A 70,504-nucleotide genomic window follows, 5' to 3' on the forward strand; every position below is an offset into this window, starting at 1 on the left:
GAAAAATATGGGTATATGGATGAATATTTGTGGTTATACTTGTAGATATATAAATTTAGTATTTATATAATAATAGATAAATATGTAACTACATACAGATAAATATTACATATACATTTTGTACGTAATGTATTATAAAATATATATCTGTACGTATAGTTGCACATATATCTACTATCACATAAATACGACAATTATAGGTCCGCATGTATAGCTACATATATTTGTGCTGTACCTATGTGTATAATATATATGCACATGTATCACATATGTGAATTCATCCATACATACAGGGAAGGTCAATTACTTGAAATAAGCATGTGACAAGGAGGCAGGTCCCCAGAAAAGTCAGAGCCTGGTCTTCAGTAAGGAATAAAGTCGTGTCTGTAAGTTGGGGGCGGGGAAGAGGAGAGGGGGAGCTGAGACCCTGGGGCCTGGTCAGTTGGTGACAGGTCAGGGCTGCTGCCCGGGGCGATGCAGGGTCAGCATCTCTCCATGTTGGACAAACTGTATAAAGTCTGGTAAGCTTTCATGGATGGATTGCTAATCATCTGATTTTTATCCCAAAAGACAACCTCTTACCTCTCTTTGTCAAAGGTGAGAAGCAAATAAGTCCACAGTTTACTTTTCAAACTTTAAGGAACAGAGAAAATCAGCAAAATTGTAATATTGAGTGACTACAAAAAATAGGAAGTGAGGCAAATGTATTACCCAATTTTGATATAAAAACCAAGATGGTAAAATAAAAGAAAAACAATTATTGACCAATCCTAATTACAAAGATCCCTGCCCACAGTGTCCAGGGAGAAGCCAGCCTGAGAGAGCCCAGTTTGGAGCTGCTACCAAGGTTCTGGGGAAGGTCACGTCCCCGTGTCTTGGACAGAGTGAATCATAGCCAACATCAGAGTGACACTGGAGGGTCCGGTTCTGTTCAGAGGCCACGACAGGGCCCTGCTGGGTCAGGAAGGAGGGCTTCCAGACACACCTGGGACAGAGACCAGTGTGGATCATGGGGCTGGTTCCTCCCATAAACCCCCTTCTTCTATCCTGAACCCCAGGTCTCACTGTCTCTCACTCTTTGTGTTCCTCAAATAACCCCCTTTCCCCTATTCCTGAAGGCAGAGGTTGAGGCTGGGACCCTGGGTGTCCTCTCACCTGTCACCACCAGCTCCAGGGGGTCACTGCTCTCTGACCAGCCAGCAGGGCTGAGATAGTAACAGAAATATCCCCCTGCAGTGCGCTCTGTCATGTGTGGGATGGAGAACTTGGCCTTGTTCCCGGGCTCCAGTGGCTTCCTTCTGTCCCAGGATCCTAGGATTCCCTTTCTATCCAGGCGGAACTCCTTGGCCCCCAGGGCCCCCTGACACCAGATGGTCACAGAGCTCCCCCAGGGGATCACAGAGCCTGGCTCAGCCCAGGCGGTAGGTTTGGGAAGGGTTCCTGGAAGGAATCAGAGGCTGGGTCACAGACATTCCCAATACCTAGCCCCAGATGTCAGCCTCAAACCTGCCAGATGACCCATCTGTCAGCCCGTAACTGCAGTTCTCCATCCCCAGCTGCCCTTATCCCCAGTGAGGAGACACCTGGCGACAGACTTACCTGCCTGCACTCGGGTCCTCGGCCCCACATTCAGTCCTGGAAGAGAGTCCCTGTGAGAGATTTGCCCCTGAGTCCTGAGCAGAGCCCTTTTTCCCGTGAGCCTCCTGAGTCCTGGGGTCTCCTGACTGATCAGGGCCTGTCTGTGGGGGTGGGATCCCTCCCAGACCAGGGCTCCCTCTCTTCCCTAATCTCACCGAGGCAGAGCAGGGCCATGACGGTGGGGGTCATGATGTCTCCTTCTTCCAGTCCCTGATGTGTAGATGGAGGAAATCACGGAGCCCTCAGATAGATGCACAGGGTGTGGCCATTCAGAGGCTGTCCCTCCCTATCATGGGGTTGTCACATCAACGGCCCCACAGGAAGGGGAAGAGCCCCTCCCCAGGAGAAGAGCAGGGCTCAAGGTGAAAGTTGGAAGCGGTGTCTCCCCCTCCTCATGTTTTGGGGATGAGCACGGGGACATCTCTGCACACTGGCCCAGCCCATGGGCACAGCACTGAGCTGTGTCCTCTTTGTGTGTGTGAAACAGATTCAATCCTGTCTATTCCCACTCAGGCGTCTGTCTAGTGAGTGTGAGGCTCACATTGGAGCCGTCCCTGCCGGGCACATCACAGTGACACGTTAGCTTTGGGAGAGTGGATGCCATGGGGCAGAGCAGCTGCAAATGTCCACCCCTTTCAGGCCTGGACATCAGGACAGCCCTGGGAGAAACCCTGTATGAACAATCAGGTGTGTGGCAGGTGAGCTCCTAACAGGAACGGGCATCAAAGTGAAAGCCTCCTAGTGACAAATAGAGATGTGAAATACTGTCTACAGTATTAATGAATGGGGGTTATCATATCTTTGGAAACAACACTAGGAATATATGAAACTCTATGTAACTCAAGATTGTTGACATGTCTGCAAAATTAAAGGAGGAAATTGAATAATTGGACCAAACACATGGTTATATTTTAAAAACATAAAGGATTTTAGACATGAATTACATAAAACTCATGGAGGTAAAATAATAAAAATGAAAACAAGTTTGATTTAACACACTCCAAACTTTTTTCCATCAAGGACAAGCTAAAGCTAAAGATAGAATTATGGAACTGGAATATAATATTGAGGAAATTTTGTAGGATGCACTACAGAGAGACTGGATTTAGAAAACTAAGGTACATGGGGAATATAGACATGAATAGTTTTATGTAATTCATGTCTAAAATCCTTTATGTTTTTAAAATATAACCATGTGTTTGGTCCAATTATTCAATTTCCTCCTGGACCGATTCAGGAGGAAAGCAGTGAGCATGACATTGCTACAGTCCTGCAGGCCAATGGTTGGACATTTTGCAGAGAAGCAGTCAGAACATGCAGTGTCAGGACGCTTGACTGTATAAATAAAATGTGTGTCTTCATATGTCTTGGCAAGTGGATGAAACTGATGGGAGCTCACTTCTATACATAAAAAAAGGCCCAAGATATGGGAAAAGTATATTTAAGGTATTAATGGAGAGTGAAGAATATAATACACACCCAAATTATTATTAAGGGCCAAAGTGCAAGTGCAGGAAAGGAGAAGTTTGTAAGTAGGAGGAGACTGGGGCACGTCTGACCTGTTTGAATTCATGTCTCACATATTAAACCCACCACGGCAAGCTCCGTCTTCAGGAGGGATGAGGAGGGTTTGGGGGTATGTCCTTAACCTTCAGATAATTTCTCCTCTTTGCATTTGGATTATATTTTTTACTTGAAGTAAGAAAATGTTTTTAGGTATCTTAATAAAAAGAGTGAAAATGAGACATTTGCGGACATACAAGGTCTCAGATATTTTATTGTTTACACACTGACTGAAAAGCAATCTTCAAATATGTGATTAAGCTAAAGGAGTAATATATCAAAAATAGAGAAAGTGAGATGCAATAATGAAGAATAAAGATGCCCCCACTAAGAGTTTTGGAAAACTGTATTTGTACAGAGTGCACATATACATTTGTATTTAAGGAAGCTGAATCCAAATATTTCTGGTGTGTGACATCGAGAGAGTGAGAATTTCTGAAAGAAAGTAAGTGCTAAGAGTTCAGCTAATGTGTAATGTTCTTCTTATCTAAAGGAAAGGGTAAATTTAATAATTGTTCAAAATCATAAATGTAAATACATGCATTAACAAAGTAACTACTAAAATAGAAATGCAACGTATAACGTTCAAACTGACTAATACAATTACACAAAACAAAGAAATTTCTATATAACCAAAAGTGGACTGGATAATAATGATTTACAAAGCTGCTTAAAAGGCAATTACTACTTAAATAAAAGGTGGCAATAATTGAAAATTTTTCATTTTCTACCAAACATTAAAAGATTAATTGACCAACTCAAGAATTAGATTGTGCTTTCTAATCTATTACATTGTTTTGTACACCTGAAACAAAACAAACAAACAAAAAAAAAGAATTAGATGAAAGGACACTGCTCAGAAAAAAAACAGATGTAATACTGCATTAAATCTTGTGGGGACAGAGTCCCAGACAGCAGTTTCCAGGCTCTCAGCCTCACATGGAAAGGTGCTGGCTCGGATAGTAAATGGCCATTGGCAGTGACTAGTTGGCCATCAGCCGTAACCAGTTAGCCAATTGGCCACTGATATAACTGCCGTGGCTACGTTGATTGGTTGGTTGGTTGGCAGGCAGAGAACCGGATGGCGGATTGTGGATCGTGTTGATCCTACTTCCTGTGTCTCGCCTGGCTGCCAGTGAGACTGGAGTGCAGGAAGACCCCTTGTTGGGGTACTGGGCAGATGTTTGCTTTTGTATCTCTAACCTAGCTGCCAGGAGAATATAGTGGTATGACTCCCCTATCTATGGCTCCATTGTTGTTCCTGTTTGGCCTCACCATATTCTGTGTCCACCCACCAAGAGTGGGACTAGAGACCCGGCATGACACATGGCGCAGTGAGCAGGGTGTGGGGTCGGCTGAAACTCTCCGAAAAGGTAATGGAGCAGTTTATATGTATGAAAGCTCAGTTTCAGAATGCCCATGAGGAGCGGCGCCGGGAACAGGAGGCTCTATCTGCTTGGGAGAAACGTGACCCCTCGGTGAATTGGTGGGCCTCTCAAGCCTCTGGATGTCACGCCACCCTGTTGGCTGTGGAGGGCGTCACCTTCCTTTTGGTGGTCCACTGCTGCCGTGGGCTCCTAGAGTTGTGGACATCTTGCGCACGGGCCACCACCCACTCAGATACCTGGGGCAGCGCGCAGGCTTCCCGCCAGACATGGAAATAGATCCCTGGATATATTTGATGAGAGATTACACCCACTCACATGAGAAAAGTTTCCAGAGGAACATTTTAAATGTGATCCTGAACACAAATTAATTTACAGATTTGTTCATACTCTTTTTAGTGCTACATGGCTGAGAGTTGATGGTGCAATAATAAGTTTGATTAAATGGCAGTTGTATACGGAACTTACTCAAATCATCCATGAAATGGGTATGAGACATGCTATTTTCAACCCTAATATGTGGGGGCCGGATGACGAGCTTTTTACAGCCAGCATGAGAGATCTGGTTTTGGATACTGTCCCTGCAAGTGCTTTTGGATCCTTAGTTGCCATTCTTACACGCTATGTGTGGTGGCGGATCCATGAAGTTACCATTGCCATGGCTACCCTGGGGGATGTTGAAAGCTGGCAGCAAGGGAAGTTGAGACAGGAGGTCCGAGAAGTCGAGACCTGGAAACCCAAATCAAAAGTAAGGGGGCGAGGTCGCGGGCCTCAGAGAGTAACACACATGCAGATGTAGCGTGATCTAGTGGCAGCCGGGATTAATCGGGAAAAAATAGACCGACAACCCAATGCACTCTTGTTGGAACTCTGGAAACAATTGCGTCCAGAATAGCAATTCCAGAGAAGCCTAAAGGAGAAGGCTGGGAAAGCATGACCCGTGTCCCTCCAGGACTTCATGCGGCCACTTGAGGCCAACTACTTTCAGCTTGATTGGGGGTGGGGCCAAGGTCCCCGGTCAGAGGGGACAAGCAGGGACTGGAGGCCACACGTGGAACTGTCCATTCATTGGTCCCCTGCTAATGTGCAGAGGGTTTTGGCCCTAGTTGACACTAGCGCAGACTGCAGTCTTGTCTATGGGAACCCAGAACTGTTCCCCAGACCAGCAATCTGCATTGATGGCTATGGGGGAAAGACTGTGACTGTGAAAGCTGTTTCCCTACCACTGGGTATAGGAAGGCTTCCCCCTCGTACCTACAAGGTATATGTCTCCCCCGTTCCGGAGTATATTCTAGGGGTGGACGTGCTACATGGCCTCAGCTTACAGATGTCGGTAGGAGAGTTCTGTCTCCGGATCCAGGTGGTAAAAGCGGTGACATGCGGGCATGCTCACCACCCTCCTCAAGTGTGGCCGCAGCCCTGGCACGTGGTTACAGTGCGACAGTATCGCCTGCCAGGAGGGCAGGAGGAGATGGGTCGTACAATTTTGGAATTGGAGAAGGCACATATTGTGAGGCCAACGCACAGTCCCTTTAACTCCCCAGTATGGCCTGTCAAGAAGCCAGATGGGACCTGGCGAATGACTGTGGACTATAGGGAGTTAAATAAGGTGACGCCACCTTTGCATGTGACAGTGTCTTCTCTTGTCACATAGCAGCATGCCCGTCTGTCCCCTCGTACCTACCCCTAAAAAGAAAGAAGAGTCTGTGAGACTATTCCTTTCTGGGACATTACTTCACCTTTATGCCATCTCCTTATTTGGCCCCAAAGGATGGCTGGCTAGCCAATGATGGGTAAGATTCCTCAAGAGAGGAACAACCTAAGACAGGCACAGTTGTGTGGGGACCACCAGGAGAATTCACGGGGTTGATAGAGGAGGGCATAGACCCCCACCTTCCCCTGTCTAAGGAGAGCTTCTGCCTCTGTGGCTGTATTCCTTCCCACAACTTGCTTGGGAAGTGAGTCTAGATGTGATAACATCAAATTCTAGATGTGATAACATCAAATTCTAGATGTGATAACATCAGTTCTCCATCTCAGTAAGTTTTCAACATAAAGGTTTTTTGCCCTGGGGAGGTACAAACAACAATTATTTATACATCATGGGACTTTCGACAGGCAAGGGTGATCGGTTTGAACCACTTTTCTGGTACGGTGTATGGAACTCACAGACCGTAGAAAAAACAATGCGACTTCCTTGTATGCGCATCAATAAAAGCCACCAGGTGGCCCGATTTGGGGCTCTCTCAGTCCTTTGAGGCTGTGAGACCCTTGGCCCTGTTTCAAAACTTTCTTGATTTCTGTTTCTTTCTTAACCCTTCGCCGCCCCTTCTCATTCTCTCGCTGCCCGTGTTGTGCTAGAAGCGACAGCCTTCAATTCACAATTTGATGGATTTTCTGACTATCGCCTGGGAACGTATCACTATGTACTGGACTTGGCAAATGCTGTTTTCTCCAATGACATTGCACCCGAGTGTCAAGAGCAGTTTGCTTTTACTTGGGACGGGCAGCAATGGACTTTTCAAGTCCTTCCACAGGGATACTTGCACAGCCCCACTATCTGCCCTGGGCTCGTAGCCCAGGATTTGGCACAGTGGGATCACCTGTCCTGTGGCCTTGTTTCATTATGTTGATGATATTTTATTAACATCTGATTCTCTTTCATATTTAGAGCAAGTACATCTTCTCTGCCACCTGAAGTCACGTGGCTGGGCAGTGAATGAGGAAAAGGTCCAAGACCCTGGCTTATCTGTCAAGTTTTTGGGTGTTGTGTGGTTGGGTAAGATAAAGGTCATTCCTGAGGTGATTATTGATAAAATACAAGCTTTTCCCCGGCCGACCAGTGTCTCTCAACTGCAGACGTATTTGGGTCTGCTGGGGTATTGGCGGGTGTTTGTACCCCATTTAGTACAAATGGCAAAGGACTTGTATAACATGATAAAAAAGGAGGCTTCATGGGATTGGACAGAGGCTATAGAGCAAGATCTTTGTTGCCACAAAACAGGCAGTGCAGCAAGCACAGGCTCTGCAAGTAGTAGACCCCGGCCGCCCTTTTGAATTTGATATTCACATAACCCAAGAGGGGTACGGTTGGAGCCTCTGGCAATGGCAGGAGCGTCTCCAGTTGCCAGTGGGATTCTGGTCCCCATTGTGGAAAGGAGCAGAAGTTTGCTACTCCCTAATAGAGAAACAGCTGGCTGCTGTGTACACAGCCCTAGTGGCCACAGAAGCCATCACAGGAACAGCACAGGAGTTGGTTCGAACAACCTATCCCATCCAGGGGTGGGTCCGTACGTGGACCCAGGGACCCATAATGGGAGTGGCACAGACAACCAACCTCACCAAGTGGGGTGCCTACTTGGAGTAACGTAGCACCCTTAGTTCAAGCCCTTTGAGCACAGAGCTACAGCAGGTCCTGGGGCCTGTGGAGCTTGTAGCCCAGGCTGAGCCAAGCGCTCTGCCTAAGGGGGAGGACTTGGAGCCCTCGCCCTACAAAGGATAGCCCCCAGTACCTGAGGATGCCTGGTTTACCGATGGTTCTAGCCGAGGAGCTGCAGCCATTTGGACGGCTACTGGTGTGCAGCCCAAAACAGACACCATTTTGTTTGACACTGGGACTGGCCAGAGTAGCCAGTGGCTGGGCTACGGGCTGTGTGGATGATAATCAGCCATCAGCCCGGGCCCCTAGTTATTTGTACTGACAGCTGGGCGGTGTTCCGGGGCCTAACATTTGGCTCCCCATGTGGAAACACCAAAACTGGTTGGCAGGACACCATCCACTGTGGGGTCAAGCCATGTGGCAGGACCTCTGGGACCTAGGGCAGGGAAAGGAGGTGACCCTAATGCATGTCACAGGTTACTACCCCTTAGTGTCCCCAAGTAATGACGAAGCAGATGCCCTAGCACAGGTCCAGTGGTTAGAACGGGCCCTTGCCACTGATGTGGCCCATTGGCTGCATAGGGAATTGCAGCACGCTGGAAGCCGAACCATGTGGCAGGTGAGCAGATGCTGGGGCTGCCTTTGAAATGGCAGGAGATAGCAGATGCCTGCTATGACTGTGTTGTCTGTGCCCAGGACCGTCCCCAAAGGCGAGGCTCCCCTGAGAGACATAGCAGATTATGCGAGGGAGGGTGCCCCTCACTCACTGGCAAGTGGATTACATTGGACCCCTACCTAAGGCCCGCAATGCAATGTATGCGTTTATAGCAGTGGACACTGCTACGGGGTTGATGTTTGCTTGGCTGTGTCCAGCTGCATACAGTGGTCGCTTTTACATGACTGTGCGCCCTCAAATCATTGAAAGTGACAGGGGTACCCATTTTACGGGGCAAGAAGTGCAACGCTGGGCTGCCAGGATGGACGTACAATGGTTGTTTTATATTCCGTACAATCCACAAGCAGCTGGCATGATTGAACGCTACACGGCCTTTTGAAGCAAGGCCTCTGGCTTTCCAAACACCCTCCCACGATGTGTGACTGGGCCTCGAGTCTATGGGACGTCTTAAGAATCCTGAATGAGAGACCACAGAAGTGAGGGCCCGCACCAGCAGAAGCTCTGCTCCATCGGACGGCCACTCCCATTCAGTTACAGGTTACCACCAGTGAGACTGTTAAAGCCAGGCTATGGCAGAAATGGAAACATTTTGCTGCCAGCACCCACATGCTTGAAAGCAGGGGAACGGCAGCAATGGACTTGGCCCTGGTGGGTCAAAAGCCCCCACTGTTGGCGGTTGTGCCTGATAGCCCCATGGCGGGCTTGTTTGACCCATGATTTGCAAGTGACCCTAGGGGTGGTGGCCCAGTGGCCACCACAAGTGACTGTGGTATATGGAGGTTCCAATGCTGGGATGATTTTGCGGGGAACCTATGTGCTGTCGCTATGGCCTATTATGGGGTTCCCTGTTCTGTTACATGTTGAAACTATCCAAGGGACCCCAAGCACTGCCATAAAGGTCTGGTACTACAAACCAGGAAAGATGCCAGTGGCAGCAACCCTCCTTTCCTAGGACAATAAGCTGGAATGTATCCTCCCAGATGGAAGGGATTTGCCATTATTGGTTCCTAAGACTACTATTTCTTTCTGCCCATAGGTGCCTATAGGCTAATATGGCACAGGGCCCCTCGCGGGAGTCTCTTGTCGCATAGATTGTGAGGCGAGACTCTGTAGCGGTGGAGTGTGGGGACAGAGTCCCACAGAGCAGTTTCCAGGCTCTCGGCCTCACGACGAAAGGTGCTGGCTTGGGTAGTAGGTGGTCATCGGCTATGACTGGTTGGCCGTCAGCTGTAACCAGTTAGCCAATTGGCCACTGATATAATTGCCAGGACTGTGTTGATTGGTTGGTTGGTTCGCAGGCAGAGAACCGGATGGTGGATTGTGTTGATCTTATTTCCTGTGTCTCACCTGGCTGCCAGTGAGATTGCATGACAAATCTCATCTAAAACAAAATCATTAAAGAGTATTTTAAAGGAATAAAGAATGTGTTGCCAATGTGATATATTGGCGGATGACGCATTACAGAATTGTACACTTGAAATCTATGTAAGTTTGCTATTCATTGTCAATGCAATAAACTGTAATAAAAAATGTGTTGCTATTATTTCATAAAAGTAGCTGATAGCTTATAAATATTCAAAAAATCGAGTATAAGGCAGTGTTTATAAAAATTATTTTATCTTTTGAAATAATATTTTGCTTAAATATATAGCACTCATAACCGGATCTTCATCTAATCACATATCCTTGAAGGACATAAAGTCAGTACATAAGTGGAGATTGAAAGAAACATTTATAATATCAATTAAGTGAGTGAAGAGATATTTTTATGAGAGCAAGTGCCACAGAAATGCTTGGCCTAATGTGTACACATTATAAAGCTTTGTATTACTTATATTGTATAAAAATGCATACAATTATTTGTGGTAAATAAATACAGTCTTATGTATATAGCAACAAGGAAAGGACGCACATACTTAAGGTCCATATTGTACCTATAATGTTTAGCATTTAATAGACTAAAAAGCTAGTATTTTCATAGCTTTTCAAATTGCTATCCTACACTTTACGTACTCTGAGTAGATTGTAATTGAATTAGCAGTCAACAATAAGAAGATATGAAAAACCTCAATACTGCATGAAGTAAGTAAAATGCTAAACCGTGGAATATTTGCTTGAATTTGTGCAATATTAAGGAAGAGAATGATGAAGTTATATCGTATGCAAACTTGGAGAATGCCAGAGGAAATAAAGCAGACATCACAGAGATGTGAGTAGGATGGCGGGTAAGAGTTTTCTGCCATTGGGCCCCCATTCAACATCAATTCTGACAACCCCAGATGAGAGAGTTCCTTTGTGGAAACCCGGATGTCTAGCAGAGAAGTTACAGAACACTGTTGGAGCAAAAACTTTGAGAACAGACCCATTGAATAGGACATGAAGAGCAGTTTCATTTGGAACCATGCCTGGTCTGGAAACAATCCTGGGCTGCGACCCCAAACCACCACCCATCTTTGAAATCACCTCCGAGTCCATACTGCTGGGCTCCATCCCAATTAAGATTCTTGGGTCATTATGAGTTAGAACTCACATGGACCCAGTTTAAATTCTGCATCGAGTATTGTTTGCTATCGGTCATGTGTTTTGTTCAGAGCCTCAGTTTCTGACCTGGAAAGTGGCTCGTTGTCTGATTGGACTCAGGTGGGGCTGACCAGGAAGGTGAGGGCATGTTTGGTGGACACACAAAGCCCGCACGTGAAGTGTTTGCAGTAAGTGGTCAGCACCAGTTTGTTGTAGATGTGGTCACTCGTGTAGGGTGTGGCCTTCACCTCCCTGGTTCATCCTCCCCTCACCGAATTGTATGGAAAATAGTGATGGTTATGGAACAGTGTGGGGACAGAGTCCCAGAGAGTGGTTTCCAGGCTCTCGGCCTCGCATGCAGGGGTGCTGGCTCAGGTAGTAGATAGCCATCAGCTGTGGCTGGTTGGCCATTAGCCACTGGTGTAACTGTGTGGCTAAGTCAGCAAGCGCGGATTGCAGTGAGCAAGTGGGGTCGGTTGGCAGCGAAGTGGCCGGCGGATTGCAGATCGTGTGGCTCCTGCTTCCTGTGTCTCCAACCCAGCCACCAGCGAGAATGTAGTGGTATGACTCCCCTATCTATGGCTCCGTGGGTGTTCCTTTTTGGCCTCACCATATCCTGTGTTCTGGTGCGGGGAGCGGGACTAGAAACCCTGCATGACAAACAGGAAAGCACTGTCCACCAGTAGTGACAATCAGACTCCAGTTGAGAGGAACCTGACCAGTATTCTGCAACATTCTGTGGTTTCCATCTTGAAGAAAATGTTCCAACATTGCCTAACTTGTAACTACCATCATGGATTTCATGAATTCTTTATTTGCAGCGTTTAACGTAGGGATACATTCCTAAATAATACATGGTGTCTCCTTTTTAACTTTAGGTAAATGGAATAATACTAAACACATAGCTTTTAATCATCTTATTTATTCACCATCACATTTGAATATGGGTGTACATGACTATGTGGAATTTTAATTTGCGCATTTTCACTGACAAAAAATATTTGACTTTTTAACATAGAACACTGAATTCTCTCTCGTCTTTTTTGGTGCATGTAACTTTGTCATGGTCTTTGGCTCACATCCATAACTCTCTTGTCAGTGTCTTGTGAGTGATGCATATGTACATGTTTTCTCTAAGGCATGGACTTGAAGATGTAGCTGTGTGTCTCTCACTTTAACTAGAAAAGTGTAATCTATTCTTTACATTGATGAGCGTGTAATCTGCACTCCTACCAGCAATGCACTCGAGTTCTATGGGCTCACTGTTCCCTCTCACCACTGACATTAGGATTTTTCATTTGCATCTCATCTGCATGTGCTGGGATTGCGGTTTTGTGTTTTCACTGGAAGAGTGCCACGAAACTGAAGTGGAAATAATCATTACCCATAACATGCAAGGCAGTTGAGGTGCACTTTGGGGTCCTCAGAGCAGAACTAATGGTGTCCGACATTGGCTGGTGCTGTTTTGTGCAAGTCAGTTCTGTGCATCTCTCCCCTAGTCTGCATCAGGACCACACATGGACACCCTGAAGTTGGCCATGAGCCGAGCAAGTGGCACAGCCACGAACCGGTGTCTGTTTTTGCATATGCACATTACAAATTACAAATTACAGTTGACATTCAATATTATTTTATATTTATATTAGTTTCAGGTGTACAGCATAGTGGTTAGACATTTATATAATATGCAAAACAATCCTCCCAAATTTACAGAATGATCCCCACCTGGGGATATGTGATAATCACAATATTGTTGACTATATTTTCTGTACTGTACAAGAATCAGTGTTTTTAACTGGGTTTCTCAGAGGCAGTACAGACCAGGTGATCCCTTCAAAGAACAATGTCTTGATTCCAAATGGAGACTTTTCTGAAGAAACTACACAGGTAGTATCTGAGGAAAATGAGAGGCTTGGAGTTTAGAGAAAATGTTAGGACCCCATTTTGGATTTCTCTCTCTCGGGCTAGCTCTTTGTTATGCCAACTTACAGGTTTATTAAAATAGACTGCATGCTCCGCACGGAAGACTAGGAGGGCATGATAAATCCAATGAGGAAGCAGAGGGAACCTGGCAGAGTCGAGACAGGGCTCCTTAAGGGACTGTGTCACAGATAATAGGAGAACCAGGGCATCTGGGAGCACAGACACAGAAGGGAAACTCATGTCACCCGAAGTCTTCACTCACACTCTCATTTCATGATTCTCGGGAGCCGCTGACACCATCAGCCCATCACAAAACACGTCAGACCCTAAGAGTGGTGAGTGGGAGAAATCCTCAGTCATGGGGCTGGGCTCTGAGTCATGTCCTGTCAATGAAATGCAGGTGCCCTGGGGACATCCACGGGACCTGGGGTGATTTTGGTCTGCGCTCACCTCTGAGTCCACAATTCCCAGCCTCCCACACCCAGACTACACAGTGGGAAATCTCATCCGGATGGCCATGGCTGGCTTTTGTCTCTTTCTAATCATTTTGTGTAGGCACTTAATTTTCCCATTTGACCTTGATATGTAACATTTGCATTAGCAGTGGGTAAAAACATGTGTTGATATAAAAGATTCACTTTATCTTTTAAGTAAAAAAAAGTTATATCTTCATTTGGGGTTTTCTTCTCTCAACCATTGGTTATGTAGAAGTGTATTGCTCTATTTCTAAAAATGTAGAGCTCATACTTATCTCAATGTGGAGAATTAGGTCACTCCTAAGGTCTTGGCATATCCTGTTTGCTTTCACAAGGTCCCCAGGCTTGGGGTTGTGAGCTGTGTCTCCATGGTGGCAGGTCCTGTGCTTTCCAGAGTCCCTGCAGGCCCCCTCCCTGGAGTGGGGTCTGGGCCCTTCCCGGGCTAGTGGATGGCCAGAGCAGCGTACACGCTGGGCTCATCTGGGGGCTCCTCTGACTGGGAGGAAGGGGGTGCACTTGTCCCCCGTATGAGTGTCAAGCGGTTCAGGTGGGCGTAGGTCACATCCTGGGGGGCATCAGACGGAGTATCCTGGAGGAGTGAGACTGAGAGTCAGGTGCATGACTGGCTTGGGGAGAAGCCAGGGCGCTGGGAGCAGAAAAAGTCCACCTGACTGTCCATCTGCCTGTCCTCGCCTACTTGTCTGGTATTTGTGTCCAGCAATTCCTCTGACAGATCAGAAGGCACAGTGCCCCCCCCCCCCCACATGAGCCCTGAGAGGTTCAGCTGGGTGTACATTACTCCCTGGGGGTCTTTGTTGTCGGGCCTCTGCTAGGCGGAGACAGTGAGGGGGTGAAACTCCTCTCTTTGCTTTCACTTATCCCTCTTTAGTTAGGTTTCTACCCAGAAGCCAGAGAGCTGACTTGAAAATGTACATCAGATCGTGTGAATCGCTCATTCAGATGCATCTTCATTCTTGTTTATATTAGCTAGTCTGTGACAGAGCCTTGCAAAGATGGATTCCTAGTAAGTATTTGTTGACTCACTGAATAAGTAAATGAACTAATAAGGGGAAACTAGGCTTTGATTCATCACTTCACCCAACAGACACATACAAGTATGCACACATACATGTATATACTATATGTATATTGTATACATAGGGGAAATATATATATATATATAATATATATGCTGTATATATACATATATGTTATGTACATATATGCTGTATGTTGTGTACATCTATCTACCTATAGAGAGAGACATAGAAAAAGATGGAGAGACAAGGCACTTGCCAGGGGTCAAAGAAGACAGATAAGGGACCTGTGCTCAAGGAATTCATAGTCTCTGGGTTGGGAACAGTTCATAAACAAGGAAACAGATAATTTGGGATGGTGATAAGTGTTCAGGAGAAAATGAAATAGTGATACCATAAAGAGTGAGTGACTGAAAGAAGTACTTTAGTTATGACAGTGTCCCTCCACTCAGAAGAATGGACACGTTTGGCCAGGCGAGTGTTTGTTGGTGGGGCTGTCCTGTGAAGTGCAGGATGTTTAGCAGCATCCTTGGCCACTAGATGCCATTGGCACCCACTCCCAGCTGTGACAAAGAAAATGTCTCTTGATATCGGTGGGGGACAAGGGCAAGGAAAGAATTGAGAAAGACTTCTGAATTTTTTGGAGGTAGTGAACATTGTGGGAGAAACAACCCTTTGGGGGGATTTAAGAGTTGCACGTGTGATGTTACAATGCCTGCTGGATGGACAATAGAGACGGCTCACAGGCAGCTGGATGTCCGAGGCTAGTGCTCAGGCAAGAGGTCAGGGCAGGAAATCATTGTGGATTCATGAGCACAGAAAGGGCCTAGCTACACCTGGGGTTAATCAAATTTGACAACAGAAAATACAGTGTTTTCTCACGCTGAGGTTAGCTGGGTGGACTTCCTGTGCGGGTAGGAGCCAAATGCTAATTACTACACCCAAGGTACATTATTGTGCGGCTCCCCTGCGTCTAAATCCATGGGACCAGAGGCAGGAGCATAAGCCGAGAAAAAGGAAGGCAGAGGATCCATGTGCATCGATAGGCTAGTCTGTAGGGGGCCTGTGTGAACAAGAAAAGGCACACCACTCAGACCCCACCAGTAGGGTCTCAAACCCTACGAGTCTCATTGTGCAGTGCACAAACTATACAACTCTCCATGACAGCACTATCAGTACAAGTACAACAATTAAAAGGACCCAAGCAGATAATAACTAATTAAATCCATGTATCGCGTTTGGGGAGTTTTGGGGGAAGGGGTTTTCTGTGCCATGAAGCAATATTCAGTGAAACTAATTCCCCAGCATACGATTTCAATAAACTGGATGAAAGTGATATATATATATATCTCCAAGTAGGGAAACCAAGAAGGAGCGGCCCACGTGGTATCAGTAAAACCTGCTGAGAAGTGGTGTCCTAGCAGCCTGAATGTATCATCTTTCAGGAGGAAAGGCAAGGTCAGATGCTGCTGACAGTTGAGTGACAGGAGAAGAGAGAAGCCTCCTATGGATGTAGCTTATTAACAAGCCTGTGCGGGGTCCCCGGACAGGGCTGGATTCTTACCCAACTGTCCATCTCTTTGTCCTCCTCAGGCTGGAGATCTCTTATGGGAGCATCTGGAGAACAAGAAAAGTCTATCTCGTGCCAAGATTGCTGCAATCCTGCTATCCCACACACCCTTCCCGATCTTAGGTGGGGAGACTGAGGCCCATCAAGGTGCAGGAATGTGTCTAGCATCACACAGATTTGGAAATTTTCATGTTTTCTCACCCCTAAGCCCAGAACTCCTCCCAACGCCTGATCTGCCCCTGTCTCCCAGCAGGACCTCACCTCCTCCCCTATTACACTGGTTCTCCTCTTGGACACAAGCCGTGGAGCTGGACCTGGAACTGAGGGGAGGAACACAACGGCATTAAGCAGTGGTGATAGAGCCACAGGTGGGGGAGGGAGGCCGGGGGTTGTCTCTGGGGAGAAGTTACCTTTTCTGCAGTGCTCTGGCCGGAGCTTCAGGGTGTGAAACACCTGCACAATGTTAGAGATAAGCTTCTAAAATACCCTAAAAGCTAGCGCCCAGGGCTGCATCACGATCTCAGATACTCTGGTCCCCACCCCGGTCCATTTGGAGTTCAATGTAAACAAGACTAAACGGTAACACACAAGACTTGCATGGATGATTTCAATAAACTTTTATGAAACTGAAAGAAAAGTTTTAAAAGTCTAAGTCTGTCCTCATTAAACCTCTTTATTCTAATAGAAGATGGTACTTAGAAGCCAAGATCTAGGTGATGGGTGTGCTTATTTCTACTGGGCTGTCACCGTGTGTAGTGGACATAGCTGGGACACACAGTACAAACTCTTACACCTGTAAACATTTCTATGTCAATTGATATACAGACGTTTATTTTTTTAATGAGGTTATACTGACATTTCTAATTCCAATAGAACACCTCACTTCTTTCTTGCCAACTGCCTTTGCACATCTATAAATGCTTCACAGACATTTATCCCCAAGACATTTACATATTTTCTCAAAGCAACTAAACTCCCAACCACTTCCACATCTTCCCCGACCCTCACCACCATCCCCACTCCCCACTGCCCTTGACAATGACACCTTCACGTGGCACCCCTCCCCATCACCAGCGTGGCCCTTCAGGTGCTTGGTACACCCCTGCAACCTCCATGTAGAACCCTTCCCCTCAATGCAACACTTCCATGGGTATCCCACATCTCCACCCCAAGATTTGAGGTGCATTGGGATGGAAAGAGTTTTCTAGAAATTTTTGATTGTTTAATTAGGAGAATTTTCAAAAGTGAACATTTTTTTCTATCTTTTTGGTGCCATATTTTGGCTGGTGCCCTAAGAGGTCACTTCATGTGTCTTTAGAAGAAGGTCTCACCTCTCAGTTAGACCATGTCTCCCCATCTACTCACCTGACTTGCTGCATTTGTGCTGGTGCTTGAGGAGGAAGAGGAAGAGGAGGAGGAAGAGCAGCAGGATGAGGGTCACCGAGACGCCGATCAGAACTTTCTGGTACATTTGAAGACCTTGGACAAGTGATGTCATGAATGAACCAATGATGCCATTTAACTGAGCACCTACTGTGTGCCAGGCACATTCTGGGGTCAGTGAATTCATCATTTCTAAACCTCACAACAATCAAGCAACATGCAAATGCCACCCCCACCTCTACCCATTTCACAGGTGAGGAAACTGAGGCTCAGAGAGATAAATCTGATGAACCTAGGTCACCCTGGAAGTGGTAGAGCTGGGATTTGAACCCAGGACTGTGCTCTCCACATGCTCCTCCACCAGGCAGACACCAACTTCATGCTCTGTTGGCTCTTTCTCTGATTGTAATGGCCTGTTCCCTGGTTCCTGTGTGCTCCAGCTCTCTCCTTTAGCTAGAGCTGAATGCACTTCTGCACTGTCACTCCCACTCAGCAACCCATCAGAGACTTTGGGGGACCTAAATAGGACCACTCAGAGCCACGGCCCGTGTGGGATGGACTGTGCCATCCCCAAACCTCACGTCTTGCCAGGATCTATCCTCTGTCCTGCTGACCCCACACTCTCCATGGGACCTGCCTGGACTTTTCCATGTGCGTATCTGGGAGGGGACACAAGGATGGATCTGCCATTTCTTGAGTACTGGGTGGGTCCACCCTATGCTGAGAGCTTCCGCTTCTGGGGTCTCACCTAATCTTTCAGCAAACCTGTGAGGGAGATGGTAGGAGACACGTTCCACAGACAATGAAATTAGGACCCAGGGAGAGAATGTGGCCTGTCCATGGTCCCACAGCAAGAAATCAGCAGAGCTGGGATTTCATATCCCGTAGAGCCTGGTCTCCAAGCCCTTGTTTATTTTTGTTTGATTTTCATGTTTCTCCTTCGATAAGAACAGGCTGAGCACCAGAGAGCTGATAGGAAAGTGCTCGGGACGTCACCTGTGTCATTGCTCTGATCTTCCCTGTCACCTCAAACACCCAATGTTGCCCGTTCTTCACTTCTGCACACCTGAGGTGGTGTCCTGCATGGACAGGACTGAGATGTCCTTTGAGATATACTGTATTACACAGGGAGAAATTGAGACCCAGATAAGAAGGGACCTGTGCAATACCACCACCTTTGGGAGCAGTGAGATCCCCTCTGCCCATGGATCCCACCCCATATATCTCCCTCTGCCTTGACCGCCCCACCCGTCATCTGTCAGCCTCAAAGCCCCTGGACTCTTCTGGTGCCCCCTGCCCTGGATCTCTCCCCGACTCGCAGCCTCCCGGGAGACAATTCAGTCCTTGAATATCTGAGGGACGTTATATCCTCTGAGAGATTCAGAACTAACCTGGGGTGGTCTGTGCTCCCTCTGAGTAAAGTGAACCCAGGGACTCAGCTGGAGAGATGAGTCCAGTGAATGAAGGATTGGGGTCCCCTGAGGGTCCTGGGCAAAGGACAAGAGAAGGATGAGCACCTGGCGCTTCCCACAGAGACCCTGTATTTGTTCACACTCTTCTTCTGCCCTATGGCCACCACAAGGCCATCACTTCAAGACCTGGAGAATTCAGGTGACAGGTATGTGGAAGGGGCAGGAGTGGGAGGGCCCTGTTGTTTTCCATCCCTCTCAGGGGCAGATCCCCATTGGGATGACACTCCCTTAGAACCCCCTCACTCCCTTCCTAGATGGGGGCTGAGCTGGGTAGGGACCTGAGCTGACTGTACAAACACAAAGAAAGCAGGTTTTCTTCACCTGAGACCAGGAGCTCCACAGTGTCACTAGGGTGTGACCACACCTGGAGGGTGTTCCTGTAAGAACCATAACATCTGAATGTCCACCTGTGGCTGGGGGTCACTGGGCCCACAGGGAACAGGGCCTGGGAATCCCCACTGGGGTGTCGCTGTGAGTCCAGTGTCCAAGGGGGGCTGTGTTCTCCTTCCTTAGTCAGAATGAACCTGCCAAATCCCTCCCGTGAGCCACACAGGAGGGTCACGTTCCCTCCTGAGGTCACAACAGGGCTCGGCAAGGCTGAGAGGTAGGGTTTGCTGTAGGATTCTAGAAGAAGAGGAGGCAGCATATTAAATGGGGCTCACACCTCCCTTCCTCACACCCCCATGGCTGGAAGTGAGGGGGAGACATATTGAGAGCAGACCCCCTTCCTGAGGGCACAGGCTGAGAATGGGACCCAGACTATCCTCTCACCTGTCACCACCAGCTCCAGGGGGTCACTGTACTCTGACCAGCTGGTGGAGCTGAGATAGTAACAGCGATATCTCCCTGCAGTGTGCTGTGTCATTTGTGTGATGGAGAATGTGGCCTTGTCCGCGGGCTCCAGTGGCTTCCGTGTATACCAGGGTGCTGTGCTTCCCTCTTTGTCCACACGGAACACCTGGGCCTTCAGGGTCCCCTGACACCAGATAGTCACAGGGCTCCCCCAGGGGATCACAGAGCCTGGCTCAGCCCAGATGGTGGGCTTGGGGAGGGACCCTGGAAGGAATCAGAGGCTGTGTTAGAGACACTCCCCACTCCCATTTCCCAGCTCTCCACCCCAAACCTCCCAGGCATTCCCCATCTGTCAACCCAGATCTGTTCTCCATCTCCAGGAGTCCATGGGATGGCCCATTGTCCCCAGTGAAGAGATGGGAACGGGGACACCTGGGGATAGACTTACCTGCCTGTACTCGGGTCCTCGGCCCCACACTCAATTCTGGAAGAGAGACCCTGTGAGAGATTTGCCCCTGAGTTCTGAGCAGATCTCTCCTCCCTGTGAACCTCCTGAGCCCAGGGGTCTCCTGAGTGGCCAGAGTCTGCTTGTGGGGCAAGTTTCTCCCAGACCAGGGCTTCCCTCCCCCTTGTGAATCTCACCAAGGCAAAGCAGGATTGTGAGGGTGGGGATCATGGCCTCTCCTTCCTCTCGTTTGGGCTGTGCAGATGCAGGAAAGCACAGAGCTCTCAGGACAGACAGACGCACAGGGTGTGTTCACTCAGAGGATGTCCCTCCCTCTCATGGGGTTGTTACATCAGCAGCTCCACAGAAAGAGGAACAACCCCTCCTCAGGAGCCTTTTATCATTTCTAGGATGAAACCGCAAATAGACCTAGTGAGTTCCTGAGATACCTCTCCCAGGTGAGGTGACCCAGGGCACGTCCCTTTCCTGTAATAGCCTCTCCCATGGGGTCTCCTTCATCCTCAGCTTGTCCACCAGCACCTCCCTGTGGGGTCCTGACCATGGACCATGGTCACCCAGGCCCTGGAAAAGCTTCAAGAAGACATGGGTTCCTGCTGCGGAGCTCAGATCAGCAGAGACACACATTTGACATCTCACTGTGCAGTTCAGGGAACATGACTGTGACAGTGAGCACAAAGGGAAACACAGGGAGATAACGGAAGGAAACATGACCTTTCCTCTGGCCCAGAGTGTGGCTTTCTTTCTATCACAGCCCCCGTCATGGACTTCTCCTTTCTCTCAGTGACGGCATGTACCCTGCCTTCCTGGAACAAATCCCTGAGTCATTCCTGCTCCTCAGTTCCCCTTGTTCCTTGGCAGAGCTGTCCCCTCATCCTGTGATCCCACAGGTAAGCTTTAGGCGACTTTTATTTGGGTTAGAGTTTTAATTTTTAAGAGAAAGATGACCTTTATGTCAGTACTTATCTGTCACCCACTGCCTATGTGACCTGGACAATAACACATTATCTACTTCGTTGTCTTCGTTGGATCACACTGTCATAAATCCCACTCTTCAGTAACTCCAGGTGTCACTGGTTCCTGGTTCATGACAGGAGATCAATCACTGTTGACTTTTCGACCAGGTCATGGTGTCAGACTTCAGTCAAGATGGATGTTTGTTGTGTTCACTCCAGAGCCCTTGTCTGCTTCAAATACCAATAAATGCTACTCAGTATTTCTGAAATATGTAGAAATAATCATTTGCAGAAAAAGAGAAATGAAATTTCCACAAATAGACAGGAAACCACACAAAAGAATAGAGAACAAAGCTGAGTAGCTGCCTGTACCCGGGACCATCCAAGGGCCATAGAGTGGAGATTTCCAGCTATGTGGACACAGAGAGGGACCTCAGATCCTCACAGGAAAGGAGGGTTAAGGCTCAAGTGAAGGTTGGAAGCTGTGGTACTCCCTACCTAGTGTTTTTGGGCACAGGAATATCTCTGCTCACTCATCCAGGCCCATGGTCAGCACTGAGTCACCTCCCTGTGAGTGTGTGTGGAACAGATTCATTGCAAGTTCTGCTGATACGTGAGCATGAGGCCAGCAGTGACACATCCCTGTCTAGCCCTGAGCAGGAGCTAAGTCTGAGAGAGTGGACACCACGGAGCAGGAGAAGCTGCAATTATCCCTCCTGGTCAGCCTGACTCCCAAGACAGCCCTGGAAGAAACCTTTCTTGGAAGATCAGGTGTGTGGGAGGAGTGCCTTCCAACAAGAATGGACAATAGAGGGTAATCCTAATAATGACAAACAGTGCTATAGACAACAAGCTACTGATAATGGGGAGCATCATATCCAACAAAATATAATCAATAGGAAGATATGAAAATTACTTAGAATTAAGCATGTTTAAATATCTGAAAAAATAAAGGGGGATACTGAATTTTTGAGACAAGAATATGAATTAAGTTACAGAAAAATAGGCAGTTATTAAATTATTTAGAAATATTAGAGATGAAAAATCAAATAGAATGAACACAGTAAAAATACATTTCAAAAAAATTAAAAACAAAACAAAAATGCATTCCAAGAGATTCCAATATGGCAAAGTAGACAAACACTGTGCCTGCATCTTTCTGTGAACACGTTAAAATTACAACTAAATTATAAAACAATCAATCTGGAGAACTATCTGAAGTCTAGCTGAACAGAAGTCCTACAATAAAAAATATAAATAAGAAGCCACATAAAAATGGTATTGTCAGGTGAGCCTCTTGAAATTTACAACAAATTGAACAACTCTAACTCCACGAAGGACTCCCTCACAGCAGACAGGCAAGACTAAGAGGCACATTACTGAAATCACCTAAAGGTGGGCAAATTGCATGAGTAGGGGAGGAGGAAAGGAAAAAGTGCAGAGACTGGGTGCGTGGGCACAGGACGCAGACGTAGCTCGGTGCTCTGTGCTCGCTGCATTCTGGAACTACCACAGCTGTGGGAGAGGGAAAAATTCAGACTGCTAGTGCTCCACTTATGGCCCACAGGAGAGCATATAACATGGCTGAACCCAATACTCATGGCAGAGACCTTGGAGCAAATCTGAGGGAAGAAGACTGAAAATGGTGATTTAAGACCTCACTGCCTAGCAGAGAATGGAAGCCTTAGGCACTGAGCCTAGCCAACCCCTCCCTACCCTCCCAGAGCTCTCCCCACCTCCACCAGCTCAGTGCTTGAAGCAGAACAGTAGCAGTGTCAGATCAAAAGAACAGAATATTTCCAGTTCTGAGAACTGTGGGCCGCAGACAAGGACTCCCAGCCCAACTAGATCTGGCAGAGGGCAGGAAGCTGTGGAAGCAAGACTGACTGTGGTGGTGGTTGCCACCGTTGCTCTGGGCCACATTTCACAACCCACCATGCCCCTGTCCCCACCTATCTGAGCAAATTCCTGCAGGAATAAACAGAGCTACTGAAACACATTGTCTCTGAATCTGGTGGAGGTAGAGCTTTGGAACTTCAGAATCTCTCCACATCACACCAAGGAGGCGATGCCCTATGACCCAGGAGAACTGTTCACAGAGGAGAAGCCCTCCTTCCAGGGAATCCCCTCTTTGTGTGAGAAGCTGGAATAGTGCAGAGAAAATATAACACTACAGCATGAGAGAGAATAAAAGGCTGTGGTCAAAGAGAAAATAAAATATTCTACCAACACGTACTGGAAAACAAAAGAAAGACCTCTTCCGAAAATACCTTAACCTAATAAAGGCCATATTTGACAAACCCTCAGCTAATCTCATAATTAACGGTGAAAACATGAAGCCCTTTGCTCTACATTCAGGAACACGAAAGGGCTGACCCCTATCACCTCTGCTTTTCAACATAGTGTTGAAAGTCCTCGCCAGAGCATTCAGGCAAGAGAAAGAAATAAAAGGCATCCACATTGGGAATGAAGACATTCAATTGTCACTCTTTGCAGATGACATGATGCTATATATAGAAAACCCTGAAGACTCCACCAAAAAGCTATTAGAAACAATCAACGAATACAGTAAAGTTGCCGGCTACAAAATTAACGTACAAAAGGCCATTGCATTCCTATATACTAACAATGAAATCTCAGAAAAAGAAATAAAAAAAAAAAATCCTTTTGCAATTGCAGCAAAAAGAATAAAATACCTAGGAATAAACTTAACCAAGGATGTGAAAGACCTATATGCTGAAAACTACAAGACATTTTTAAAAGAAATTGAAGAAGACACAAAGAAATGAAAAACATTCCATGCTCATGGATTGGAAGAATCAACATAGTTAAAATGGCCATATTACCCAAAGCAATATACAGGTTTAATGCAATCCCCATCAAAATCCCAATGGCATTTTTTAAAGAAATAGAACAAAAAATCATCAGATTTGTTTGGAACCACAAAAGACCCCGAATAGCCAAAGCAATCTTAAGAAAAAAGAACAATGTTGGAGGTATCACACTCCGTGACTTTAGCTTGTACTACAGGGGTACAATAATCAAAACAGCATGGTATTGGCAGAAAAACAGACACATAGAACAATGGAATAGAATTGAGAACCCAGAAATAAAACCACATAAACATGGACAGACAATTTTTGACAAAGAAGCAAAAATCATACAATGGAGAAAAGACAGCCTCTTCAATAAATGGTGCTGACAGAATTGCATAGCCACGTGCAAAAGAATGAAACTGGACTGCTATCTGTCACCATGTACCAAAATTAATTCAAAATGGATCAAAGACGTAAGCGTAAGACCTGACACAATAAACTGCATGGAAGAAAACATAGGTACTAAAATTATGGACCTCAAAGAGCATTTTATGAATTTGACTCCAAAGGCAAGGGATGTAAAAACTAAAATAAATGAATGGGACTATATGAAACTTAAAAGCTTCTGCACAGCAAAAGAAACCATCGACAAAATAAAGAGGCAGCAAACTGAATGGGAGAAGATTTTTGCAAACAGTGCCTCCGATAAAGGGCTAATATCCAAGGATATATAAGGAACTCATGAAACTCAACAACAAAAAAACAAACAACCCAATTGAAAAATGGGCAGAGGGCCTGAAGAGACATTTCTCCAAAGAGCACATACAAATGGCAAATAGACATATGAAAAAATGCTCAACATCACTAATCATCGGAGAAATGCAAACAAAAACCACAATGAGATATCACCTCATCCCAGTTAGAATAGCTGTCATCAACAAGACAAATAGTAACAAGTGTGGGAGAGGCTGTGGAGAAAAAGGAACCCTCATACACTGTTGTTGGGAATGCAGATTGGAGCAGCCGCTCTGGAAGGCAGTGTGGAGGTTCCTCAAAAAGTTACGAATAGATCCCTCTCCTGGGTATCTACCCAAAAAATCTGGAAATATTTATCGATAGAGACATGTGAGCTCCAATGTTCATTGCAGCTTCATTTACAGTGGCCAAAACATGGAAACAACGAAAATGTCCTTTGATAGATGAATGGATAAAGAACTTGTGGTATATATGCACAACGAAATAGTATTCAGTGGTAAGAAAAGATGAAATAGTACCATTGGTGACAACATGGATGGATCTTGAGATTATAATGCTAAGCAAAATAAGTCAGACAGAAAAAGTAGAGAACTATATGATTTCACTGATATGTGGTATGTAAAACTGAAAACAAAAAAAGTACAAGACAAAAAATGAAGAAACAAAAACTCACAGACATAGACAATAGTTAGAGGGTAAGGGGGGAGAGGGGGCTCTACAAGAGGGTAAACGGGGTCTAATATATGGTGATGAAAAGAGAACTGGCTCTGGGTGGTGAATACACATGTGAGATATAGATAATATATTACAGAATTGTACACCTGAAATCTATGTAACTATACTAACAATTGTCACCCCAATAAACTTTAATAAAAAAAAAAAAGGAGAAGCCACGTCGAGACTGCTAGAGGGGCGGAGATGTGAAAGAGGCCTCAAACCCCTGTGTGGCACTTGAGAATCAGGAGGGATATCTCAGCCACAGTGGTTTGCCCCAGAGGAGTGAGGAGCCCAGCCCCCTACACCAGGCTCCCCAGCCCAGGGTACTGGTGCCAGGAAGAGGAGACCCCACAACATCTGGCTGTGAAAACAAGTGGGGATTCAAACAATTTTGATGGGACAGAAGGCTTTGGGAAACCCAGATTTTCTCTTAAATCCACAGTCTCCAGGTGGGCAGTGACTAGCCTCAGTGTGCTCTAAGGATTTTGCTGATTTGTTTTAGGTTCAGTACTGGTACTAAACCAGAGTCTACTTTAATCTGTTAACCACATCTCTTCCCACTCTAGTGACTCCCTGAGACCCTGCCTCACCCAACTCGTGTACAGCATGAGGCTTTATCAGTGGCTGAACCTTAAGGGAGCTGGCAGGTGGGAGCAGGCCTCTGGATGTCCTGGCTTTTTGTGGAGTGACCCCAGGCCTGGTGCTGGTGGCAGCCATCCTCAGTTCACACCATGGCCTCTATCACGTGCCTCCAGGTTTAGCACAGGCAGAGAACAACTGCGGATCACTTTGTAGCTCCTACCAGGTAGCTGTCAGCCAGTCACAGGCAGTGGCTGACCTGGGCCTGCACCACAACCCCTCTCAAGGGCCCCCATAACCAACATACTTGGCGGTTGGCTTCAGATCAGAGCAAAGCATAACCTAATTAGCCCCACAAGTGATATGCCCAAAGGGCGGTCTCAACAGGCACCAGTACCCACTGGGACAAATCCTACTGAGTGGGGTAAGCCTCCCACACAGCAGCCCATAAGCTGTGGATGTGGCCAAACCTCACAGCCAGTCAACCTAAGGGTCAATCACACTCACTGACATGCCAGTAGCAATCAAGGCTCAACTATAACAGAAGAGCACACACAATCCACACAAGGGACTCTCCTGGAGCACCCAGAACAAATGACCATGGAAACTGTGCCACTGGGTCCCACAGGACACCTACTACATAAGGCCACCCTGCCAAGACTGGGAGACATAACAGATCTACCTAATACATAGAAACAAACACAGAGAGACAGCAAAATGAGGAAACATGGAAATGTGTCCCAAATGAAGGAATGGGAGAAAAATCCAGAAAAAGAACTAAAAGAAATGGAGGCAAACAATCTACCAGAGAGACTGAGTTCAAAACAATGTTTATAAGGATGCTCAAGGAACTTAGTGAGAATTTCAAAAAACAGATTGCAAGAATGGAAAAAAAAAAAGGACATAGAAACCATAAAAAAGAACCAGTCAGAAGTGAAGAAAACAATAACTGAAATGAAGAATGCACTAGAAGGAATTACCAGCAGACTAGATGAATCGGATAATGAAATCAGTGATTTGGAAGACTAGGTAGCATAAAATATCATTTTAGGACAGGAAAAAGAAAAAAGAATCCAAAAAAAATGAGACTAGTTTAAGAGATCTCTGGGACAACATCAAGCATAATAACATTTACATCATACGGGTACCAGAAGAAGAGAGAGCAAGGGATTGAGAACCTATTTGAAGAAATAATGACTGAAAACTTTCCTAACCTAGCAAAGGAAATAGACATTCAAGCCCAGGAAACTCAGAGTCCCAAACAAGACAAACCCAAACAGGACCACACCTAGGCACATTATAATTAAAATGGCAAAGGTTAAAGACAAAGAGAGAATCCTAAAAGCAGCAAAAGAAAGGCAACTAGTAATTTATAAGGGAGCTCCCATAAGATTGTCAGCTGATTTCTCAACAGAAACTTTGGAGGCCAGAATGGATTGGCAGGAAACATTCAAAGTGATGAAAAGCAATGACCTACAACCAAGACTATTCTTTCCAGTAAGGCTATCATTGAAAATTGAAGGACAGATCTTTAAAGAGCTTCCCAGACAAGAAAAAGCTAAAGGAGCTCATCACCACCAAAACAATATTATAAGGAATGTTAGAGGGACTTCTTTAAGACGGAAAAAAACCTCAAAATTATAAATAATAAAATGGCAATAGCTACATGTATATGAGCAATTACTTTCCATGTAAATAGATTAATGTTCCAACCAAAAGACATAGGAGGGCTGAATGGATAAGAAAATAAAACCCTACAAAACGTTTGTAGATTCCTGACCATTGTGCTGTACACCAGAAGCTGAAGCTGAATAATATTGAATTTAGCTATAATTAAATGTATATAATTTATTTATAATAAATATTTACACTTATTATAATAAATACTTATATTTATTATAAATATACATATATAGTTATGGGATGTGGAATACAGCATAGGGAATAGAGTCAATGGAATTGTAACAGGTATATACGCGGTAGGAGGGGTAGTAGATTGGGGCAGGAGGTTATCACTTTGTGAGGGGTATAAAGGTCTATTACATTGTTTGGTACACCTGAAACTAATTTTTAAAAAGTAAGCAAATCCCTTACACATGCTGCCTACAAGAGACTCACTTCAGATTGAAAGTAAAAGACACACTGAAAGTAAAAGACACATAGAAAATAAAAGGTTTGAAAATGATATTTTGGTAGAGGAGGGTAAACAGGGTCAAATATACAGTTATGCAAGGAGAACTGACTCTGGGTGGTGAACACACAATGTGATACATAGACAATGTATTACAAGGTTGTACACTTGAAACCTGTGTAATTTTACTAACCATTGTCACCCCAATAAATTTTAATTTATAAAAGGAAAATGGTATTTCATGAAAATGGAAATTAGAAAAACAAAAAAAGCTGGGGTAACAATACTTATAACAGACAAAATAGACTTTAAAACAAAGTCTATAAGAAAAGACATTGAAGGACCCAGTAATTCCACTTCAGGGTATTTATCCAAAGAAACCTGGAACACTACTTCGAGGGGACGTGTGCATCTATATGTTCGTTGCAGCACTGTTTACAATGGCCAAGATGTGGAGGCAGCCTGGGTGTCTGTCGATGGAAGAACGGATAAAGGGGAGGTGGCACATATATACAATGGAAAACTGCTGGACCATGAAAGGGAACGGGCTCTTGCCGTGTGCGGCAGCGTGGATGGACCTGGAGGGTATTGTGCGGAGTGGAGTGTCAGATGGAGAAAGAATGTGATTTCACTTCTGTATGGAATCTAAGGACAAAATTGACAAATAAAACAGAAACAAACTCATAGATACAGAAAACATTTTGATGGTTGCCAGATGGGATAGACCTAGAGAACATTATGCTAAGTGAAATAAGTCAGACGGAGAAAGACAAATACCATATGATATCACTTATATGTCTAAAGAATTGAATAAATGAGCAAAGTAATCAGATGTAGTCTCATAGATATAGAGGAAAAACTGATGGTTGCTAGATGGGAAGAGGTGGGGATGAGGGAGAAGGGGAAGGGCTTAGAAAGCACAAATTGGTCACTACAATATTGCCACAGGATATGAAAGACAGTTTGGGGAACACAATCAATAATGTTGTAAAGATTTTGTAGGGTGTCAGATGGGCACATGTCTTATTAGGGAGACTACTTCATGGACAGTGTAGATGCCTGACCACTGCAGTGTACACCTGAAGCTGAAGCTGAATAATATTGAATATCAACTATAATTTAATATATATATATAAAATCTATATATCTATATTTATATCTACATCTATATCTACATCTACATAGTCACAGGATGTGGAGTACAGCACAGGGAATAGAGTCAATGGAATTGTAACAGCTGTATACAATGTCAGAGGGGTACTAGATTGGGTTAGGGGGTTATCACTTTGTGAGGGGGGTGTTAATGTCTAACTATTACATTGTTTTGAACACCTGAAACTAATAAAAAGTAAATGTTTAAATATTACATTGCTTTATAACTAAAAAAAACTAAAAAAAAGTTTTAAAAATTAAAAAAAAAGAAACAGAAGCAAAAAATAAATAAAATAAAAATAAAAATGCATTCCATCAATGACAAAACACAAGCAAAGGGCCAATTATGGAATTGGAATACAATATTGAGGAAATTTTCCAGAATACAGCTTAGAGAGACCAGAAATGGAATTCAAGATACTTGAATGAGGAGCTCCAGTGTCATATCTATTGTGTCAGAAGGAAAGAAGTGAGAATGATGCCTAATAACAGTTCAAGAGATAAATAATTCAACATGTTAGAGAGATGAAGAAAAACCCACTAAGTATTAGGGTGCATATACTTAGAAACGAAACCTGTATCTTGAACTTCATTGTAATTAAGAGAATGAAGATGCATTTGAGAGGGTAGGTACAACTTTTTCAATGCTGCCCTCCCCCCAGGTGACACAACATTGAAAGGGAGAGTAGTGGGTGAGTGCTTGGCTTCCCCAAGCACAGCTGTGTGGGGCTCTGCACCTACAGAGAAAGCCTACAGAATGGGAGAAAATTGCAAACCACATATCAGATACAGTGTCAATATCCAACATATGTAAAGGACTCATACAACTCAATAACAAGACAAACAATCCAAGTTAAAATGGGCAGAGGAAATAAATAGACTTTTTTTTTTTTTCAAAAAAGACACCCAAAGGGCCAACAGGTACATGAAAAGATGCTCAACATCACTCATCATCAGGGAAATGCAAACCAAACCACAATGAGATATCACCTCACACCTGTCAGGGTGCCTATCTAGAAGATGACAAGAGATAAAAAGTGCTGGCAAGGATGTGAGAAAAGGGAACCCTTATGTGCTGTTGGTAAGAATGTAAATGGGTGCAGCTACTATGGAAAACAGTGTGGAGGTTCCTCAAAATATTAAAAATAGAAACTTACCACATGATCTAGCAATTCTAATTCTGCGCTTATATCCAAAGGAAAGAAAAACAGGTTATCCAAAAGATATATGTACTCCTATGTTTATTGCAGCATTATTCATAATAGCAAAGCTATGGAATCAACCTAAGTGCCCATCGATGGATGAAAGGATAAAAAAAGATGTGAAATATATACAATGGAATATTATTCAGTCATTAGAAGGAAGGAAATCCTGCCATTTGTGACATCATGGATGGATCTTGAGAACATTACGCTAAGTGAGATAAGTCAGATACAAAAAGACAAATACTGTCTGATTTCACTTATATGTGGAATCTGAAGAGGTTCAATTTATAGAAACAGATTAGAAGAATGGTTGCTAAGCGATGAGCGTGGGGGATAGAACAGCAGTTTTTTTTAAGTATTTTTTTTAATTAAAATTTATTGGGGTAACAATTGTTAGCAAAGTTACATAGATTTCAGGTGTACAATTCTGTGTTACATCATCTATAAATCCCATTGTGTGTTCACCACCCAGAGTCAGTTCTCCTTCCATCACCATATATTTGATCCCCCTTACCCTCATCTCCCACCCCCCTCCCCCCTTACCCTCTGGTAACCACTAAACTATTGTCTGTGTCTATGAGTTTTTGTTTCTCATTTGTTTGTCTTGTTCTTTTAGCAGTTGTTTTTAAGGGGACAAACTTGCAAGAGTAATCAATAGGTCCTACAGATCTAAGGCAGAGTATAGTGAATATAGACAACAATATTGAGGTATAATCACTGCACTTGCAAAGAGACTAGAACTTTATCCAGTAGCTAAAAAAAAGAATAATAATTATGTAATAGGATAGAGGTGATAGTTACACTACAACGCAATCATATTACAATATACACTTGTAAATGTATCAGATTAACATGCTGTACACCTTAAACTTACACAATGGTATATGTCTAACATATTTTAATTAAAAAAAAGAAAGTAAACTATTTAAGGGCATCTGGTGCACAAAAAAGCCATACACATAATAAAAAGAATTTAAGGGAATTGCTGTGCCTTGACTTCCAGAACATAGAATGTGAGGGACTGAATGACGGCCTCACACAGACCCCACATCCTGATTTCCAGAGCCCGTGAATAAGTTATTTACCTGGCAAAAGAGACTCGGCAGATGTGATGAAATAAAGGACCTTGAGGTGCAGAGATTACCTTGGAATCTCCAGGGAGCCTTAATGTGACCACAGGGTCCTTAAATGTGGATGAGGGTGGCGGGGGGAGGGTCAGAGAAAGAAATGTGATGATGGGAACAGGTGGGGAACAGGTAGCACGAGAAGGACTTGCCCCGCCATTGCTGGCTTGGAGACGGAGGAAGGACCCTGAGCTGAGGGATGTGGGTGACCTGTAGACGCTGGAAAAGACGAGGAAATGGATGCATCCCTGGAGTCTCCGGAGAACACAGCTCTGCAGACATCGTGACTTTAGCCCTGGGGACCTGTATCGCTGATTGGCAACCAAACACGGCCAAGCAAACAGTAACCCTGTAGCAGTGTCCACTGCTCTGAACGCACAAGTGCATTCCAGGCTTTGGGCAGGGGTCCTATATAATCTACTTGCCAACGAGTGAGGGGCACCCTCCCTCGCGTAAGCTGCTGTGTCACTCAAGGGAGTTTTAGCCGTTGGGGGCTAAAGTTTTAGCCATCCTGGGCACAGACGACACAGTCATAGCAGGCATCTGCTATCTCCTGCCATTTCAAGGGCAGACCCCAGTGTCTGCTCACCTGCCACATGGTTCGGCTCCAGCGTGCTGCAATTCCCTACGCAGCCAATGGGCCACATCAGTGGCAGGGGCCCGTTCTGACCACTGGACCCATGCTAGGGCACCTGGTTCATCATTACCTGGGGACACTAAGGGGGAGTGACCTGTAACATGCATTAGGGTCACCTCCTTTCCCTGCCCTAGGTCCTAGAGGTCCTGCCACATGGCTTGACCCCACAGTGGATGGTGTCCTGCCAACCAGTTTTGGTGTTTCCATATGGGGAGTCAAACGTTAGGCCCTGGAACACCGCCCAGCTGTCAGTACAAATAACTAGGGGTCCGGGCTCATGGCTGATTATCATCCACACAGCCTGTAGCCCTGCTCTCTGGCTACTCTGGCCCATCCCAGTTATCAAACCAAATGGTGTCTGTTTTGGGCTGAACTCCAATAGCCGTTCAAAGGGCAGCAGCTCCCCAGCTACAGCCATCAGTAAACCAGGCATATTCAGGAACTGGGGGCTGTCCTTCTCTGTAGGGCGAGAGTTCCAAGTCCTCCCCCATAGGCAGAGCCTTGGCTCAGCCTGGCCTACAAGCTCCACAGGCCCCAGGACCTGCTGTAGCTCTGTGCTCAGGAGGCTTGAACTGAGGGTGCTACATTGTTCCAAGTAGGCTCCCCACTTGGCGAGGGTGATGGTCTGTGCCACCCCCGTTTTGGGCTCCTGGGTCCATGTACGGACCTAACCTTGAACGTTAGGTTGTACAAATCAACACCAGCGCTGTTCCTGTGGTGGCTTCTCTGGCCTCCAAAGCTGCGTATACAGCGGCCAACTGTTTATCAGGGAGTAGCAGACTTCTGCTCCTTTCCACAATTGGGACCAGAACCCCACTGGTGATCGGAGATGCTCCTGCCGTTGCCAGAGGCCCCAAATCTAACCCTCTTGGGTAACATGAACATCAAGTTCAAACGGGCCACCAGGGTCTACCACTTGTAGAGATTGTGCCTGCTGCAGTGCCCGTTTTGTGGCAGCAAGTGCTTGTTCTATAGCTTCTGTCCAATCCAATGGGGCACTCTTCTTTGCCACGGAATATAAGGGTCTTGCCATCTGTGCTAAATGGGGCATAAACACCCACCAATACCCCAGCAGACCCAAATACACTTGTAGTTGGGAGACCTCGGTCAGTCGGGGAAATGCCTGTATTTTATCAATAACAGCTTCTGGTATGACCTTTGTCTTACCCGACCACACAACACCCAAAACCTTGGCAGATAAGCCAGGGCCCTGGACCTTTCCCTCATTCACCCCTCAGCCACGTGACTTCAAGCGGCAGAGGAGAGAGGGAGCTGCTTGCTCTAACTCTGAAAGAATCAGATGTTAGTAATATGTCATCAACATAGTGAAACAAGATCACAGAGGATGGGTGATGCCACGGTGCCAAGTCCTGGGCCACGAGTCCATGGCCAACAGTGGGGCCGTGCAAGTGTCCTTGTGGGAGGACTCCAAAGGTCCACCGATGCCTGTCCCCAGTAAAGGCAAACTGCTCTTGACTCTCAGGTGCAGTGTGAATAGAGAAGCGGGCATTCGCCAGATCCACTACCTATAGTGGCCCGTTCCCAGGCGGGCAGTCCAGCGGTCCATCAAATCATACATGGAACGCACTGCAGCGTGCAAAGGTGGCCCCACCTTGCTCAGGTCCTCGTAGTCCACAGTCATTCGCCAGGTCCCATCCGTTTCTTCACTGCCCATACAGGGGATTTAAAGGCACTGCGCATGGGTCTCACACTATGTGCTTTCTCGGGCTCTAACACTGTGTGGCCAATCTCCTCCTCTTCCCCAGCAGGCGGGACTGTCTCACCATAACCACTCGCCGGGGCTGTGGCAACACTTGAGCGGGATTATGAGCACGCCCACAGGTCACTGCTTTCACCACCCGGATCCAGAGGCGGAACTCTCCACCAGGTCTGCAAGCTGAGGCCCTGCTGCACGTCCACCCTTGGAATATATTCCGGGATAGGGGAGACTTATACCGTGTGGGTTCGGAGGGGAAGCCTATCTATACCCAGTGGTAAGGAAACAGCTTTTACCATCACAGTCTTTCCCCCGTAGCCATCAATGCAGATGGCTGGTCCCGGGAACAGTTCTGGGTTCCCATAAACAAGACTGCAGTCTGCGCTGGTGTCAACCGGGGCCAAAACCCTCTGCACATTAGAGGGGAACGGATGTATGGACAGTTCCACATGGGGCCTACAATCCCCGCTCGTCCCCTCTGACTGGGTACCGTGGTCACCCCCTAGTCAAACTGGAAGGAGCTGACCTCCAGCGGTCTCATGAATTCATGAAGGGACACAGATCGCTGCCATAGGGACGGATGTACCATCACAGAGGCTAGCTTTTCCATTTCGCCTGGGGAGCAGAGAATGCCGTCTGCTTGTCCCACAAGCACAACAACCAAGGCGGCAGTGGCTCTCAGGGCGTTGCCGGCACCGCTTCCCCAATTCTCACAACAACGTGGGAGTCTAGGGAGTGTAAGTTGTGAACTCAGTCACTGGTGCGTTGCTGGCAGCAACGCCCCTGGGCCCCAAAGTTTGTTCATGTTTTACCTTTTGCTGCGCAATTGGCCAAACACAGGGGTGTGGGATGTCTTCAGGCTCCCCAACGTCTTCCATCAGGAACTCCGGGGGAGCGTGTGTTTCAGACCCCCGACCATGGAGGTCCTCCTGGAGCTGACAGACTCGGGTCTCCAGCGCTTCCTCTTGAGACTGCAGGTCCCACATTCAGGCTGCTTCAGCGAGCACGTCCTCTTCGGAGCTACGCAGTGCAGTGAGGAACGTCCAGCCCACATGGCCGGCAGCGACTTTCGCCTGTTCCAGCAACTGCTCAGTTAAAACCTGTCAGGCCTTTTCTATGCTGGCCGGAGAACCATCCATATCTTCCCACCCTCCACGGGAGCCCAGCTCCTGAGAACAGCGGCCAACGGATATCGCACACCGTGTGGGGCCATATGTCCTCTTGTCCCTGGACGGACAGCTCTCTTATCTGGCCAGGACCCTGCCCACTGCACCACGTGTCCGAGTGGGTAAGGGGTCCGCAGGTCTGGGAGCTAGAAGAAGATACATGGAACCGAAGGCAAAGTAGACATACTTTACTCAGGCTTATTGGGCACAATCTGTCCCATCACAGGATGCAGCCAGCAGTCCCCGTCCTGTCTCAGCAGCCCTCCTCATGAAATGGCCAGTCCCCTTTATACCATACAGAGACAAAGGTGGCTCACAGCCAGGGTGCTTACATAAGGTTATTTACAGTATGTCTGCAAGGTGGACGGCGCCTGCACTGCGTTGCATCTTATAGGACCGGCAGGTCTCCAGGTCAGGGCCAGCAGCTGGCCGGGGAGGAAGCCTGACCAAGGCTATTTTCCCTGCAGGGCCTCCTGAGACCATAGAGTGTTGGATGCCAGGCGTATGAGACTCCTTGCTCTGCTGTGACAAATTAGCACAAGCATGATAGCTCACAACACGCTTTATTATCTTACGGTTCTGGAGGTCAGAGTCCAAACCGGGCCTCACTGGGCTGAAATCCAGGTGTGTGCAGGGCTGCGTTCCTTCCTGGGGACGCCAGGGGAGAGTCCATTCCTTGTCTTTCAGCGTCTACAGGCCCCGCATTCTGTGACATGTGGCCCCTTCCTCTGTCCTCAAAGCCACCTCTGCCGGGCTGTCCTTCCCATGTGGCATCACTCTGACACTGATCATCTGCTTCTGTCCCCACGTTTGAGGAGCCTGGTGATGACACTGGCTATCATGAATACTGCTGCTGTGGGCGTGAGAGCACAGACGTCAAGGTTCTGCGGGCATTTCTTTGAGTGTGGGCCATTCCTTCGCTGAGTTGTGTGGTGATTCTGGGCGCAGGTTTTCAGGAGCTGCCACGTCACCTTCCGGTGGCTGCACCATCGTGCAGTCGCACCAGCAGGGCACCAGGGTTCCGATTCCTTCACTTCCTTTCCACATTCATCCTGATGAGTGTGAGGTGATATCTCACTGGGGCTTTGGTTTGTGTTTCCTTCCCTGGACTTTTGATCCAAGACATTGGGGACCTGAGGAGACCACAGATCAAGGAAGGCAGACACCATTCCAGGAAGGGAAGAAGTGGGGTGCAGGGAGGCCCAGGGCAGGTGCAGTTTGAGCGCCTGGGTAAGGTGGGTGACAGATGTGAGTCTTGGAGCCCTGGGGAGGTCCCTCCTGGGACGCTGGGGTCTAATCTCTCTGGTGGGCGCCCTCCTGAGTTCTGTGTGGGGACGTGCACTGGCTGTGCCCAGCTTCTGCCAGAATCACCACCAGGATCAGTAAGACCACACCGGCCAGTCCGATACGGATACAGTTCCCCACCATGTAATTCTGGGAGGCAGGGGCTGGAAGCAGAGGACAGGGGTCACTACCAGGTGGACAGGACCCAGCCCAGCCCTGGACCTATGAGACAGGGGATCCTTGTCCTTTGGGCACAGAACCTGTCCTGCCCAGCGCTCCCCCTGGACACACTCCCAGGTGACTTACCTGTCTGGGAGCCCACTTCTGTGGGCAGGGGAGTGACTTCACCGGGGCCTCCTAGGAGTCAGAAAGAGTGGATGGACGTCTCATTCAGCCTCGCCTTCTCCCCGTTCTCAGGCTGACCGGCCTCCTGAGCCCCAACCAGGCCCCTGCCTCCCCTGAATGCCTCCACTCCACCCTCACCCCGTGAACGCTGAGTCCACAACCCCAGGTACCACAAACAGTCAAGTTTGATCCAGTGCGAGTCTCCCCCCTCATGGCTCTGAAACACCCCAGGAGTGAACAGGCCTTTTGCTGTAGGAGGATGCAAGATTTCACTGCCCGCTCAGTGTTCACTCAACCACTGAGAGAAGCAGGACCCCTGCCCCACTGCCACCACACTGCCCACTCCCCAGCTGAGCCCCTCGGTGTGGACGCCCAGACTGAGAGGTCTCTGCTCCCCAGCCCAGGAGGGGGCTCAGTGTGGGGAGTGAGGGGGCCCTGTGAAGGGGACAGGAGAAGGGCTGAGACTGAGCTCCCTGGCCCCTCACATCCTGCAGCATCCACACCTGGCCTCTTTCTCTCCACCTCTCAATATACATGACGCTGTCTGGACTCCCAGAATAGCAAACAGGGAGACGTGGGGGCACAGGGATGGCACTCTCTCTGCTTCCACTTGGCTGAGGCTCTGGGCTGAGGGTCTGAGGAAACTGAGGCTCACAGACATAAATCTGATGACCTAAGTCACCCAGCCTGAAAGTGGCAGAGCTGGGATTTGAACCCAGAACTGTGCTCTCCTCATGCTGCTCCACCAGGCAGACACCAGCTTCATGCTGTGGTGGCTCTTTCTCTGACTGTAATGGCCTGTTCCCTGGTCCCTGCGTGCTCCAGCTCTCTGCTTTATTTAGAGCTGAATGCACTTCTGCACTGTCACTCCCACTCAGCAACCCATCAGAGACTTTGGGGGACCTAAATGGGACCACTCAGAGCCACGGCCTGTGTGGGATGGACTCTATGCCATTTCCAAACCTCAATTCTTGCCAGGATCTATCCTCGGTCCTGCTGACCCCACACTCCCACATGAGACCTGCTTGGACTTTTCCATGTGCGTATCTGGGAGGGGACACAAGGATGGATGTGCCATTTCTTGAGCACTGGGTGGGTCCATCCTATGCTGAGAGCTTCTGCTTCTGGGGTCTCACCTAAATCTTTCAGCAAACCTATGAGGGAGATGGTAGGAGACACGTTCCACGGACAATGAAATTAGGACCCAGGGAGAGAATGTGGCCTGTCCATGGTCCCACAGCAAGAAATCAGCAGAACTGGGATTTAATATCCCGTAGGGCCTGGTCTCCAAGCCCTTGTTTATTTTTGTTTGATTTTGACGTTTCTCCTTTGCTTAGAACAGGCTGAGCACCAGAGAGCTGATAGGAAAGTGCTCGGGACGTCACCTGCGTCATTGCTCTGATCTTCCCTGTCACCTCAAACACCCAACGTTGCCCGTTCTTCACTTCTGCACACCTGAGGTGGTGTCCTGCATGGACAGGACTGAGATGTCCTTTGAGATATACTGTATTACACAGGGAGAAATTGATATCCAGATAAGAAGGGACCGGTGCAAAATCACCACCTCTGGGAGCAGTGAGATCCCCTCTGCCCGTGGATCCCACCCCATATATCTCCCTCTGCCTTGACCGCCCCACCTGTCATCTGTCAGCCTCAAAGCCCCTGGACTCTTCTGGTGCTCCCTGCCCTGGATCTCTCCCCGACTCACATTCTCTCGGGAGACAACTCAGTCCTTGAATATCTGAGGGACGTTATATCCTCTGAGAGACTCAGAACTAACCTGGGGTGGTCTGTGCTCCCTCTGAGTAAAGTGAACCCGGGACTCAGCTGGAGAGATGAGTCCAGTGAATGAGGGATTGGGGTCCGCTGAGGGTCCTGGGCAAAGGACAAGAGAAGGATGAGCGCCTGGCGCTTCCCACAGAGACCCTGTATTTGTTCACACTCTTCTTCTGCCCTATGGCCTCCACCAGGCCATCACTTCAAGACCTGGAGAATTCAGGTGACAGGTATGTGGAAGGGGCAGGGCTGGGAGGGCCCTGTTGTTCTCCATCCCTCTCAGGGGCAGATCCCCATTGGGATGACACTCCCTTAGAACCCCCTCACTCCCTTCCTAGATAGGGGCTGAGCTGGGTAGGGTCCTGAGCTGACTGTACAAACACAAAGAAAACAGGTTTGGGCTCCTCACCTGAGACCAGGAGCTCCAGAGTGTCACTAGGGTGTGACCACACCTGGAGGGTGTTCCTGTAAGAACCATAACATCTGAATGTCCACCTATGGTTGCGGGTCACTGGGCCCACAGGGAACAGGGCCTGGGAATCACCACTGGGGTGTCGCTGTGAGTCCAGTGTCCAAGGGGGGCTGTGTTCTCCTTCCTTAGTCAGAATGAACCTGCCAAATCCCTCCCGTGAGCCACACAGGAGGGTCACGTTCCCTCCTGAGGTCACAACAGGGCTCGGCAGGGCTGACAGGCTGGGTTTGCTGTAGGATCCTAGGAGAGAAGGAGGCAGAGCGTTAAATGGAGCTCACACTTCCCTCATACCCCCTAGGGCTGGGCTGTGAGAGGGGACACCCTGAGAGCAGACCCCATTCCTGAGGGCAGAGGCTGAGGCTGGAACTCAGAGTGTCCTCTCACCTGTCACCACCAGCTCCAGGGGGTCACTGCTCTGTGACCAGCTGGTGGAGCTGAGATAGTAACAGTGATATCTCCCTGCAGTGTGCTCTGTCATGTGTGTGATGGAGAATGTGGCCTTGTCCACGGGCTCCAGTGGGTTCTGTCTGTCCCAGGGCGTTGTGCTTCCCTTTTTATCCACACGGAACTCCTGGGCCTTCAGGGTCCCCTGACACCAGATGGTCACAGGGCTCCCCCAGGGGATCACAGAGCCTGGCTCAGCCCAGATGGTGGGTTTGGGGAGGGTCCCTGGAAGGAATCAGAGGTTGGGTTAGAGACACTCCCCACTCCCACTTCCCAGCTCTCCACCCCAAACCTCCCAGGCATTCCCCATCTGTCAACCCAGATCTGTTCTCCATCTCCAGAGGCCCATGGGATGGCCCATTGTCCCCAGTGAAAAGATGAGAACGGGGACACCTGGGGATAGACTTACCTGCCTGTACTCGGGTCCTCGGCCCCACACTCAATCCTGGAAGAGAGACCCTGTGAGAGATTTGCCCCTGAGTTCTGAGCAGATCTCTCCTCCCTGTGAGCCTCCTGAGCCCAGGGGTCTCCTGAGTGGCCAGAGTCTGCTTGTGGAGCAAGTTTCTTCCAGACCAGGGCTTCCCTCCCCCTTGTGAAGCTCACCAAGGCAAAGCAGGATTGTGAGGGTGGGGATCATGGCCTCTCCTTCCTCCGGTTTGGGCTGTGCAGATGCAGGAAAGCACAGAGCTCTCAGGACAGACAGACGCACAGGGTGTGGTCACTCAGAAGATGTCCCTCCCTCTCATGGGGTTTTCACATCAGCAGCTCCACAGAAAGAGGAACAACCCCTCCTCAGGAGCCTTTTATCATTTCTAGGATGGAACAGCAAATAGACCTAGTGAGTTCCTGAGATACCTCTCCCAGGTGAGGTGACCCAGGGCACGTCCCTTTCCTGTAATAGCCTCTCCCATGGGGTCTCCTTCATCCTCAGCTTGTCCACCAGCACCTCCCTGTGGGGTCCTGACCATGGACCATGGGCACCCAGGCCCTGGAGAAGCTTCAAGAAGACATGGGTTCCTGCTGCGGAGCTCAGATCAGCAGAGACACACACTTAACATCTCACTGTGCAGTTCAGGGAGCATGACTGTGACAATGAGCACAAAGGGAAACACAGGGAGATAACGGAAGGAAACGTGACCTTTCCTCTGGCCCAGAGTGTGGCTTTCTTTCTATCACAGCCCCCGTCATGGACTTCTCCCTTCTCTCAGTGACGGCATGTACCCTGCCTTCCTGGAACAAACCCCTGAGTCATTCCTGCTCCTCAGTTCCCCTTGTTCCTTGGCAGAGCTGTCCCCTCATCCTGTGATCCCACAGGTAAGCTTTAGGCGACTTTTATTTGGGTTAGAGTTTTAATTTTTAAGAGAAAGATGACCTTTATGTCAGTACTTATCTGTCACCCACAGAAATCATCTAAAGGTGGGCGAATTGTGCAAGTGGGGGAGGAAGGAAAGGAGAAGTGCAAAGAGGGGGCCGCGTGGGCACAGAACGCAGACCTAGCTTGGTGCTCTGCGTTCGCTGCATCCTGGAACTACCACAGCTGCAGGAGAGGGAAGAACTCAGACTACTAGGTCTCCACTTATGGCCCACAGGGCTGAGGGGATAGCATGTAACACGGCTGAACCCAACACTCATGGCAGAGACCTCGGACCAAAGACTGAAGGAAGAAGGCTGAAAACGGTGGTTTAAGCCCTCACTGCAGAGCAGAGAACGGAAGCCTTAGGCACTGAGACTAGCCACCCTCTCCCTACCCTCCCAGAGCTCGCCCCGCCCCCACCTGGCCTGTGCTAGAAGCGGAACAGTAGCAGTGTCAGATCAAAAGAACAGAATATTTGCAGTTCTGAGAACTGTGGTCCACAGACATAGATGCGCAGCCCAACTAGTTCCGGCAAAGGGGAGGGAGCTGTGGAAGCAGGACCGGCTGTGGTGGTTGTCACCGTCATTGCTCTGGGCCACCTCTCACAACTCACCTCGTCCCTGGCCCCACCTATCTGAGCGGATCCCTGCAGGAGTAAACGGAACTGCTGAAACATACGAGCTCTGAATCTGGTGCAGGAAGAGCTTTGGAAATTCAAAAGCTCTCCGCATACCCACACAGACACTGTGCCCTGTGACCCAAGTGAACTATTAACAGAGGAAAAGCCCATCTCCCAGGGAATCCACCCCATTGTGTGAGAATCTGGAATAGTGCAGAGAAAATATAACACTACAGTGAGAGAGAATAAAAGGCTACAGTTGGAGAGAAAATAAAACATTCTACCAACATGTACTGGAAAACAAAAGAAAGACCTCTTTCCATCAACCTGTTGCAGAACCATGCCTGTAGATGTCTAGAAAGAGAAAAATAAATCATTAATAGCCATGAATAACCAAGGTAACAAGATAGCTTAGAAGGAAAATGAAAAGTCTCCAGAAAATGAACTTAAAGACTTGGAAATATGTGACTTAAATGACAGAGAATTCAAGATTGCAGTTCTTAAAAAACTCAACGAGATGCAAGAAAACACAGACAGGCAGTTTAATGAACTGAGAAACACAATCAAAGAACAAAACAAACATCTTACCAAAGAGATTGAAATTTTAAAAAAAGAACCAAATAAAATCTCTGGAGATTAATAACTCAATAAAAGAAATGAAGAATGGGGGCTGGCCCGGTGGCTCAGGCGGTTGGAGCTCTGTGCTCCTAACTCCAAAGGCTGCCGGTTTGATTCCCACATGGGCCCTCAACCACAAGGTTGCCCGTTCAACTCCTCGAGTCCTGGATGGTGGGCTCTGCCCCCTGCAACTAAGATTGAACACGGCACCTTGAGCTTAGCTGCCTCCTGGATGGCTCAGTTGGTTGGAGCACGGGCTCTCAACCACAAGGTTGCCAGTTCGATTCCTCGAGTCCCACAGGGATGGTGGGCAGTGCCCCCTGCAACTAAGAGTGAACATGGCACCTTGAGCTGAGCTCCCAGATGGCTCAGTTGGTTAGAGCGCGGGCTCTCAACCACAAGGTTGCCGGTTCGACTCATGCAAGGGATGGTGGGCTGCGCACCCTGCAACTAGCAATGGCAATTGGATCTGGAGCTGAGCTGTGCCCTCCACAACTAAGACTGAAAGGACAACAACTTGAAGCTGAACGGCACCGTCCACAACTAAGATTGAAAGGACAACAAGTTGACTTGGAAAAAAAGTCCTGGAAGTACACACTGTTCCTCAATAAAGTCCTGTTCCCCTTCCCCAATAAAAAGAAAAGGAAAAAAAAAAGAAATGCAGAATGAAATAGCCAGCTTAGGTAATAGAGCTGACCAGATGGAGGAACGAATCAGTGACATCAAAGATAGAAATTTGGAAATGACATGGATGGCAGAAGAAAGAGACTTGAGTCTTAAAAGAAATGAAAGAACTCTACAAGAACTTTCTGACTCCATCAGATAGAGCAATATAAGAATAATAGGAATATCAGAAGGAGCAAAGAGAGAAGGGAGCAGAAAGTATATTCAAACAAACAATCGACGAGAACTTCCCAAACTTGTGGAAAGAACTGAATCCTCAAATCCAAGAAGCAAATAGAACACCCAATTACCTCAATCCCAACAGGCCGTCTCGAAGGCACATCATATTGAAGCCGTCAAAAATTAACAAAGAAAGAGTCCTCAAGGCAGCAGGGAAAAGAAGACAGTAACTTACAAAGGAAAGCCCCGTAGATTATCATCAGATTTTTCAGCAGAAACTCTGCAAGTCAGGAGGAGTGCAAATATTCAACTACTGAGAAATATTATGACCCAAGAATAATATATCCAGCAAAGATATCCTTTAGATATGAAGGAAGAATAAAGATCTTTCCAGACATACAGAAGCTGAGGGAATTTTCTAACACATGACCTGAACTACAAGAAATACTGAAGGAGGCTATTTGACCAGCATAAATAGGGCTAATTTGTGGCAACCAAATCATAAAAGGGGGGAGAGGAAAGGTCTGAACTGGAATACGGGAATGGAGAAAGTAAGCATGCTGAAGAAAATGGAATACTCTAAAATATCAAACTTTCTTTTACATAAACTTAATGCTAATCACTCAAAAAAAAATCCAGAACTGAAATATATAACCTAATAAAAGAAGAAACAGAGGGAAACATCATAGAATACCACCACACAGAAATAATAGACAACAACAAAAAGGCAAAGAAACAATGGAGACACAGTCTTACCAGAAAACCAAAGACAGAACGACAGGAAATCCTCATATATCAATAATTACCCTAAATGTAAACGGACTGAATTCACCAATAAAAAGGAACAGAGTAGCAGATGGGATGAAGAAACTGAATCCAACCATATGCTGTCTCCAAGAGATACATCTCAGCTACAAGGAGAAACATAGACTCAAAGTGAAAGGGTGGAAATTGACACTCCAAGCAAATGGTATCCAAAGAAAATCAGGTGTATTCATACTGATATTGAATGAAAACAGACTTCAGGATAAATAAGGTAACAAGAGACAAAGATGGACATTTCATAATGATAAAGGGGACTATACAACAAGAAGACACAACAGTAAGAGTCATCAATATTTATGCCCCCAAACAGGGAGCACCAAAACATACCAAGCAACTACTAAAAGAACTAAAGGGAGAAATTGACCAAAACACATTTATACTAGGGGACCTAAATACATCATTGACAGCTGTGGATAGATCATCCAAACACAAACTTAATAAAGAAATGTCAGCCTTAAATGACACTTTAGATGAAATGGACATAATTGACATTTATAGAGCACTTCACCCTAGAACATCAGACTATACATTTTTTCTAGTGTACATGGAACATTCTCAAGAACACATGTTGGGACATAAAACTAGCCTCAGCAAATTTAAGAAGATTGAAATCATCCCAAGCATGTTCTCTGATTACAAAGCTTTGAAATTGGACATCAACTGCAAAAAGAAAGATAGGAAAAACCACAAATATGTGGAGATTAAATAATATACTTTTAAAGAACGACCGGGTCAAAGAAGAAATTAGAGGAGAGATCAAAAGATACATAGAAACAAATGACAATGAAAATACATTCTACCAAAATTTTTGGGATGCAGTGAAATCAGTTTTAAGAGGGACATTTATACCATTACAGGCCTATCTCAAGAAAGAAGAAAAATCCCAAAAAAACAACCTCATGTTACAACTTAAAGAACTAGAAAAAGAAAAACAAATGAAACCCAAGGTCAGCAGAATAAAGGAAATAAGAAAAATCAGAGCAGAACTAAATGAAATAGAGAACAAAAAGACAATAGAAAAAATTAATGCAACAAAGAGTTGGTTCTTTGAAAAGGTTAATGAAATTGAGAAGCCCTTGGCTAGACTCACTAAGATAAAAAGAGAAAGGACACTAATAACAACATCAGAAATGAAAGGGGAAGTTATCACTGATGCCACAGAAATACAAAGGATCATTCAAGAATACTATGAAGGACTATATGCCACCAAATTCAATAACCTAGAAGAAAAGGACAAGTTCTTAGAAACATATAGCTTCGTAGGCTGAATCACAAAGAATTGGAAAATCTAAATAAACACATCACCAGTAAGGAAATTGAATCAGTCATCTGAAACCTTCCCAAAAGCAAAAGTCTGGGACCAGATGCCTTCACTAGTGAATTCTACCAAACCTTCAGAGGGGTCTAATACCTGTCCTACTCAAAGTCTTTTTAAAAATTGAAGAAGATACAATACTCCCTAACTCATTTCATGAGACCATTATTACCGGATGGCAAAACCAGGTAAGGACAACCACAAGAAAAGAAAATTACAGACCTATATCTCTGATGAATACAGATGCAAAAATCCTAAACAAAATTCTAGCAAATCGAATGCAACAATGCATTAAAAAGACTATTAATCACGACTAAGTGGGGTTCACCCCCAGGGTACAAGAATGATTCAACATACGCAAATCCTTCAAAGTGATACACCACGTAAACAAAATAGAGAACAAAAATCATATTGTTATATTAATTGATGCAGAAAAAGCATTTGACAAGATACAACATCCATTTATGATTAAAACACTTAATAAAATAGGTATAGAAGGAAAATACCTTAACATAATAAAGGCCATATATGACAAACCCTCAGCTAATAAAATAATTAACGGTGAAAAACTGAAGCCCTATCCTCTACATTCAGGAACATGACAGGGCTGTCCCCTATCACCTCTGCTTTTCAACACAGTGTTGGAAGTCCTTGCCAGAACAATCATGGAAGAGAAAGAAATAAAAGGCATCCCAATTAGGAATGAAGAATTTAAATTGTCACTCTTTGCAGATGGCATGATGATATATGTAGGAAACCCTAAAGACTCCACCAAATAGCTATTAAAAAACAGTAAACGAATACAGTAAAGTTGCCAGCTACAAAAATCAATGTAGAAAAGTCCATTGCATTCCATATACTAACAATGAAAACTCTGAAAAAGAAATAAAGAAAAAAAATCCTTTTGCAATTGCAATAAAAAGAATAAAATACCTAGTAATAAACCTAACCAAAGATGTGAAAGGCCTATATGCTGAAAACTATCAGACATTTTTAAAAGAAATTGCAGAAGACAAAAAGAGATGAAAAGACATTCCTTGCTCATGGATTGGAAGAATCAACATAGTTAAAATGGCCGTATTACCCAAACCAATATACAGATTTAATGCAATCCCCATCAAAATCCTAATGGCATTTTTATAAGAAATTGAGCAAAAAAATCATCAGATTTGTATGGTACCACAAAAGACCCAGAATAGCCAAAGCAATCCTAAGAAAAAAGAACAATGTTGGAGGTATCACACTTCCTGACTTCAGCTTGTACTATAGGGCAACAATAATCAAAACAGTATGGTATTCACAGAGAAACAGACATACAGACCAATGGAGTAGAATTGAAAATAGAACGCAGAAATAAACCTACATAAATATGGACAGATAATTTTTGACAAAGAGGCAAAAAACATACAATGGAGAAGAGACAGCCTCTTCAAAAAATGGTGCTGGGAGAATTAGAAAGCCACATGCAAAAGAATGAAACTGGACTGCTATCTGTCACCACGTACCAAAATTAATTCAAAATGGATCAAAGATCTAAGCACCAGACCAGAAACAATAAACTGCATAGAAGAAAACATAGGTACTAAACTTATGGACATTGGGCTCCAAGACCATTTTATGAATTTGACTCCAAAGGCAAGGGAAGTAAAAGCTAAAATAAATGAATGGGACTACATCAAACTTAAAATATTCTGCGCAGCAAAAAAAACCATTGACAAAATAAAGAGGCAACCAACAGGATGGGAGCAGATTTTTTCATAAAATGCCTCCGATTAGGGGATAATATCCAAAATATACAAGGAACTCATGAAACTCAACAACAACAAAAAACAAACAACCCCATTGTAAAATGGGCAGAGGACCTGAAGAGGCATTTCTCCAAAGAGGACATACAAATGGCAAATAGACATTTGAAAAAATGCTCAACATCACTAATCATCAGAGAAATGCAAATAAAAACCCAATGAGATACCACCTCACCCCAGTCAGAATGGCTATCATCAACAAGACAACTAGTAACAAGTGTTGGAGAGGCTGTGGACAAAAAGGAACCCTCATACACTGTTGGTGGGAATGCAGACTGGTGAAGCTGCTGTGGAAGGCAGTGTGGAGGTTCCTCAAAAAATTACGAATACAATTACCATATGACTCAGCAATCCCTCTCCTGGGTATCTACTCAAAAAATCTGAAAACATGTACACATAAAGACAGTAGTGCTCCAATGTTCATTGCAGCTTTGTTTACAGTGGCCAAGACATGGAAACAACCAAAATGTCCTTCGATAGATGAATGGATAAAGAAGTTGTGGTATATATACACAATGGAATACTATTCGGTGGTAAGAAAAGATGATATAAGACAATTTGTGACAACATGGATGGATCTTGAGATTGTAATGCTAAACGAAATAAGTCAGAAAGAAAAAGCAGAGAACCATATGATTTCACTGATATGTGGTATATAAACCAAAAACAACAAAAGAACAAGACAAACAAATGAGAAACAAGAACTCATAGACACAGACAATAGTTTAGTGGTTACCAGAGGGTAAAGGGGTTCGGGGGTGGGAGATGAGGGTAAGGGGGATCCAATATATGGTGATGGAAGGAGAACTGACTCTGGGTGATGAACACACAATGGGATTTATAGATGATGTAATACAGAATTGTACACCTGAAATCTATGTAATTTTTACTAACAACTGTCACCCCAATAAATTTTAAAAAAAAAGTAATGAAAAAAAGGAAAATAAAAAAGTCACACACAGGCTGAAAGTGAAGGGTTGGAGTAAGATATTTCATGTAAATGAGAAAAAAGTTGGAGTTGCAATACTTCTATCTGAGAAAATTGACTTTAAAATGAAAAATATTTTAAAAGACAAAGATGGGCACTATATAATAATAAAGGGATTGATCAAACAATAGGACTTAACCCTAGTAAACATCTATGCACCCAACATAGGAGCACCTAAATATATAAAACAGATATTGACTGACATAAACACAGAGATCAACAGTAACGCTATCATAGTAGGGGACTTCAACACACCTCTGACAACAAGGGACAGGTCTTTCAGACATAAAATTAATATGGAAACAACAGCCTTAAATGACACATTGGACTTGTTGGATTTAATCGATATTTTCAGAGCATTTCACCCCAAAGCTGCAGAATATACGTTTTTCTCAAGTGCACATGGAACATTTTCCAAGATAGACCACATGTTAGGCCACAAAACAAGTCTTGATAAATTTAAGAAAATTGAAATCATACCAGTTGTCTTCTCTGACCACAGTGCTATGAAATTAGAAATCAACTACAGGAAAAAAACTGGAAGACACACAAATTCATGGAGTCTGAATAACATGTTACTAAATAATGAATGGGTCAACTATGAGATCAAGGAAGAAATCAAAAGATATCTCAAGACAAATGAAAATGAAAACTCAATGACCCATAATCTACGGGATGCAGTGAAAGCAGTCCTAAGAGGGAAATTCATAGCATTGCAGCCTACCTAAAGAAACAAGAAAAAATAACTAATCAACAGTTTATCTTCACACTTTAGGGATCTGGAAAAAGAAGAGCAAAATAAGCCCAATGTGAGTACAAGGATTGAGTTAATAAAGATCAGAGCAGAAATAAATGAAATAGAAACCAGAAAAACAATACAAAAGATCGATGAATCCAAGAGTTGGTTTTTAGAGAAGATAAACAAAAGCGACAAAACTTTAGCCAGACTCATCAAAAAAAAAAAAAAAAGAGAGAAAAGACCCAAATTAATAAAGTCAGAAATGAAAGAGGAGAAGTGACAACAGACACTACAGAAATACAAAAAATTTAAGAAATTACTACGAGCAACTATATGCCAACAAACTAGACAATCTGGAGGAAATGGACAATTTTCTAGAGGCGTACAACCTTCCAAGGCTAACTCAAGAAGAAACGGAAAACCTGAATGGACTGATTACCACCAGGGAAATTGAATCAGTGATCAACAAGCTCCCAAGAAACAAAAGCCCTGAACCAAATGGCTTTATGGATGAATTTTACAAAACACTCAAAAAAGAATTATCACCTATTCTCCTCAAGCTCTTCCAAAAAATCCAGAAGGAGGAAGGCTCCCAAACACTTTTTAAGAGGCCAGTATTACCCTGATCCTAAAATCAGACAAAGACACTAGAGAAATAGGAAACTACAGGCCAATATCTCTAATGAACATAGATGCAAAAATCCTCAACACAATATTAGTGAACAGAATTCAGCAATATATTAAAAAGAACCTACACCATGGTCAAGTGGGATTCATTCCTGGTATGCAAGTTTGGTTCAACATTCGCAAATCAATTAATGTGATACACCACATTAACAAAATGAAAAATAAAAATCATATGGTCATATCAATAGATTCAGGAAAGGCATTGGACAAAATCCAGCAGCCATTTATGATAAAAAACCTTAGGAAAATGGGAATAGAGGGACCATATCTCAACAAAATAAAGGCCGTATATGATAAACCCACAAGTAACATCGTACTCAATGGGAAACGCTAAAACCATTCCCCCTAAGATCAGGAACAAGGCAAGGTTGCCTTCTTTCTCCACTTCTATTCAACATAGATCTGGAAGTTCTAGCCATAGCAATCAGACAAGAAAAAGAAATAAAAGACATCCAAATAGGTAAGGAGGAAGGAAAATTGTCATTACATGCAGATGACATGATGCTATATATAGAGAACCATAAAGACTCCACCAAAAAGCTATTAAACTGATAAATGAATTTAGTAAAGTAGCAGGATACAAAATTAATATTTAGAAATCAGTTCATTTGTATATACCAATAATAAAATATCAGAGGGAGAAATTAAGAAAACAATCCCATTTACAATTGCTTCAAAGACTATAGAATGTCTGGGAATAAATTTAACCAAAGAAGTAAAAGATCTGTACTCAGAAAATTATAAGACACTGAAGAGAGAAATTAAAGAAGATACAAATAGATGGAAAGACATACCATGCTCATGGATAGGAAGAATCAAGATCATTAAAATGTCCATATTGCCTAAAGCAATATACAGATTCAATGCAATTCCTATCAAACTAGAAATAGAACATATAATCCTAAAATTAAATGGAACCATAAAAGACCCCGGATAGCCTCAACAATCTTGAGAAATAAGAACAAAGTGGGACGTATAACGATACCTGACATCAAATTATACTACAAGGCTACAGTAATCAAAACAGCATGGTACTGGCATAAAATCAGACACATAGATCAATGGAACAGAATAGGGAGCCCAGAAATAAATCCATGCCTATATGGCCATTTAATCTCCGACAATGGAAGCAAGAATTTATGGTAGGGTAAAGACAGTCTATCCAATAAGTGGTGCTGGGGAACCCGGACAGACACATGCAAAAAAAAATGTTCTTGTATATGGTGTAAGGACCACTTCCTTACACCATATACAAGAATAAATTCAAAATGGCTTAAAGACTTAAATGTAACATCTGAAACCATAAAATTCCTTGAAGAAAATATAGGAAGAAACTTTACAGATATTACCTGGAGTAAGATTTTTACTGATATATCACCTTGAGCAAGGGAAGTAAGAGAAAAAATAAACATGTGGGATTACATCAAACTAAAAAATTTTTTCCCAGCAAATGTCATCTATTGATGGTCATCAATAGAACAAAAAGGGATCCTACTGAATGGGAGAAGATATTTGCCAATGATATATCCGATAAGCGGTTAATATCCCAAATTTATAAAAAAAAACTCGCACAATTCAACTCCAAAAATACAAATAACCCAATTAAAAAATGGGCAGAGGACCTGAAGAGACATTTGTTCTAAAAAGGACATACAGATGGCAAACAGACATAAGAAAAAATTCTCAACCTCACTAATCATTAGAGAAATGCAAATAAAAACCACAATGAGATATCTCAGCCTAGTCAAAATGGCTATCATCAATAAATCAACAAACAACACGTGCTGACGAGGATGTGGAGAAAAGGGAACTATTGTGCACTGTTGGTGGGATTGCAGATTGGTGCAGCCACCGTGGAAAACAGTGTGGAGTTGTCTCAAAAATCTGGAAATGGAACTACCTTATGACTCAGCAATTCCACTCTTAGGTATCTAGCCAGAGAAATCCAAAACTCTAATTTTAAAAAATTTATGCACCCCTATGTCTATTGCAGCATTATACACAATAGCCAAGACAAGGAAACAACCGAAATGTCCATGAGTAGACGACTGGATTAAGAAAATGTGGTACATTTATACAATGGAGTATTACACAGCCATAAAGAAGAAGAAAATATTAACATTTGCAACAATATGGATGGACCTAGAGAACATTATGTGAAGTGAAGTCAGACAGAGAAAGACAAATACCATATGATCTCACTTATATGTGGAATCTAAAGAGAACAATAAATGAATGAACTAATGAGAAACAGTCTCAGGGCCATAGAGGAAAAACTCAGGGTTGTTCGATGGGAGGGGTGGGTGGGATAAGAGGGAAGGTGAGGGGATTAGAAAGCACAGTCGGTAACCACAAGATTGCCATGGGGAAACGAATGTCAATTTGGGGAATGCAATCAATAATGTTGTAAAGATTTTGTAGGGCATTCGATGGACACTGTCTCATTAGGGAGACCACCTCAGGAATGATGTACTGTACACCTGAAGTTGAAGTGGAACAATAATGAATGTCAAGTATAATTTTATATATAAAAGAAGTGGAGTACAGCATTAGGCATAGTGGAAATGTAATGGCTGTGTGCAATGTCAGAGGGGTAGTGGGTGAGGGAAGGGGGGTTATCACTGTGTAAGAGTTATAAATGACAAATGTCTAACTATTACATTGTTTTGTGCACCTGAAACTAAAAAAAAAAAAAAGAAGACAAACAAATGAAGAAACAAAAACTCACAGATATAGACAATAGTTAGAGGGTAAGGGAGGCGAGAGGGCTCTAGAAGAGGGTAAACGGGGTCTAGTATACAGTGATGGAAAGAGAACTGACTCTGGGTGGTGAACACATAATATGAGATATAGATAATATATTACAGAATTGTATTCCTGAAATCTATGTAACTATACTAACAATTGTCACCCCAATAAACTTTAATTAAAAAAAAAAAAAGAAGAAGCCACGTCAAGACTGGTAGGAGGGGCGGAGATTTGAAAGAAGCCCCAAACCTCTGTGTGGCACTTGAGAATCAGGAGGGATATCTCAGCCACAGAGGTTTCTCCGAGAGGAGTGAGGAGCCCAGCCCCCTACACCAGGCTCCCCAGCCCAGGGTACTGGTGCCAGGAAGAGGAGCCCCCACAATATCTGACTGTGAAAAACAGTGGGGATTCTGACGATTTGGGTGGGACAGAAGGCTTTGGGAAAGCCAGATAATCTCTTAAACAGCCAGGGCACAGACTCCCTCTCTCTCAGGCATTCACCTTGGGTTCCAGGAGAGGGACAGTGACTCTGGGGGCCTCAGAGACACACAGGGGGCAGACTGAGGTATGTGTTTTCAGGAGGAGGAATGGAGGACAATTGGTATTATCCTAGTGAGGGGTCCTCTTCCGATGCAGCAGGCAGGCAGGGGCCATCTTTCCTGTGTTTAGCCCTCCCCCACAGACCAATTCTGAACCTGACTGGCCTGGTGAGCTCCACTGCTCCACCCTGCTGACCCAACTGAAACCCTGCCCCACCCAAGGCAATTTCTCTGAAAGCAGCCCGCCCCACCCACACTCTTTCTTGGAAAACTACTGGAGTCCGCAGTCCCCAGGTGGTCAGTGACTAGCCTCAGTGTGCTCTGAGGTTTTTCCTGATTTGTTTCAGGTTCAGCACTGGCACTAAACCAGAGTCTACATTAACCTGGTAAGCACATCTCTTCCCACTCTAGTGACTCCCTGAGACCCTGCCTCACCCAACTCGTGTACAGCATGAGGCTTTATCAGTGGCTGAACCTTAAGGGAGCTGGCAGGTGCGAGCAGGCCTCCGGGTATCCTGGCTTTTTGTGGAGCTACCCTAGGCCTGGTGCTGGTGGCAGCCATCCTCAGTTCACAGCGTGGCCTCTCCCACGTGCCTCCAGGTTTAGCACAGGCAGAGAACAACTGTGGATCACTTTGTAGCTCATACCACGTAGCTGCCAGCCAGTCACAGGCGGTGGCTGACCTGGGCCTGCACCACAACCCCTCTCAAGGGGCCCCATAACCAACATGCTTGGCGGTTGGCTTCAGACCAGAGCAAAGCATAACCCAATTAGCCCCACAACTGGCATGCCCAAAGGGCGGTCTCAACAGGCTCCAGAACCCACTGGGAAAAATCCCACTCACTGGGGTAAGCCTCCCACACAGCAGCCCATAACTATGGATGTGGCCAAACCCCACAGCCAGCCAGCCTGAGGGTCAATCACACCCACTGACATGCCAATAGCAATCAAGGCTCAACTATAACAGAAGAGCACACACAACCCACACAAGGGACTCTCCTGGAGCACCCAGAGCAAGTGACCAGGGAGACTGTGCCATTGGGCCCTATAGGACACCTACTACATAAGGCCACCCTGCCAAGACTGGGAGACATAATAGATCTACCTAATACACAGAAACAAACACAGAAAGGCAGCCAAATAGGAAACAAAGAAATGTGTCCCAAATGAAAGAATAGGAGAAAAATCCACAAAAAGAACTAAAAGAAATGGAAGCAAGCAATCTACCAGAGAGACAGAGTTCAAAACAATGGTTATAAGGATGCTCAGGGAACTTAGTGACAATTTCAAAAAAGAGATTCCAAAAATGAAAAGAAAAAAAAAAAAACGGACACAGAAACCATAAAGTGAAGTGAAGAATACAATAACTGAAATGAAGAATGCACTAGAAGGAATCACCAGCAGACTAGATGAATCAGATAATTAAATCAGTGATTTGGAAGACTAGGTAGCATAAAATACCATTTTAGGACAGCAAAAGGAAAAAAGAATCCAAAAAATGAGGATAGTTGTCCCCAGAGGGGACAACATCAAGCATAATAACATTTACATCATAGGGATACAAGAAAAAGAGAGAGCAAGGGATTGAGAACCTATTTGAAGAAATAATGATTGAAAACTTTCCTAACCTGGTAAAGGAAATAGACATACAAGTCCAGGAAGCTCAGAGAGTCCCAAACAAGATAAACCCAAACAGGCCCACACATTGACACATTATAATTAAAATGGCAAAGGTTAAAGACAAAGAGAGAATCCTAAAAGCAGCAAAAGAAAGGCAACTAGTAATTTATAAGGGAGCTTCCATAAGACTATCAGCTGATTTCTCAACAGAAACTTTGCAGATCAGTAGGGATTGGCAGGAAGCATTCAAAGCGATGAAAAGCAACGACCTACAACCAAGACTACTCTACCAGTAAGGCTATCACTGAAAATCGAAGGACAGATAAAGAGCTTTCCAGACAAGAAAAAGCTAAAGGAGTTTATCACCACCGAAACAATATTATAAAGAATGTTAGAGGGACTTCTTTAAGACGCAAAAAAAAAAAAAAAAGAAAGAAAAAAAAATCAGAATATTGAATAATAAAATGGCAATAGCTGCAGGTATATGAACAATTACTTTCCATGTAAATGGATTAATGCTCCAGTCAAAAGACATAGGAGGGCTGAAGGATAAGAAAACAAATCCCTACAAAATCTTTGTAGATTCCTGACCATTGTGCTGTACACCACAAGCTGAAGCTGAACAATATTGAATGTTAACTATAATTAAATATATAAATATATTTACAATAAATACTTACTTTATATATATATTTGGAATGTGTAGTACAGCATAGGGAATAGAGTCAATGGAATTGTAACAGCTATATACGATGTCAGAGGGGTAGTAGATTGGGGGAGGGGGTTATCACTTTGTGAGGGGTGTAAATGTCTAAGTATTACATTGTTTGGTAAACCTGAAACTAATTTTAAAAAAGTAAACAAATCCCTTACACATGCTGCCTACAAGAGACTCACTTCAGATTGAAAGTAAAAGACACACAGATAGAAAGTAAAAGGTTTGAAAATGATATTTTGGTAGATGAGGATAAAAGGGGTCAGATATATGGTTATGGAAGGAGAACTGACTCTGGGTGGTGAACACACAATGGGATTTATAGATGATGTGATACAGAATTGTACACCTGAAATCTATGTAATTTTACTAACAATTGCCACCCCAATAAATTTAAAAAAATAAACAAATAAAAATTGTATACTTGAAAATTGTGTAATTTTACTAACCATTGTCACCCCAATAAATTTTAATTTTAAAAAAGAAAATGACATTTCATGAAAATGGAAATTAGAAAAACAAAAAAAGCTGGGGTAACAATACTTATAACAGACAAAATAGACTTTAAAACAAAGACTATAAGAAAAGACAATGAAGGACCCAGTAATTCCACTTCAGGGTATTTATCCAAAGAAACCTAGAGCACTACTTCGAGGGGACGTGTGCATCTATATGTTCATTGCAGCACTGTTTACAATGGCCAAGATGTGGAGGCAGCCTGGGTGTCTGTCGATGGAAGAACCGGATAAAGAGGAGGTGGTACATATATACAATGGAAAACTGCTGGACCATGAAAGGGAACAGGCTCTTGCCATCTGTGGCAGCATGGATAGACCTGGAGGGTATTGTGCGGAGTGGAGTGTCAGATGGAGAAGGACAAATGCAATGTGATTTCACTTCTATATGGAATCTAAGAACAAAATTAACAAATAAAACAGAAACAAACTCATAGATACAGAAAACCTTTTGATGGTTGCCACATGGGATGCACCTAGAGAACATTATGCTAAGTGAAATAAGTCAGACAGAAAGACAAATACCATATGATCTCACTTATATGTCTAAAGCATTGAATAAATGAGCGAAGTAATCAGAAATAGTCTCATAGATATAGAAGAAAAACTGATGGTTGCTAGATAGGAGAAGGGAAGGGACTTAGAAAGCACAAATCGGTAACTACAATATTGCCACGGGATATGAAAGACAGTTTGGGGAATACAATCAATAATGTAAAGATTTTGTAGGGTGTCAGATGGGCACATGTCTCATTAGGGAGACCACTTCAGGGACAGTGTAGATGCCTGACCACTGCAGTGTACACCTGAAGCTGAAGCAGAATAATAACGAATGTCAACTATAATTTAATATATATATACATACATATATATATACATATATATATATATCTACATCTATATCTATATAGTCACAGGATGTGGAGTACAGCATAGCGAATAGAGTCAATGGAATTGTAACAGCTGTATACCATGTCAGAGGGGTAGTAGATTGGGTTAGGGGGGTTATCACTTTGTGAGGGGGGTGTAAATGTCTAACTATCACATTGTTTTGAACACCTGAAACTAATAAAAAGTAAATGTTGAAACATTACATTGTTTTGTACACCTGAAACTAAAAAAAAAAAAAACCTAAAACCTAAACTAAAAAAAAAAAAAAACAGAAGCAAAAAATAAATAAAATAAGAATAAAAATGAATTCCATCAATGACAAGACATAGGTGAAGGGCCAATTATGAAATTGGAATACAATATTGAGGAAATTTTCCAGAATACAGCTTAGAGAGACCAGAAATGGAATTCAAGGTATTTTAATGAGGAGCTCCAGTGTCATATCTATTGTGTCAGAAGGAAAGAAGTGAGAATGATGCCTAATAACAGTTCAAGAGATAAATAATTCAACATGTTAGAGAGATGAAGAAAAACCCACTAAGTATTAGGGTGCATATACTTAGAAACGAAACCTGTATCTTGAACTTCATTGTAATTAAGAGAATGAAGATGCATTTGAGAGGGTAGGTACAACGTTTTCAATGCTGCCCTCCCCCCAGGTGACACAACATCAAAAGGGAGAGTAGTGGGTGAGTGCTTGGCTTCCCCAAGCACAGCTGTGTGGGGCTCTGCACCTACAGAGAAAGCCTACAGAATGGGAAAAAAATTGCAAACCACGTATAAGATACAGTGTTAATATCCAAAACATATAAAGGACTTATACAACTCAATAACAAGACAAACAATCCAAGTTAAAATGGGCAGAGGAAATAAACAGACATTTTTTTCCCAAAGAAGACACCCAAAGGGCCAACAGGTACATGAAAAGATGCTCAACATCACTCATCATCAGGGAAATGCAAACCAAACCACAATGAGATATCACCTCACACCTGTCAGGGTGCCTATCTAGAAGATGACAAGAGACAAAAAGTGCTGGCAAGGATGTGAGAAAAGGGAACCCTTGTGTGCTGTCGGTAAGAATGTAAATGGGCGCAGCCATTATGGAAAACAGTGTGGAGGTTCCTCAAAAAATTAAAAACAGAAACTTACCACATGATCTAGCAATTCCAATTCTGCGCTTATATCCAAAGGAAAGAAAAACGGGTTATCCAAACGATATATGTACTCCCATGTTTATTGCAGCATTATTCATAATAGCAAAGCTATGGAATCAACCTAAGTGCCCATCGATGGATGAAAGGATAAAAAAAGATGTGAAATATATACAATGGAATATTATTCAGTCATTAGAAGGAAGGAAATCCTGCCATTTGTGACATCATGGATGGATCTTGAGAACATTATGCTAAGTGAGATAAGTCAGGTACAGAAAGACAAACACTGTATGATTTCACTTATATGTGGAATCTGAAAAAGTTGAATTTATAGAAACAGATTAGAAGAATGGTTGCTAAGCAATGTACATGGGAGATAGAACAGCAGTTTTTTTTAAGTAAGGTTTATTGGGTTGACAATTGTTAGTAAAATTACATAGATTTCAGGTGTACAATTCTGTATTACATCATCTATAAATCACGTGTGTTCACCACCCAGAGTCAGTTCTCCTTCCATCACCATATATTTGATCCCCCTTATCCTCATCTCCCACCCCCTAACCCCTTACCCTCTGGTAACCATTAAACTATTGTCTGTGTCTATGAGTTCTTGTTTCTCATTTGTGGTGTTTGTCTTGTTCTTCTGTTGTTTTTGGTTTATATACCGCATATCAGTGAAATCATATGGTTCTCTGCTTTTTCTGTCTGACTCATTTCGCTTAGCATTATACTCTCAAGATCCATCCATATTGTCACAAATGTTCCTATATCATCTTTTCTTACTGCTAAATAATACTCCATTGTGTATATATACCACAACTTCTTTATCCATTCATCTATCGAAGGACATTTTGGTTGTTTCCATGTCTTGGCCACCGTAAACAAAGCTGCAATGAACATTGGAGCACACGTGTCTTTATGTGTAGATGTTTTCAGATTTTTGGGTAGATACCCAGGAGAGGGATTGCTGGGTCATATGGTAATTCTATTCGTAATTTTTTGAGGAACGTCCTCACTGCCTTCCTTAACGGCTGCACCAGTCTGTATTCCCACCAACAGTGTATGAGGGTTCGTTTTTCTCCACAGCCTCTCCAACACTTGTTACTATTTGTCTTGTTGATGATAGCCATTCTGACTGGGGTGAGGTGAGATCTCATTGTGGTTTTTATTTGCATTTCTCTGATGATTAGTGATGTTGAGCATTTTTTCATATGTCTCTTTGCCATTTGTATGTCCTCTTTGGAGAAATGTCTCTTCAGGTCCTCTGCCCATTTTTCAATTAGGTTGTTTGTATTTTTGTTGTTGAGTTTCATGAGTTCCTTGTATATTTTGGATATTAGCCCCTTATCGGAGGCACTGTTTGCAAAAATCTTCTCCCATTCAGTTGGTTGCCTCTTTATTTTGGCAATGGTTTCTTTTGCCGTGTAGAAGCTTTTAAGTTTCATATAGTCCCATTCGTTTATTTTAGTTTTTACTTCCATTGCCTTTGGAGTCAAATTCATAAAATGCTCTTTGAACCCAAGGTCCATAAGTTTAGTACCTATGTTTTCTTCTATGCAGTTTATTGTGTCAGGTTTTATGTTTAAGTCTTTGATCCATTTTGAATTAATTTTGGTACATAGTGACAGATAGCAGTCCAGTTTCATTCTTTTGCACGTGGCTTTCCAATTCTCCCAGCACCATTTATTGAAGAGGCTGTCTTTCCTCCATTGTACATTTTTAGCTTCTTTGTCAAAAATTATCTGTCCATATTTATGTGGTTTATTTCTGGGTTCTCAATTCTATTCCATTGGTCTATGTGTCTGTTTTTCTGCCAATACCATGCTGTTTTGATTATTGTAGCCCTGTAGTACAAGCTAAAGTCAGGGAGTGTGATACCTCCAGTATTGTTCTTTTTTCTTAAGATGGCTTTGGCTATTCGGGGTCTTTTGTGGTTCCAAACAAATCTGATGATTTTTTGTTCTATTTCTTTAAAAAATGCCATTGGGATTTTGATGGGGATTACATTAAATCTGTATATTGCTTTGGGTAATATGGCCATTTTAACTATGTTGATTCTTCCAATCCATGAGCACGGAATGTCTTTCCATTTCTTTGTGTCTTCTTCAATTTCTTTCAAAAATGTCTTATAGTTTTCAGCATATAGGTCCTTCACATCCTTGGTTAAGTTTATTCCTAGGTACTTTATTCTTTTTGCTGCTATTGCAAAAGGAATTGTTTTTTGTATTTCTTTTTCTGAGATTTCATTGTTAGTATATAGGAATGCAATGGACTTTTGTACGTTGATTTTGTAGCTGGCAACTTTACTGTATTCGTTGATTGTTTCTAATAGCTTTTTGGTGGAGTCTTTAGGGTTTTCTATATATAGTATCGTGTCATCTGCAAAGAGTGATAATTTAATTTCTTCATTCCCAATGTGGATGCCTTTTATTTCTTTCTCCTGCCTGATTGCTCTGGCGAGGACTTCCAATACTACTTGTTGAAAGTCAGAGGTGATAGGGGACAGCCCTGTCATGTTCCTGAACGTAGAGCAAAGGGCTTCAGTTTTTCACCATTAATTATGAGATTACCTGAGGGCTTGTCATATATGGCCTTTATTATGTTAAGGTATTTTCCTTCCATTCCTATTTTATTAAGTGTTTTAATCATAAATGGATGTTGTATCTTGTCAAATGCTTTTTCTGCCTCAATTGATATAATCATATGATTTTTGTCCTTTATTTTGTTTATGTGATGTATCACATTGATGGATTTGCGGATGTTGAACCATTCTTGTGCCCTGGGGATGAACCCCACTTGGTCGTGATGAATGATCTTTGTAATGCATTGTTGTATTCGATTTGCTAGAATTTTGTTTAGGATTTTTGCATCTGTATTCATCAGAGATATTGGTCTGTAGTTTTCTTTTTTTGTGTTGTCCTTACCAGGTTTTGGTAACAGGGTAATGTTGGCCTCATAAAATGAGTTAGGGAGTACTGTCTCTTCTTCAATTTTTTGGAAGAGTTTGAGCAGGATTGGTATTAGATCCTCTTTGAAGGTTTGGTAGAATTCACTAGTGAAGCCATCTGGTCCCGGACTTTTGCTTTTGGGAAGGTTTTGGATGACTGATTCAATTTCGTTACTGGTGATCGGTCTGTTTAGATTTTCCAGTTCTTCATGGTTCAGCCTTGGAAGGCTATATGTTTCTAAGAACTTGTCCATTTCTTCTACGTTATTGAATTTGGTGGCATATAGTCCTTCATAGTATTCTTGGATGATCCTTTGTATTTCTGTGGCATCCGTGATAACTTCCTCTTTTTCATTTCTGATTTTGTTAGTTATTGTCTTCTCTCTTTTTATCTTAGTGAGTCTAGCCAATGGTTTGTCAATTTTGTTAATCTTTTCAAAGAACCAGCTCTTTGTCACATTAAGTTTTTCTATTGTCTTTTTGTTCTCTATTTCATTTAGTTCTGCTCTGATTTTTGTTATTTCCTTTCTTCTGCTGACCTTGGGTTTCACTTGTTCTTCTTTTTCTAGTTCTTTAAGGTGTAACATGAGGTTATTTATTTGGGATTTTTCTTGTTTCTTGAGATAGGCCTGTAATGATATAAATTTCCCTCTTAAAACTGCTTTCGCTGCCTTCCAAAAATTTTGGTAGGATGTATTTTCATTGTCATTTGTTTCTATGTATCTTTTGATCTCTCCTCTAATTTATTCTTTGACCCAGTCATTCTTTAAAAGTATGTTGTTTGACCTCTATGTATTTCTGTTTTTTTCCTGCTTTCTTTTTACAGTTGATATCCAATTTCAAAGCCTTGTGATCAGAGAATATGCTTGGTATGATTTCAATCTTCTTAAATTTACTGAGGCTGAATTTATGTCCCAATATATGGTCTATCCTTGAGAATGTTCCATGTACACTTGAAAAGAATGTATAGTCTGATGTTTTAGGATGAAGTGCTGTATATATGTCAATTATGTCCATTTCATCTAATGTCATTTAGGGCTGCTATTTCGTTATTTATTTTCTGTTTGGATGATCTATCCATAGCTGTCAATGATATATTTAGGTCCCCTAGTATAATTGTGTTTTGGTCAATTTCTCCCTTTAGTTCTGTTAGAAGTTGCTTGGTATATTTCGGTGCTCCCTGATTGGGTGCATAAATATTGATGACGGTTATGTCTTTTTGTTCTATAGTCCCCTTTACCATTATGAAATGTCCATCTTTGTCTCTTGTTATCTTTTTCACCCTGAAGTCTGTTTCATCTGATATCATTATGGCTACACCTGATTTTCTCTGGGTACCATTTGCTTGGAGTGTCAATTTTCACCCTTTCACTTTGAGTCTATACTTTTCCTTGTAGCTGAGATGTGTCTCTTGGAGACAGCATATGGTTGGGTTTAGTTTTTTTGATCCAATCTGCCACTCTGTGCCTTTTTATTGGTGAGCTCAGTCTATTTACATTTAAGGTGATTATTGATATGTGAGGATTTCCTGTCATTCTATCTTTAGTTTTCTGGTAAGGCTCTGTCTCCATTGTTTCTTTGCCTTTTTGTTGTTGTCTATTATTTCTATTTGTTGGTATTCTATGATGTTTCTCTCTGTTTCTTCTTTCATTACAGTATATATTTCAGTTCTGGATTTTTCTTAAGTGGTTACCCTTAAGTTTAAGTAAAAGAAAGTTTGATATTTAGAGTATTCCATTTTCTTTAGCACGCTTACTTTCGCCATTCCCATATTCCGGTTCAGGCCTTTACTCTCCCCCTTTTTATGTTTTGGTTGCCACAAATTGTCCCTGTTGATGGTGGTTGAATAGCCTCCTGCAGTATTTCTTGTATTGCAGGTCGTGTATTAGAAAATTCCCTCAGCTTCTGTATGTCTGGAAAGGTCTTTATTCCTCCTTCATATCTAAAGGATATCTTTGCTGGATATATTATTCTTGGCTCATAATTTCTCTCTTTCTGTAGTTTGAATATTTGGTTCCACTCCCTCCTGGCTTGTAGAGTTTCTGCTGAAAAATCTGATGATAATCTAATGGGCTTTCCTTTGTAGGTTACCATCTTCTTTTCCCTGGCTGCCTTGAGGATTCTTTCTTTGTCGTTGATTTTTGACAGCTTCAATATAATGTGCATTGGAGAAGGCCTGTGGGTTTGAGGTAATTAGGTGTTCTATTTGCTTCTTGGATTCAAGGATCCAGTTCTGTCCACAAGTTTGGGAAGTTCTCATCAACAATTTGTTTGAATATATTCTCTGTTCCCTTCTCTCTTTCTTCTCCTTCTGGTATGCCCATTATTCTTATATTGCTCTTTCTGATGGAGTCAGAAAGTTCTTGTAGATTTCTTTCATTTCTTTTAAGTCTCAAGTCTCTTTCTTCTTCCATCCGTGTCATTTCCAGGTTTCTATCTTCGATGTCACTGATTCTTTCCTCCATCTGGTCAACTCTACTACCTAAGCTGGTTATTACATTCTTAATTTCTTCTATTGAGTTCTTAATCTCCAGAAATTCTATTTGGTTCTTTTTTAAAATTTCAATCTCTTTCGTAAAATGCTTATGTTGTTCTTTGATTGTGTTTCTGGGTTCATTAAACTGCCTTTCTGTGTTTTCTTGAATCTGGTTGAGTTTTTCCAGAACTGCAATCTTGAATTCTCTGTCGTTTAAGTCACATATTTCCATATGTTTAAGTTCCTTTTCTGGAGACTTTTCATTTTCTTTCTGAGCTGCCTTGTTGCCTTGGTTATTCATGGCAATTACTGATTTATTATTTCTCTTCCTAGACATCTACAGGAGTGGCTTCTGCAACAAGTTGATAGGAACAGGTGTTTCTTTTGTTTTCCAGTACTTGTTGGTAGAATGTTTTATTTTCTCTCCGACTGCAGCCTTTTATTTCTCTCACATGGTAGTGCTATGTTTTCTCTGCACTATTCCAGCTTCTCACACAATGGGGGGTTCCCTGGGAGACGGGCTTCTCCTCTGTTAAAGTTCGCTTGGGTCACAGGGTGCAGTGTCCATGTGGGTATGTGGAGAGCTTTTGAAGTTCCAAAGCTCTTCCTGTACCAGATTCAGAGCCCGTGTGTTTCAGCAGTTCTGTTTACTCCTGCAGGGATTCACCCAGATAGGTGGGGACGGGCGGGGTGAGTTGTGAGAGGTGGCCCAGAGCAATGACAGTGACCACCACCACAGCCGGTCCTGCTTCCACAGCTCCCTCCCCTCTGCCGGAACTAGTTGGGGTGCGAATCTGTGTCTGTGGTCCACAGTTCTCAGAACAGCGAATATTCTGTTCTTTTGATCTGACACTGCTACTGTTCCGCTTCTAGCACCGGGCAGGTGGGGGCGGGGCGAGCTCTGGGAGGGTGGGGAGGGGGCGGCTATTCTCAGTGCCTACTGCTTCTGTTCTCTGCTCGGCAGTGAGGGCTTAAACCACCGTCTTCAGCCTTCTTCCCTCAGTCCTTGCTCCGAGGTCTCTGCCGTGAGCGTTGGGTTCAGCCGTGTTATATGCTGCCCCCTCAGCCCTGTGGGCCATAAGCGGGGCCCTAGCAGTCCGAGTCCTTCCCTCTCCCGCAGCTGTGGTAGCTCCGGGATGCAGCGAGCTCGGAGCACTGCGCTAGGTCTGCGTCCTTTGCCCGCCCGCGCGGCTCCATGTCCGCACTTCTCCTTTCCCTCCTCCACCGGTTGTGCGATTCGCCCACGTTTCGGTGAATTCAGTAGTGGGCCTGTTCCTCTTGCCTGTCTGCTGTGCAGGGAGTCCTTTGTGGAGTTATTGTTTTTCGATTAGTTGTAAATTCCAGGGGAGCTTTACAGAGGCTCACCTCACGCTGCCATTTTGATCAGTTTTAATTTTTGAAACCTATAAATGTTTATGTATTGCAGAACACGATTACGTCATAAAAGATGGGAAATGCACATGACATGAATATAAACCAATAAAAATGAAGATAAGCTTATATCCAATAACCACAGCCACAGGATAAAACCAAAAAGTGTAACCATATGAATCTGTTGGGACTTGTGGTTCATATAAGGACACAAGGACAACATAAAAGGCAGTAAATAAACCCTGCAGTGTCACACTGGGGTGGGAACACCTGTGAATTGACACTGCATCCTCCCTGGCACGCAGTGGTCCACAAGGCACAAAACCCCTGCAGCCTTGAGTTCACATAACCCCAGGCTGTGTATTCTAAGTATTGTTCCCACTGGAAGGAACCCACGGACTTGGAAGAAAAGTTGCCCCAGGCCCAGAGCAGGAGGGACACGCACAGGCCTGGGCTGCATTTACTCCAGAAAGCAGGACAGAGCACAACTGAGTGCGTCCTCTCAGAAGGCACAGCAGGGCCCGAAAGGACCTTCGTTGGCCAGGTTTGGGAAGCTGAGCACCAAAAGTAACAGCGAGGACGGACCCTGCTCTAAGTAGGACACAGGGTCCTGTAGGCACCCCGGGTGCGGGAAGAGCCCTCGCTCCTCCCGGAGACTGACACACAGTCTGGAGCAGAGAGAGTTCTGCACAGTTTCTGACGAGGGGAGCCCTGAGTGAGGTCAGTAAAAGTTCCCCTCACATTCTCCTGTCTGTGTGGGGACAGGGTCGGGGGGGTGCAGTCACCCTGCATGTCCCTGCTCTGCAGGAGACGGGGATGACTGGGGCCTTGTCCTTGGTCTCACCTCACGGCCACACGGGGACCCAGCACTGGTACAGCCCACCCACGGCAGTGCCACAGAGTGAAGCCGGCGCCTCCACACCCCAGAGCCCACTGTGTGCCCAGCTGGGCTTCCCACTCTGGTGGTCAGAGGTTTGAGGTGACGTCAGGGGATGGGGTCAGAGTCTGCCCCCGAACCAGTTTCCAGAAGCTGTGGGGCCTGTCCGAGTGGGTAGAAGTCCCGGGGTCTGCAGCTCTGGGAGCTGGAAGAAGATGCATGTAACCGAAGGCAAAGAAACATTGTTTTCAGGCTTGTTGGGCACAATCAGCCCCATCGCTGTTTGCAGCCAGCAGCCCCCATCCTGTCTCAGCATCCCACCTTGTGAAGCAGTCAGCCCCCTTTATACCATACAGAGACAAAGGTGGCTCACAGCCAGGGTGCTTACACAAGGATATTTACAGTATGTTTGCAAGATGGACGGGGACTGCACTGCGTTGCAGCTTATCCGACTTGCAGGTCTCCAGGTCAGGGCCAGCAGCTGGCCAGGGAGGAAGCCTGACCAAGTCTGTTTGCCCTACACAACACCCCTTCAGGGTTCCTCACCGGCCAGTTTGTCTCCTCAGGCATGGGCCTTCACTGCAGACCTCTTTGCTAACAGGGCAGAGCCCTGCACCCAGACGCCGCAACAGCAACACAAAAACAGCAGAAGGCCACCAGGAGAGAAGCCCGTCTTACCAACAGGACAAGGGCCCATCTCTATGGGGAGGAAAGTTGAGCTCACCATTCTTGCAGGGGGTCTCCTATCAGGCGCTGAACGCCATCAATCTCCCCGCTAGGGCAGACAGCGCCTGGCTTACATCCTCCTTGTTACCAGCAATGTACACACAACATTCAGTATGCACAATGGCACAGGTCCTCCCTGGGCGGCAGTTCAAATGTCCAAAGCCATCCGGTTTAGAGGACTGCCTTCCTCATCTGGTCTACTTCCTCCGCCAGGAGGCCCAGGGCCCGGTGCGTTTGGCTGAGAGCTCGGGCAGTGTGCGCGGCAAGTGCAGTTACTTGTGTTTCCACCACAGTGGAACTGGCTTGGGAACTAAGGATAGCCAAGGCATAAAACCCCGGTGGTGCTCGGCTCTAAACGACTCTCAATCTTGGGGTCGACTTTCTAGTGTGGGTCGTACACTAGCTGGGAGGTATGGCCACCCCCATGTGCAACGCCCTGTCCACATGGCAGGGAGGTAGGGCCAGCCATAGAGCCACAAACCCACAGGCTCCCGTCGGGGACAATCCTCGTTGCTTTGGCCATTCCACCATATGTGACCCTCGGGGACTGGGGTTATGTTCTGACATAGGGCGGCAGGCACACAGCTTACGTCTCCGGTGCCGGTCTGTCATTCCGAACACAAAGGAACGGCCTGGGTAAGCTCCATACCTTCACTCATGAGCCACCTCCTCCCGTCCCACACTGCATGACCCGGCCTCAGCGTGGTGTGGTTTCTTTGCTCCCTCATGCAGGAGAGGACATGTCACCAAGTTGTGTTCCATCCCGCCTGTCGAGGGTTCCATCCTCGCAACCAAGTCCAGTTCTCTGCAGTAACTGGATACATAAGCCATGGCAACCCCTCTGCGGCGCTAGTGAGAAACTACAAATCCAACAGCTGGAGATGTTGGTCACTCGAGCATAAGTGTGGGCCCAGTCCACCATGGTATTGGCCCATAGGGACCTACGGGCAGAAACAAATAGTAGTCATAGGAACCAACAATGGCAAATCCCTCCCATCTGGGAGGGTACATGCCAGCTTTTTGTCCTGGGAAACGAAGGTTGCTGCTATGGGCACCTTTCCCGGTTTGTGGTACCAGACTTTATGGCAGTACTTGGGGTCCCTTGCATGGTTTAAACATGTAATAGAACAGGGGACCACATGATAAGTCACAGCAAGAGCACAAAAGTCCCTCGCAGAATTGTCCCAGTATCAGGGCCTCTGTGGACCACAGTCACCTGTGGTGGCCACTCGGCCACCACCCCTGGAGTCACTTGCAAATCGTGGTCAAAGGAGCCCACCATGGGGCTCTCAGGCCCAACCCACAACAGTGGGGACTTTTGACCCGCCAGGGCCAAGTGTATTGCCGTCGTTCTCCTGCTTTCAAGCATGTGGGTGCTGGTAACAGGATGTTTCCATTTCTGCCGTATCCCGGCTGTAACAGGGTCTCACTGGTAGTGACTTGTATTTGCATGGGAGTGGCTGTCGGATGCAGCAGAGCTCCTACTGGTAGGGCCCACCCTTTCGTGGCCTCTCGTTCAAGCTCTTTAAAACGTCCCAGAGGTGTGAGGTCCAGTCACGAGTTGTGGGAGGGTGTTGCGACCCCTGGAGGCCTTGCTTCAACAGGCCGTTGTAATGCTCAATCATGCCAGCTGTTGTGGATTGTACGGGGTATGGGACAACCATTGCACGTCCATCCTGGCAGCCCATCACTGCACTTCTCGCCCCGTAAAGTGAGTATCCCTGTCACTTTCGATGACCTGGGGGCTCCCGTACAGGGCAGACAGCTGTGTTAGGGCAGCTCCCGTATGTCGCTGATTGGCAACCAAACACGGCGAAGCAAACAATAACCCTGTAGCAGTGTCCACTGCTCTGAACGCACAAGTGCATTCCAGGCTTTGGGCAGGGGTCCTATATAATCTACTTGCCAACGAGTGAGGGGCACCCTCCCTCGCATAAGCTGCTGTGTCTCTCAAGGGAGATTTAGCCGTTGGGGGCTGTCCTGGGCACAGACGGCACAGTCATAGCAGGCATCTGCTATCTCCTGCCATTTCAAGGGCAGACCCCAGTGTCTGCTCACCTGCCACATGGTTCGGCTCCAGCGTGCTGCAATTCCCTACACAGCCAATGGGCCACATCAGTGGCAGGGGCCCGTTCTAATCACCGGGCCTGTGCTAGGGCATCTGGTTCATCATTACCTGGGGACACTAAGGGGGAGTGACCTGTGACATGCATTAGGGTCACCTTTTTCTGCCCTAGGTCCCAGAGGTCCTGCCACATGGCTTGACCCCACAGTGGACTGTGTCCTACCAACCAGTTTTGGTGTTTCCGCATGGGGAGCCAAACGTTAGGCCCCGGAACACCACCCAGCTGTCAGGACAAATAACTAGGGTCCCGGGCTCATGGCTGATTACCATCCACACAGCCCGTAGCCCTCTGGCTACTCTGGCCCATCCCAGTATCAAACCAAATGGTGTCTGTTTTGGGTTGAACTCCAATAGCCGTTCAAACGGCAGCAGCTCCCCAGCTACAGCCATCAGTAAACCAGACATCCTCAGGAACTGGGGGCTGTCCTTCTTGTAGGGCGAGGGCTCCAAGTCCTCCCCCATAGGCAGAGCCTTGGCTCATCCTGGCCTACAAGCTCCACAGGCCCCAGGACCTGCTGTAGCTCTGTGCTCAGGAGGCTTGAACTGAGGGTGCTACATTGTTCCACGTAGGCTCCCCATTTGGCGAGGGTGATGGTCTGTGCCACCCCCGTTTTGGGCCCGTGGGTCCATGTACGGACCTAACCTTGAACGGGTTAGGTTGTACGAACCAACACCAGCGCTGTTCCTGTGGTGGCTTCTCTGGCCTCCAAAGCTGCGTATACAGCGGCCAACTGTTTATCAGGGAGTAGCGGACTTCTGCTCCTTTCCACAATTGGGACCAGAACCCCCCTGGTGACTGGAGATGCTCCTGTCGTTGCCAGAGGCCCCAACTCTAACCCTCTTGGGTAAAATGAACATCGAGTTCAAATGGGCCACCAGGGTCTACCACTTGTAGAGACTGTGCCTGCTGCACTGCTCGTTTTGTGGCAGCAAGTGCTTGTTCTATAGCTTCTGTCCAATCCAATGGGGCACTCTTCTTTGCCACGGAATATAAGGGTCTTGCCATCTGTGCTAAATGGGGCATAAACACCCACCAATACCCCCACAGACCCAAATACACTTGTAGTTGGGAGACCTCGGTCAGTCGGGGAAATGCCTGTATTTTATCAATAACAGCTTCTGGTATGACCTTTGTCTTACCCGACCACACAACACCCAAAACCTTGGCAGATAAGCCAGGGCCCTGGACCTTTCCCTCATTCACCACTCAGCCACGTGACTTCAAGCGGCAGAGGAGAGAGGGAGCTGCTTGCTCTAACTCTGAAAGAATCAGATGTTAGTAATATGTCATCAACATAGTGAAACAAGATCACAGGGGACGGGTGATTCCACGGTGCCAAGTCCTGGGCCACGAGTCCATGGCCAACAGTGGGGCCGTGCAAGTGTCCTTGTGGGAGGACTCCAAAGGTCCACTGATGCCTGTCCCCAGTAAAGGCAAACTGCTCTTGACTCTCAGGTGCAGTGTGAATAGAGAAGCGGGCATTCGCCAGATCCACTACCTATAGTGGTCCGTTCCCAGGCGGGCAGTCCAGCGGTCCATCAAATCATACATGGAACGCACTACAGCGTGCAAAGGAGGCCCCACCTTGCTCAGGTCCTCGTAGTCCACAGTCATTCGCCAGGTCCCATCCGTTTCTTCACTGCCCATACAGGGGATTTAAAGGCACTGCGCATGGGTCTCACACTATGTGCTTTCTCGGGCTCTAACACTGTGTGGCCAATCTCCTCCTCTTCCCCAGCAGGCGGGACTGTCTCACCGTAACCACTCGCCGGGGCTGTGGCAACACTTGAGCGGGATTATGAGCACGCCCACAGGTCACTGCTTTCACCACCCGGATCCAGAGGCGGAACTCTCCACCAGGTCTGCAAGCTGAGGCCCTATTGCACGTCCACCCTTGGAATATATTCCGGGATAGGGGAGACTTATACCGTGTGGGTTCGAGGGGAAGCCTATCTATACCCAGTGGTAAGGAAACAGCTTTTACCATCACAGTCTTTCCCCCGTAGCCATCAATGCAGATGGCTGGTCCAGGAACAGTTCTAGGTTCCCATAAACAAGACTGCAGTCTGCGCTGGTGTCAACCGGGGCCAAAACCCTCTGCACATTAGAGGGGAACGGATGTATGCACAGTTCCACATGGGGCCTACAATCCCCGCTCGTCCCCTCTGACCGGGTACCTTGGCCACCCCCTAGTCAAACTGGAAGGAGCTGGCCTCCTGCGGTCTCATGAATTCCTGGAGGGACACAGGTCGCTGCCATAGGGACGGACGTACTATCACAGAGGCTAGCTTTTCCATTTCGCCTGGGGAGCAGAGAATGCTGTGCTCCTTGTCTCACAAGCACAACAACCAAGGCGGCAGTGGCTCTCAGGGCGTTGCCGGCACCACTTCCCCAATTCTCACAACAACGTGGGAGTCTAGGGAGTGTAAGTTGTGAACTCAGTCACTGG

The 70,504-nt window shown here is 45.2% G+C and overlaps 2 protein-coding genes across 3 annotated transcripts in view; both read right to left on the reverse strand.

Moving 5' to 3' along the window:
* Positions 1 to 1,910, reverse strand: part of LOC117035428 (leukocyte immunoglobulin-like receptor subfamily A member 6) — an 11,073-nt gene extending 9,163 nt beyond the window's left edge. Inside the window, exons 1-3 of the mRNA XM_033129290.1 lie at positions 1,794 to 1,910; positions 1,600 to 1,635; positions 1,156 to 1,440 (exon numbers count right to left, since the gene is read on the reverse strand). Coding sequence (XP_032985181.1) covers positions 1,156 to 1,440; positions 1,600 to 1,635; positions 1,794 to 1,827 — 355 coding nt within the window. The 5' untranslated portion in view covers positions 1,828 to 1,910. The remainder of the gene's footprint in view (positions 1 to 1,155; positions 1,441 to 1,599; positions 1,636 to 1,793) is intronic.
* Positions 1,911 to 13,665: 11,755 nt separating this feature from the next.
* LOC117034508 (leukocyte immunoglobulin-like receptor subfamily A member 5) lies at positions 13,666 to 40,280 on the reverse strand. 2 transcript variants are annotated; one of them, XM_033127522.1, is made up of 12 exons: positions 40,158 to 40,280; positions 39,964 to 39,999; positions 39,495 to 39,779; positions 39,048 to 39,350; positions 19,794 to 20,078; positions 19,344 to 19,646; positions 18,942 to 19,037; positions 17,533 to 17,646; positions 16,578 to 16,620; positions 16,429 to 16,487; positions 16,162 to 16,214; positions 13,666 to 14,149 (listed from the first exon to the last, which is right to left on the reverse strand). In XM_033127522.1, exons 1-12 carry the CDS (start codon positions 40,189 to 40,191, stop codon positions 14,003 to 14,005), a joined length of 1,758 nt encoding a protein of 585 aa, XP_032983413.1. In that variant the 5' UTR covers positions 40,192 to 40,280; the 3' UTR covers positions 13,666 to 14,002. The 2 variants fall into 2 exon arrangements, with proteins under 2 accessions (XP_032983413.1, XP_032983412.1); XM_033127521.1 differs by lacking the exons at positions 13,666 to 14,149; positions 16,162 to 16,214; positions 16,429 to 16,487; ... (3 more) ...; positions 19,344 to 19,646; positions 19,794 to 20,078 and adding exons at positions 36,257 to 36,681; positions 36,824 to 36,874.
* Positions 40,281 to 70,504: the final 30,224 nt, after the last annotated feature.

This window comes from Rhinolophus ferrumequinum, chromosome 15 (genome assembly GCF_004115265.2).
Source record: "Rhinolophus ferrumequinum isolate MPI-CBG mRhiFer1 chromosome 15, mRhiFer1_v1.p, whole genome shotgun sequence".
NCBI lineage: Eukaryota > Metazoa > Chordata > Mammalia > Chiroptera > Rhinolophidae > Rhinolophus > Rhinolophus ferrumequinum.

What these genes read in the sequence shown, in the direction of transcription:
- LOC117034508 (XM_033127522.1), bottom strand. Translation starts at nt 40,191, where the DNA reads ATGATCCCCACCCTCACAATCCTGCTTTGCCTTG. An exon ending in CACAATCCTGCTTTGCCTTG is followed by an intron (nt 40,000 to 40,157) that starts GTGAGCTTCACA and finishes TCTCTCTTCCAG; the next exon opens with GATTGAGTGTGGGGCCGAGG. An exon ending in GCACAAATGCAGCAAGTCAG is followed by an intron (nt 16,621 to 17,532) that starts GTGAGTAGATGG and finishes AACATTGTGCAG; the next exon opens with GTGTTTCACACCCTGAAGCT.